The 63,777-nt window shown below is 58.0% G+C and overlaps 3 protein-coding genes across 4 annotated transcripts; 1 reads left to right on the top strand and 2 right to left on the bottom strand.

Annotated features, from left to right (window-relative positions):
- Positions 1-15,507: 15,507 nt before the first annotated feature.
- FURIN (furin, paired basic amino acid cleaving enzyme) lies at positions 15,508-34,810 on the bottom strand. 2 transcript variants are annotated; one of them, XM_054041219.1, is made up of 16 exons: positions 34,673-34,810; positions 34,183-34,557; positions 27,120-27,218; positions 25,237-25,332; positions 23,606-23,734; positions 23,166-23,242; positions 22,517-22,605; positions 22,085-22,257; positions 21,801-22,013; positions 21,304-21,404; positions 21,033-21,136; positions 20,682-20,799; positions 18,525-18,704; positions 18,299-18,423; positions 17,575-17,691; positions 15,508-17,430 (listed from the first exon to the last, which is right to left on the bottom strand). In XM_054041219.1, exons 1-16 carry the CDS (start codon positions 34,793-34,795, stop codon positions 16,868-16,870), a joined length of 2,682 nt encoding a protein of 893 aa, XP_053897194.1. In that variant the 5' UTR covers positions 34,796-34,810; the 3' UTR covers positions 15,508-16,867. The 2 variants fall into 2 exon arrangements, with proteins under 2 accessions (XP_053897194.1, XP_053897195.1); XM_054041220.1 differs by having other exon boundaries at positions 22,094-22,257.
- A 13,588-nt stretch (positions 34,811-48,398) lies between these two features.
- MFAP1 (microfibril associated protein 1) lies at positions 48,399-56,273 on the top strand. The gene is made up of 9 exons (XM_054041814.1): positions 48,399-48,572; positions 48,932-49,151; positions 50,653-50,782; positions 52,416-52,603; positions 53,238-53,346; positions 53,439-53,599; positions 53,933-54,092; positions 55,671-55,760; positions 55,951-56,273. The coding sequence occupies exons 1-9, from the start codon at positions 48,494-48,496 to the stop codon at positions 56,131-56,133; spliced, it is 1,320 nt and encodes a 439-aa protein (XP_053897789.1). The 5' UTR covers positions 48,399-48,493; the 3' UTR covers positions 56,134-56,273.
- A 1,788-nt stretch (positions 56,274-58,061) lies between these two features.
- HYPK (huntingtin interacting protein K) lies at positions 58,062-61,582 on the bottom strand. The gene is made up of 4 exons (XM_054041815.1): positions 61,382-61,582; positions 60,835-60,890; positions 59,403-59,454; positions 58,062-58,345 (listed from the first exon to the last, which is right to left on the bottom strand). Exons 1-4 carry the CDS (start codon positions 61,565-61,567, stop codon positions 58,250-58,252), a joined length of 390 nt encoding a protein of 129 aa, XP_053897790.1. The 5' UTR covers positions 61,568-61,582; the 3' UTR covers positions 58,062-58,249.
- Between the last annotated feature and the right edge of the window lie 2,195 nt (positions 61,583-63,777).

The following is a 63,777-nucleotide window of genomic DNA, read 5'->3' as shown; positions in this document are numbered from 1 at the left end:
CCCCCACCGGGAAGCACAGCCCCGCCAGCACCACTCTGCGCCTGCTTGAGGCTTGCAGTTTGGGGGGGGCAATGCGCCCTCCTGCCCCCTAAACGAACCCCATGTTAAAAAGTAGGTGGGGACCAAGGGCCCCCTGGGCCCCATGGTTCTGGAGTCTCTGCCAACAGCCTCCCTGTAACAAAGTGGGACTGGTCTTACTGTTTTCCTCAGTTTCCCCTATGCAGTTCTTAAGTATCTAGGGGGTGGGATAAGGGTGTATGGTTGCTGCAGAGCAAAGGGCCAGGGTACATAAATGCCCAACACTCTGTCTCCTAGCAACTGATGGCCTGGGCCCCTCCTCTGCAAAGGTGCCAACTGAAGGTGTTAGATTTCAGAGTAGCAGCCGTGTTAGTCTGTATCCGCAAAAAGAAGAACAGGAGTACTTATGGCACCTTAGAGACTAACAAATTTATTAGAGCATAAGCTTTCGTGGACTACAAGTTGTCTTGGCCTCTCAGAGTTGGTAAGACAACTCCCACCTGTTCATGCTCTCTGTATGTGTGTATATATATCTCCTCAATATATGTTCCATTCTATATGCATCCGAAGAAGTGGGCTGTAGTCCACGAAAGCTTATGCTCTAATAAATTTGTTAGTCTCTAAGGTGCCACAAGTACACCTGTTCTTCTTTTAACTGAAGGTGTTGGAGACAAAGGGGTCAGGTGACCTCCTGGCCCGGGAAAGAGACAAAGCCCAGAGAAGGAGGGGCTGGATGAGGGTGGGAGTTTGGAGCTAGCTGGGGACTGGAAGGGAGGGCAGACGGGGGTTTGCCTCGCTGGGCTGCAGAATGGACCCGGCGGAGGGGTCTCGTTCGCTGTACCTACAATCTCTGTTTTAGACCGTGTTCCTGTCATCTAATAAACCTCCGTTTTACTGGCTGGCTGAGAGTCACGTCTGACTGTGAAGTGGGGGTACAGAACCCTTTGGCTTCCCCAGGACCCAGCCTGGGCGGACTCGCTGTGGGAAGCGCACGGAGGGGCATATGCTGAATGCTCCCAGGAGACACCCAGGAGGTGAAGCCATGTGAGCCTCTTGCCCCAAAGACAGTCTGCTCCCAGGGAGAGGAGGCTCCCCAAAGTCCTGACTGGCTTTGTGGGGAGCAGTTCCAGAGCATCGCCCGGGGACTCCGTGACACTCCCCACCTCCCTGACAGCCTCTGGGCTCCAGCCCTCCTGTTTCACAGCGTGTGCTCTGCCTGGCAAGTCCAGCCCGGACAGAGCCTGGCTACAGGGACTAATGCACTTCGCCGTGTCCGCAGGACCGCTCCAAATTGTGTTCTCAACGCAGTCGGGTTTCTAGTCAGCCGGACACCGCCTGGGAAGTCCGTGGTCAGCGCAGAAGCCCGGAGGTTAAAGCAGAGACCATGCTGGTCAAGCCAGGATTCAGCCCAGCAGGCGAAGGGCTCAGCCAGCGACCGAAGACAGGCTGCCTCGCTGGGGGGGATGAGGTTTGGGTAGAGCAGGGGCAGGCGAAGCGCCCGCTTAATGGGATGTTCCCAGAGACCTTGGGGAAGAACCGAGGCTGGGGATCTAGTGTAACTTAGGGTCAGCTCTGGGCGCTGCCAGCTCCCCCATTCGTCTTGCTGCAGCGGTGGCAACCTGTTACCCACACACTTTCTAGGGCACCCACCCTTACCCTTGTGCTGGCTCAAGGCATAACCCTGTTAATTTAGGCCCCCCCACCCATTCCCAGTTCCTAGGGCTCTGGGCATAAGGCACCCAACTTTACCCCTCCGTGGGCTCCGGGCTACACCCCTCTGTGGGCTCATCACCCATTCCCTGTGGACTCAGGGCTCTACGGGTCTGTGGGGCCTTTTCCCAGTGGAAGAGCCTTACACAGGAATATCCCAGAACAGAAGGCACCCGCTAAGCAGACATGCTCACCACTCCCAATACGGCACAGGAACTTTCCCTGCCGGCTGGTCAGGATCAGGTCATTTGGGGACTCCAGCTTCTGCACGGCGAAATGATGCAGCAAGCAGCCTTTTAAAGCCTTTTTTTGTTTTTTTAGCAGATTGTGCAACCGGGAGCCAATCACGCTCTCAGGTAGGAAATTTAAAAAACAACAGCAACAAAAGCAGGTCTCTCCTCCCCAGGAAAGCCCCCAAACAAGCAACACGACTTAAAGAAATGAGTAGGCACTTACATACACAAAGAAGCCAAAGTACACTTGCTGGGAGCAGCCTGGAGTTGGCAGAGGTCATACAGATAAACACTGGAGAAGTGGGGACCATAAAGGCAAAACAAGAAAGAAGTGAGGATTTCACACCCACAGCCGTGATAAGTGATTCCTTGCCAGACCGAATGCATCAAACAACATCTTCTTTAATCATCTGGGGATGGTGGGGACTCTTTGGAGAGACGCCTCCTTACCAGCCCAATACTGCATTGTTTGGATAGAATTTGGAAGGAATGTGGGGATGGGACTTTCTGCTTCTTGGCTCATGGTTGCTGCTCTCCTAATGTGGCTCCAGAAAAAGGCCTCAGACCTGGAACACCATTTGGAGGGGGAGGAGCCGTTGGTTTGACGTGGGGTTTCCTTGGGGTGTTTAGAAGCAGGCTGAGGTCCCACTGCACAGGGCCAGGTGTTGGCCGGGAGGAAACAAGTTGCACAGACGCTGGAGAAATCTGTCAGCTGTAGGGTGGGCAAGGACTGAGAAGCCCTGGATGGGTGTGTGGGCGGCTGTGCTGCTGGCTTCTGCTAGAGCTCACGGAGAGACCCCGTACTCTGAACTCAGGATCGTGGACAGCAGGACTTTCCAGGTTTGGGAAGGTGGATGTGAGCACCAGGACTGAAACCGTTTCCACTTCTGGGGAGATGGGGGTGAGCAACTGCCCTTTAGGAGGCAAGTCGTGGGGGTTCTGGGCTTCCTGCGGGATCAAAGGAGTGATGGAGCCCCATCCGAACAGGTTCATTGCATGGCAGGGAGCCAGAGGGGAGCTATGCTGGCAGGCTCAGGGAGGAGGGGCCTTTGTAAGAGGAAGGCTGAGTGGCAAATGGAGGTTAAGTGCCATGCCTGCCTTGCCCAAGCACTGCTCCTCACTGCTCGAGGATTAGCAGTACAGGTGGGTAGCACTAATTCCCAGAGATTGGAATAGTGTTAAAGCTCTGGATATGGTACCTAGACCCTTTGGGTGACGGGTCTCTGAGAAGCTAGACGTCCACAAATGGGACCACCAGCATGCCCCACTGGGGAGGTGAACTGCTACCACGGAGAGACTCTGTGAACACTGTGAGGCCGTGGAGAGGCTGAAGGGGAGAACTCGGCCTGGAGAGTGATTCCGCCCCAGTACAAGGTGTAGGAAGCGTTGGTGGGAGGGGTGGATGGTCCTGTTGGCGGAGGGCAACAACCGTCTCAGGCTGGGATTAGGGTAGCTGGAGTCACCACTCTGAAGTGTTTGCTCAGGTCCCTGAGCCTGAGGCTTGGTCTCCACCCTCCGTCCTTCTTGGGAACAAGGAAGTAACTGGAGTAAAACCCTTTTCTGAGGAACTCTGCTGGGACCGGCTCTCTTGCTTTCAGGAGGAGGAGGGGATGAAACTCTTGCCTTAGGAGTGCCTGGCGAGGGAGGGGGAGGGATGGAATGGCCCACTTCAGTGCCCTGCAGGTAAGGAATCCCCAGGCGGCAGTGTGACGTTCTGAGCTCTGGTCAAGTGAAAAATTCTCCTTGAAAGGTGACAGGGCCAGAAAGAGTTAATTAACTCCCAGACTGACCTGACCCAGGGACGAACTTTAGAGAGTGGTTAGGAAGATCTGTAAATTAATAGAGCTTTGAAATGCAGCCGGCATTGTCAGAGGTAGAAGGGGAGGTGTTTGCTCAGGTCTTGTGATGTAAGCAAACAAGTCTTGTCTATTGCTACAGCTTTGATTCAAAGATCAAAAAAGGAATATTAACATTTAGGAAGACACTTGAGGGAAACAGTAGTATTGTCTCTGTCTCTTTGAAGATTGTGATAAACTGTATATGAACTGTTTAATGCAGTGGTCTCCAAACTTTTTTGATTACGCACCCAATCAGTAAAAAATTCCCAGCCGAACTGCCGAGGGAGAGGGAAAAAAAACAACAAGCGGCGCTCCTGCCGCGCACCCCGAAGGATCCTCTTGCGCACATCCCAGGGGTGCGTGCACCCCACTTTGGAGACCACTGGTTTAATGGATAAATTACCCTGTGCTAATTGCCAGGATGATTGGGAGACAGAAGATTAAGTTTATTCTCTCAGGCCAAGAGGCTGCTGGAAAACGTATAAAAACCCTGGGACACCATCCTATTTTATCTCAGATCTGCTTTGGGTTTCAAGAGGGGGAAACCCTGAGCCATAAGCATTGAGATCCCCAGTCACTGACTGGAGCAACCCTGAATATGGACATTGGACTCTAACCTCTGGACTATTTCTAAAAGGACTTTTGGCAACTACAAGCTCATCTCTGCTATGCATCTAAACCTCAAGAATTGAATTCAAGTCTGTCTGTCTATTGATCTTTCAACCAACTCTCTCTCTTTTCTTTTTTAATAAATTTTAGCTTAGTTAATAAGAATTGGCTATAGTGTGTATTTTGGGTAAGATCTAAGTTATAATTGAACCTGGGTGTGTGGCTGACCCTTTGGGGTTGGAAGAACCTTTTCTTTTATATGATGAGATAAGATTTTCAATAATCATCATCATATCTGACGTGTGTGTCTGGATGGAGGCCTGAAGCTGGGCACTTTAAGGGAACTGCGTGGTTTGGATTTCTGAGTAACCAGTGAGGTCCTACAGAGGTTGTTTTGGGCTGGTTGGTAAATCTAAGCATTGGAATAACACCAGCGTCTGGGGTTTGTCTGCCCCGTTCCGTTTGCAGCTCACTCTGATTGAGTGACCGCGGCCGGCTCCCTCGGGCAGCACCGTCACCGGCTGTGCAGAGTCAGACTCCGAAGCGGGGGAGTCACACAACCACTGATCCAGTGGAATAAATTGCTGGATGGCCTCAACTGAGGTATCAAAAGTGCCTCTTCAAGGGAGGGGCCGCCTGAGTGGAGGTAGGTGGGAACCCTGGGTTTCTCCAGACAGCCCCAGCAGTGGCGGAAGGTGCACGGTTGGCTCTGGAATGGGCTCACGTGAGCCGTGTAGGCACACGGCTCCCCAGAGACAGCCGCATTGCTGGCGTCCTGGAGCCTGTGGGGAGAGGGCTTTGGGTCGCTGAGGAGCTTAGGCCCAATCAGGAGCTCTGACCTGGTATTTTGTATGTCAGCTGGAGGAGCTGAGGATGGGAGCCAGATGCTCTTCTCATGAGCACCGCTGTGGCCAGGACCTGGGTCAGCGGCCTCGAGAGCAGCTTTCAGGGAGGCTTTTCCAACCAGCTGCCTTCTGTGATGATAGACTGCCCTTGAGCAAGTGCTCGCTAAGGGGCGTCCCTTGGCGATGGGGTAAAGCAGCATTCTGCCATCCAGGCTGGTCGATGGCAATACGCAATCTGAGAGCAGGTTTCAGACGCCCCATCATCTCAGGCATTGGCACCCTAACATCAGGCTTGTCTGGTTATGTAGACTCTGTCCTAAGACCCTACGCTACCAGCACTCCCAGCTATCTTCGAGACACCACTGACTTCCTGAGGAAACTACAATCCATCGGTGATCTTCCAGAAAACACCATCCTGGCCACTATGGACGTAGAAGCCCTCTACACCAATATTCCACACAAAGATGGACTACAAGCTATCAGGAACAGTATCCCTGATAATGTCACAGCTAACCTGGTGGCTAAACTTTGTGATTTTGTCCTCACCCACAACTATTTCACATTTGGGGACAATATATACCTTCAAGTCAGCGGCACTGCTATGGGTACCCGCATGGCCCCACAATATGCCAACATTTTTATGGCTGACTTAGAACAACGCTTCCTTAGCTCTCGTCCCCTAACGCCCCTACTCTACTTGCGCTACATTGATTACATCTTCATCATCTGGACCCATGGAAAAGAAGCCCTTGAGGAATTTCACCATGATTTCAATAATTTCCATCCCACCATCAACCTCAGCCTAGATCAATCCACACAAGCAGTCCATTTCCTGGACACTACTGTGCTAATAAGCGATGGTCACATCAATACCACCCTATACCGGAAACCTACTGACCGCTACACTTACCTACATGCCTCCAGCTTCCATCCAGGACACACCACACGATCCATTGTCTACAGCCAAGCTCTAAGATATAACCGCATTTGCTCCAATCCCTCGGATAGAGACAAGCACCTACAAGATCTCTATCAAGCATTCTTAAAACTACAATACCCACCTGCTGAAGTGAAAAAACAGATTGACAGAGCCAGACGAGTACCCAGAAGTCACCTCCTACAAGACAGGCCCAACAAAGAAAATAACAGAACACCACTAGCTGTCACCTTCAGCCCCCAACTAAAACCTCTCCAGCGCATCATCAGAGATCTACAACCTATCCTGAAAGATGATCCTTTACTCTCACAGATCTTGGGAGACAGACCTGTCCTCGCTTACAGACAACCCCCCAACCTAAAGCAAATACTCACCAGCAACCACACATCACTGAACAAAACCACTAACCCAGGAACCTATCCTTGTAACAAACCCCGATGCCAACTCTGTCTACATATCTATTCAAGTGACATCATCATAGGACCTAATCACATCAGCCATACCATCAGGGGCTCGTTCACCTGCACATCTACCAATGTGATATATGCCATCATGTGCCAGCAATGCCCCTCTGCCATGTACATTGGCCAAACCGGACAGTCTCTACGCAAAAGAATTAATGGACACAAATCTGACATCAGGAATCAAAATACTCAAAAACCAGTGGGAGAACACTTTAACCTGTCTGGTCATTCAGTGACAGACCTGCGGGTGGCTATATTACAACAGAAAAACTTCAAAAACAGACTCCAAAGAGAGACTGCAGAGCTAGAATTGATATGCAAACTAGACACAATCAACTCCGGTTTGAATAAGGACTGGGAATGGCTGAGCCATTACAAACATTGACTCTATCTCCCCTTGTAAGTACTCTCACACTTCTTATCAAACTGTCTGTACTCGGCTAGCTTGATTATCACTTCAAAAGTTTTTTTTTTTTTTCTCTTAATTAATTGGCCTCTCAGAGTTGGTAAGACAACTCCCACCTGTTTATGCTCTCTGTATGTGTGTATATATATCTCCTCAATATATGTTCCATTCTATATGCATCCGAAGAAGTGGGCTGTAGTCCACAAAAGCTTATGCTCTAATAAATTTGTTAGTCTCTAAGGTGCCACAAGTACTCCTGTTCTTCTTTAATCTGAGAGCAGGTGCTGCTGCGTAGCTCTTCCTCCCCAGCCAATAGCCGCTTGGCTTCCTTGTCAGATGGAGAAGGCCGAGAACAAGGCTGAGGGCTCCTTCCACTGGCTGCCTCCACGACCAGGGAATTGGGGTGGGGGAAGAAGTGCTCCACTCTGTTTGGTGGCACATGGCAGGTCTTTGCCATTCTGCCAGGTGTTGGCACAGGGTGTAGGGCACCTTTCGCTGGGGATTAGGAGTCAGGATGTCCCCCAAGAATGTCGTGACTCTTGGCCTGCCTCTCAAAGAGAGTCCGCTAGCCTCTTCATGATGTCCTGGAAGGTCTTGAAGCCCTCAGCATGGGAGGCTGGTGGAGGCCTCCTGGCAAGATCTCCTCAGGCTCTTCCTGTAGGTCAGCTGGTCCTGGCGCAGTGTGCGGTACCGAGGCCCGTGACACCACGGTGTGCAGTACCAGTAGCCTGCAGGTGTCGGGGCTGGTATGGTACCAGGGGATGCTGGAGCTTTTTCTTAAGTACCCAATGGAAGTGGTTGCCGTAGTGACCCCATGGACCCCAGTGATAATCAGTCTCCAGGCCTACGATGTCTGGTGGGTTCCCTAGGGACTCCTGGAGGTCTGGTACGGGAACGTCTCTCTGGACCGAGAGCTCCTCAGCTCGGGGGGCCTCCAATGCCCGGACCGGTCCCAACAACTGGAGGCTGAAGCGAGTCTCAGCCTGCGGCAGCCAGGACAGTGCCGGGGGAGACTCGGGTTCAGTGGCGCCTGGGCGATCCTCTGGAGAAAGGCAGCTGGAGAAGGAGGGCGAGGTTTGGGGTGGTGCTGCCAGTGCTGTTGTGGCATGGAGGTGGTCGGAGGGTCAAAGGCATGGTGAGATGCCAGGGCATTGCCCTTTGTGTACCATGGTGCTGCCTGGTGTCAGATGGTGCCAGGTGTGTGGTCAGAACAGGGCCTCTTCCGCGGTCCCACCGCCTCAGAACTGGCCTCGGCCGGAGCCTCGCCGGTGCTCTTAAAGGGACAAGCGGGCTCCGAGAGTGGGTTCATGGAGTGAGCTACCGGCTGCCTCCTGTCCCTGCTGGGAGAACGGATTCCCCTTTCATCGGCCGGGGCCAGAGACGACGCAGCAGCAGGATTGAGGCGGCTGATGTCTGGGGGGGAGCGGGCCCCTCCGGAGCTAGAGCACGTTCCACTAACAGGAGCGGACGTCTAGTCTCCCTGTCCTTGGCTCTGCCTTTGAACCCAGACAGTCCTGAGAGGCCCCCAACACCGCGGGTCCCTGGCGTGGCCGGCACCGCGGGGCATGGGCACAAGTGCTCCAGCCCAATCGGTTCCCAAGGTGAAAGGTGGGAGTGGAGGCCAGTGGGCAGCAGAATGCGTCCCTGGCGGCCGGGGGGCGAGGAGGGAGTGAGCAGCAGCAGACTGACGTGCCCATGAGGCTGGTCTGCGCAGGCCCAGGCCACAGGCACGACTCTGCCCCCTCCAGTAGCAGGCGCTCGGGTGCACATGCACCCACAGGGCCAGAGACCCAAAACCGAAGCAGTGGGTCTGGTAAACTGCTGGAGCAGAAGAAAACTACGTGGAGAAGGGGGTGGTGAGCTCCCCGAGGCTCTGCTGCAGGGGGGCTCAACCTTTCTCTTTCTGACACCCGCACAACATGCCATAAAAACTCCCCGGCCGGCCTGGGCCACAACCACTTTTTCTCCATAACCAGTAGGTTAAAAGCCAGGCCCGGCCTCAGGGAGCAGCAAACAGGGCAATTGCCCGGGGTCCCACACCACAGGGGCCCACAACGCTCAGTAGCTTGAGCTCCAGCCCCAGGCCCCAGTGAGTCTAACACTGGCCCTGATCTCTGGTTTATTTTGGCAGAGCCCCTGAAACCTGCGGGCGGCCCCGGGCCCCTGGTTGAGAACCGCGGTTCTCTAGGACTTGTTCCGGCAGAGCGCCGCACACCTGCCTGCGATCCCAAGGCAGCACAGCTGTCACGAGCCGTGCACCAGCCCAGACCAGACACGGGCGGGATCCAACCACCACATCACCAGTTACGGAAAGAGGCCTGATAGGCCAATAAGGGAATAGCTCAGGAAGGTGTAACTGAACCTTCAGCCAGCCCTTGGGCCTCACCCCTCAGGCTGCTTAAGAAAAAAGATGGCACCATTCTGTGGGGCCTACAGAAAACTGAACTCAGACACTTGTAAAGGATTCTTGGCCATTACCACAAGTAGATGGGACCCCGGAGGCCATAGCAGATTCCATCTGGTTTTTCACACTGGACGGTAAAAGTGGTTATTGGAAAGTGGCCGTGCCCTGAAGGGCAGGGGTGATGAAGTGGGAATTTTCTGTAGTATTTTTACGAGCCCTGTGTGTGCCTCAGGATTAGGGTTAGGATCAGGTTTGCTCTCCAGGCAGGCTCAGAGACATAGGTGTGTGTCACATCCCCAGTCTGGGTGGAATGAAGAATAGTTGAGGAACTGGTTGAACCCAGCCCAGCTCAACAAAGGAGCCAGAGAGAGAGAGAGAGAGAGAGAGAGACAAAGCCCGCTCCCATGAGTCATGGATTTCCCCATAGTTTAGCAAGGAAGCTGAGCAGAAACCACAGCTTGAGAACGCAGGATAGAAAGTGTGTGAATAGAGCTGGTTTCTGGACGGCGTCTGGGTTCTCATGGGAACTGACTAAGGAAGCAAGTCAGAGAGAGGCAGAGCCTGACACTGGGCTTCACGGCAGCGGGGCTGGGCTCTGGGCTGAACAGAACAGTCTCTGCTTTAGCCTTCATGCCTCTGTGCTGCCCTAAGGCCTCCCTAGGCTGTGTCCAGATGACTAAGAAACCCACTTGTTTTCACAGTGTGTGTCACTGAAATGCTGGGCGAGGTGCTTAGTCCCTGACACGTCTCCATCGGGGTTGGTCTGAGCTGGGCTCAGAGCTCAGGAGGGCTGGAGCCCCGGAGGTTCAGTCTCAGGAGGTGGGGAGGCTGCACGGCCAACCGTGAAGGACGAGACCCCCTCGGGCTCATGGAGGTGGTTCCTTCAAGAGACTGGTCCAAGCAGGACCGTAGCATGGCTCCTCTGGCTCCGTGACCTAGGGAGGAGACTGTTTTCGCAGCAGGCTCAGGCTTGTGGCAATGAAGGAGATGGCTATTGTCTTGTGCAAAGTCCCAGCTGTGTCTGAGAGGCTAGTGGGGAGGGGATTGCTGGCATGCCCTTGTTAGACCCAGCTGAGATCGCGGTGCGTGCTGGAACTGCTACGTTTATAGTCTGTGATAAGCTGAAGGTGGAGAATTTGAAATCACACTCCAAGAACGCTGAGTTGTTCCTGGGAGGGAAAAGACCCAATGAGGAGGGAAGAACCTTGCGGCCGTGCAGAGCTGGCCAGCTCCCCAGCCCCTGACAGCCGCAGCGTTTTATCGGGCGCTCTGCTCCTCAGTTGGGGATTTGCCATTATTGCAAAACCATTGCGCAGGCCTGGGCAAAAGCGCAAACATTTCCGTGGCTGGCAGAGTGTGATTTCGCATTTTCAGTGCTGACAAAGGCTCTGGTCCTGTCTTGGCTTATCCATGTTTCAAATCCCTTGCCTATCAGACCTAGCTGGCAGGGCAGGAGCTCAGGCCAGCCCATGCTTCTCCGCAATGACTCTTACCAAGAATCTTGAGGGGCAACTCAGCAGGTGGCTGGAACAGCTGCAGTGCTGTGATTTCACAATCATACCCAGGCCCGGGAACAAGTGAGGTAACGCTGAGGCCTTGTTGGGCGGATCATTGCAAACACTGCCCTATGCAAGCAAGCTAGGAATTGGCTGCTCAAGGCAGTAAGAGGGCTCAGGAACACATGCCTGGCTTCTCACTCTCCCTCTAGTCTGTGGAAGTGCCCGGTTTCCTGGTTCATCCACTGGACCGTGGCTGTGGGGGTAGGTAATGCTGGTAGGTAAAATGCAGGCACGTGTAGAAAGTTGGTGCAGGAAACATGAGGGTGTGTTGCAAAGACGGGCCCCTCTAAACTTGGGAGAGCCCCTGTGCAGCAGTATCTTGTGGGGGCCCCAGTAGAGCGCATGGCCAGGCCCGTTCTCACATGTAGAAACAAGAGCAGCAGAACCATCCAGGCATGCAGCAACTACTACAACAATTCCCTGACCACCCTTTTCTTCTCTAACAATTCAAACATGGCTATTGCAACTTAAAAACTCCTCTGTAGCTCTGAAAGATCCCGTTAAACCAGCTGTCAAGTCACCATGAGCACACACCAGCTGGCACTCCGTATTTGCTGGGAGTGTGGGCTGTCCAGAATGGTTAGCAATCAAGAGGCCGGGGAAGCGGCGAGCTCCTAGAGCCGAATTCTTCCCCAGATATGGGGTCCCACATGAGCTGCACACGGATCAGGGGAGAAACCGAATCCAAAGTGTTTCACCAGGTTCGTGAGCTCCAAGGGCTCCCCGGCACACGCCCAGTCTGGGGAGGAGGGGGGGAAGCTGTTCAGCAGGACGCTGGCAGCTCCACAGGCTGCCTTTGGAGAAGAGTGGCAAAGGGACTGTGACCAGCCTGTCCTGTTCCTTGTGATGGTTCACAGAACAGCAGTCAATGGGAGGCTGCTTGGGCAGGAGCGCCAGCCCCAGCAAACCTCCTATCTGGAGTTCCTGCAGTGGAACAAAGGGATTCAAGCCACTTGGCCACCGCAGAGCCCCACAGTCCAAACCTGGACGAGGTTCCGGCTTTGGTAGGGAAATGAGTGGCGTGGCTCTGACAATGCAGCCAGGCTGTGGGATAGGAGGTCACCTGGGGACCAGGCTGGCTCCACAACACTAGGCGCAGGAAGGGTAGAAACCCCGGGAGGCCCCTCTCCAAGGGCAACCGCAATCACTGCCACAGTGGATCCCTGGAAACCCGAAAGTTCCCCTAAGGCCTGGCTGAGAAGGTAGCGGGGGAGGGGGGCTGTGTAGATAAATCTCTGATAATTTTCATATGACTTTACATTGTGCCTCTTCATATAACCTTGTGGTGGGTCTACCCACGTGTGACCTCTGTTTTCATGGGACTTTGTATCAAAGCCTCATTTAGAAACTTTGCATTGCCCTTGGTATAATATTATAGCCCCTAAGGATAGAATAAGATAGAAGAAAAATTTCTTTTTGCTAGCAAGTTTCAGAGTAACAGCCGTGTTAGTCTGTATCCGAAGAAGTGGGCTGTAGTCCACGAAAGCTTATGCTCTAATAAATTTGTTAGTCTCTAAGGTGCCACAAGTACTCCTGTTCTTCTTTTTGCTAGCAGTAGAACAAGAGCTCTCCCCCCCCCACTGTTAATCAATTGCCCTGTTGAATGAATGAGGCGTGGATGAGCAAGGCATGGAAGGCAGCACCTCCAGACAGCCTCAACTGTTGGAGAGGGGCTGGGAGCCAGACCCAAGGACAATAAAACGTGTCAAGTGGGCTCATTAAAGACAAGCAGACATACCGACGGCCTCGGGGGTTAGAAGCAAGCACCTTCTTTTGGAAACACCCTCTTTGCAGCATTGGGACAACACTCAAAAGAAAGCAGCACAAAGGACCAATGGACACAGACACAGAGTTTGAATCTGGTCTAGATTTGCATAAGAGGGAAGCTTCTATAAAAGTGAGGTGTCTTGCAGAGGACCCCGGGTCTCGTCTTGTCAACATGGGAGCATCGATCCGGATCGGCAGAAGCCCGGCTCCACCCCCTTCCCCACTCACCTGGCCAGTGAAGTTAAGGGGAGCAACTAATTGGTAACAACAAGACGGAGTGTGTTTGTGTGTGTGTGTGTGTGTGTGTGTGAGTGTAAGTGTAATATATTATATGCATATAATACAGTGTTAGTGAATACATGTATTACTAATAAATGTGGCATTTTGTCTTATTCCCCCTGAAAAGATCCTGGGCAGTACTTTAAGTACAACAGCCGTCAGCATGGCGGGCCCCAGAACCGGAGAACGGAGCTGTGAAAGCCGAGCCTGGACGAGCCGGGACAGGATTAATTTGTTCCAGGCAGCAGACACCCCAGGGCAGCGCGTCTGGCCCAGGCTAGAGAAGGGCTACTGGGAGCTGCTGTTCTCCTGGTCTCAGAGCACAACAAGGGCCATGCAATGACACAGAGAGGTAACGAATTCAAAACTAATCAAAGGAAACACCTTTTCACGCAACCGGCAATTAACCTGTGGAACTATCAGCCACAGGAAGTCATTGAGGCTGGGACCAGAGCAAGATTCAGAGAGTGGGAGTGGCCATTTCTATAAATAACAAGACTAGCCAGCACAGATAAACCCCTGCTCCAGGGCTTAGGCCAAGCGACCTATTAGGGTCAGGATGTGACTAGCTGGGGGGGGGGTCTAATTACCCCACATCTGCTACTGCCCAGATCGCACACCTTCCCCCGAGGTGTCCGGTGCTGCTGCTGCCAGTGATGGAGTAGCAGGTAAACAAGCCTGGGATCTGCTCCGCTCTGAGGTTCCTGTAAGCCCTGCACACCCCCAGCCTGGCCCCTTTCACCCTGCACACCCCGTCTGGGCTCCTGGCCCTTGAGTCCTAGTCCCACCCCCTTCACCCTCCTATTCATGGCAATTTCCCATTCCCCTCCCCCACACTGCTTCTGCACTTGGACCCCCCCCAGGCACCACCCCCCACCCCCAGTGACGCCTGTTGGCAGCACCCAGGGCACCTCTGTCCCTTTGAGCTGAACTGTGACCTCCTGCAGAAGTGGCTCTGCTGAGCCAGGATGGGGGGACAGGGTCCCCCAGCATTTGGGGGCCAAGCTGTGTCCATGCTGGGGGCAGGTGGCTCCCCATCACTCCTGCTCAGACCCAGCCCGGCCCTGGCCCTGCTCGCTGCGGCATCTCTCGTGGCCCTGGTACGTTAGGGTTGGCTCCCTCGTGCTGGGAACACTGCACAGAAAGTGGCTCCATCTCCCCTCTGGCTGGCTGCAGTCACCCCTGGGGTCGGACTGGGCTCTGGGCTCCCCCTCCTCCCCCCAGCCTGGGGGCAACGGGTCTGGCCTGTGGCTGAGCATGGCCCAGGCAGCCGAGGGCTCTGGCAGGGGCTGCAGCCACTTTGGCTCAGCTCTGGGTGTTTCAGGGCCTGGCCCCAGAACCCCTCACTGGGGTGGGCCTGGGTAGAGGGCCCTGGGGGCCAGGCCTGAGGCCGTGGGTGCAGCTGGCCCCAGCGGGCGGGGAGTCAGCGCCTCTTGGCTGGGGGCTATGGGAAGACGGGGATTTGTCTGCATCTCGGGGGTTAGGTCTGGGCTGGGGGCCAGCCCAGCCCCCAAGGGCCCACACCCCTCACACCCAAAGGCACAGGGGCTTCAGCCCAGGTGACTGAGACAGGGCAGGCAGGGGCTGGCTCGCCAAGTGCCTCACATGGCCCCAGCTTTCCCCACAACACCAGGAGTTTCCCGAATTAGTTCCTGATTTGGGTGGTTTCCTGAGAAGTAGCAGAAGTTTCCAGACACATGACAAGGCAGCTCCAGCCCTGGTGCTGGGGGGCCCCACACCTGGGCCTTGACTCTTGGAGGGGGTTCCTCCTCCCAGCCCCCCACCCCTGGCCCTTGGCAGCACTGCAGCCAGGTGACCCGGGCCCACAGTGGGGAGCCAGGGGCTGGACCATCTGCGCCTGGTGACCTGAGCTCCCAGGGATGGTGCTGGGATTCTCCCCCAGCCTGGCGCTCTGCTCAGAGGGAAGCCGGAGGAGCCGCATGGGACAGCACAGGTAGAAGTGAAGGGGCCTGGGCACTGGCACGCTGGCAGCGGGCACTCGTCTCATGGGCAGGATGGGGCTGAGAGGGGTTGCTGCCCTGCCCCAGAAACCAGCTGTGAGCTGGTGTGTGTGTGTGTGGGGGGTCGGCGAAGGCACCTAGCCTGGGGGCCCCATACCCCAGCTCTCAAGCAGTTAACACATGACCCAGGCCCACACTTGCAGGGGGCTGCTGCTCACAGCAAGGGGCAGGGCCCAGCACCCTGTGTTCAGCCTGAGCAACAGGGCAGAGTGGGGGGGGGTACCCCGGGGGCAGTAATTTCAAGCCCTGAGGGCAGCGCCAAGAGGAGGCCAGGGCACAGAGCTGGCTGGCCCTTGTGGCTGCTGCAGGCCAAGGGGAGGTGGCGGTGAGTGCGGGGACAGAGGCGCACAGCCTGCGGGGGAGGGGGAGTGGTCCGCTCAGCCAGGTGGGGGCATAGAACATGCTCCGGAGGGCGGCTGGTTTGCATAGTTCTGAACATTTAATAACTCAGTCTCTAGCGTTATATCCACAACCATTAAATTAAAAACCGGGTGCAGGAGGCAACGCCTGCCTGATTAAATTACAAGAAAAAAAAATTACTGTGCACCAAAAAGTGATGATAGAAAACCAGGTGTGGGGGGCCCTGCCCCCTGGCACTGCCTGAGCCGGGGCTAGAGCACAGGGGCTGCACACGCAGACGAGGCCTGTGGCCGGGGCGCGCAGCTCTGGACTTGGTGCTCAGGCCCCTTGCAGGGGGCACGTTACGCTGAAGCCCCCGCACTTACCCTGGGCCAGGCCTCGCCCGCCATCATGAGCAAGTGACAGAACAGGGAGGGGACTGGGGGGCTCCAGCTGGGCAGCAAGACAGATTGTCACCACCAGGGGAGGGGCAAGGCACATCAGGAGGGGTAGGGGGAGGGGGGCAGACACGCCGTAACTCGGTGCCTCTGCAGGGGGCTGGAGACTGGCCCAGGCTGCACGGCCCGAGCCCAGAAAGCGCTGCAGGGCTGAGGGAAGGGCAGCCGGCCCACAGACAGGGGGCTGGGCACATGGGGCAATGCCCTGGGAACTTCTCCAGCAGGACAGGAGCCGTGGGGATGCTGGTGCCTGTCGCCGCAGGGATGGGGTCCCTGGGACCGGCCCCGGGCAAGACACTGCTCCTGGCCCTTCAGCACTGCAGAGCCTCCTGCTCCGGCCTGGCCTCCGGCGGAGCCCTGCCAGCGGCCCAGCCGTTATTGCTGTAGAAAGAAGGAAACAGCTGCCACTCGGGCGGGGCCTCGGAGCTGGGGGAGCCTTGCTGCTCCCCAGGAGGGAAGAAGGTCACCGAGAGCAGGGCTTGCCCAGCGCTCTGGGCCTGAGGTGGGGACAAGCCCAGGGAGCCCAAGGCTGGAGAGGGAGGCAGCACATAACCCCCTCACCAGAGCCACCCCCATGGAGACGCAGTGCCCAGCCTAGGACTGCCAGCAGCCTGGAGAGCCAGCCCTGAGAGACACGCACATGGGTGTGACGGGCACAGGCGGGGCTGGCAGACAAACCCTCACCAGGCCCATGGGGCTGGCGGGGGGGGGAGGGGGGCTATGCTAAAAACACTTTGGCGAGTTAAAAGAAACAGAAGTGGAGGCTGGGCCTGGTGCTGTGGGGGCGAGAGCCCAGGACGGTGCCAGGGGGCCCTCCCTAGAGCAGGCCGGGCAGCCGCTGCCCTTGCCCAGGAGCCCACAGGACGGTGCCAGCAGCTGGTGAAGCCCTCGCCCGAGCAGGACGGGGCAGTGTCCAGGGCCCCTCGGCCTTCCCTGCCCCAGGGGCTGTGCCAGGGCAGGACAGGGAGGGGCCGGGGGGCTCAAAGGGCACTTTGGTCTCTGATGAAGGCAGTCCTCTCACTGTGGGCCTCGCAGTCCTCACCCTCCGACTCGGAAGGCAGCTCCTCCTGCCACAGGTCCGCGGGGAGCCCCTTGTAGGAGATGAGTCCGCTGTCCAGGGAGTACACCTTGACGCCCCGCAGGCTGAAGCCTGAGCGCAGCTGCAGCACCAGGAAGACGGTGATGAAAATGAGGACGATGAAGAGGCAGCTGAGGCTAGCCACCAGGACGGCCAGTCTGGAGGCAGGCGGTGCCTCGGGCTGGCCCTTGGCCAGGGCGGGCGATGCGCGGCTGCTCTGCGTCTGGTGCGAGCACGTCAGGTCCAGGCTGTTGAAGTGCGAGTGAGCCGGGCAGCTGAGGCAGGCATTGGCCGCGGGCCCCGTGCAGGTGGCGCAGGAGGCGTGGCAGGGCACACACAGGTGAGGGGGGCTGGGCTCCACGCTGTTCTCCGGAGCGTAGTGGGCACTCTGCAGGCTGGGCACGAAGCCGGGGGGGCAGTGCTTCAGGCAGCTCTTCTGGTGCAGGTAGAAGCCCTCCTCACACACTGCGGGGACAGGGGGGGGGTTAGCGCTTGCCCAGAGCTCTGCCAGCCCCAGACCGGCACGCCTGCCCCACGGGCCGTGGCATGTCTGTGCTCTGCCCACCCTCCCCAGATCCCTGCGCCTGGCTGTCCAGCCCCCTCACTCACCCACACAGGTCTGGCTGGAGGTGAGGGTTTTGCAGCCGCTGCTCTCGAGCCGGTTGGAGAGGCTGGTGGGCTCTGTCGCTGTCCCGTACAGAACCAGCGTGAACTTGGTCAGGGTGCCTGCAGGCCAAGGCAGAGCGTGAGGAGCACCCAGGGACCCACCTGGCTTTAACCCTGCTGTTTGGTGCCCTCTGCTGGCCACGGGGCCGATCACACCCCCTTCCATTCCCACAGAAGCCCAGGGGAGCAGGGACAGGCTGTGCCCACAGGCTGCTGTCCCACATGATGGGAGGGAGACCCCGGGTGGGGCCCCCAGCAGCAGCAGCTGGCATGGGGGCCCTGGGCTGACCCCACCCAAGGAGAGGACACTGCACCATGGGGCCTCTGCATCAAAAGGTTCCCCCCCGACCCCTCTCCCAGATGCTTGGCTTCAGGTGCCCCTACCCCCACCCTGCCAAGCCGTGGTGCTGCAGCCACCAGCACCCAGGAGCTACCGCTGGAGTGCAGGCATTGTGGCCACGGGGCGGCCGTCTCTCTGCTCAGCACATGGCACCTAGTATACATGCCAGCCTGCTGCGACAGTGCACCAGGCCAGGCGGGCTCCGGTGGGCGGGGGGGGGGGGGCAGTGGGCGCCAGGGGCAGTGGCGGGCAGGCACCAGGGAGCTGGCTGGGTGGGCAGCTGGGGCCGTGGCAGGCGCCAAGGAGCCTGCAGCCCCTTGCACGCACCGTAGTTGTTGGCTTCGCTAGTGTTTTCAATCTCCAGCACCCAGTCGCCGGAGGGGTCCTCGTCCCACGAGTGCGTGGTCATGAAGGCCCAGTCGTTGAAGCCGTCGCCCGAGTAGTCGTGGGGCCTGGGGACGAGGGAGAGGTGAGGCCTGCCGCCTGAGACAGCCCGAGCAGCGCACAGGAGGCGGCCTGGGCAGCCCCCAGGCTGTGGCAGTCGAGGCCCTACCTGGGAGCCAGGAGGGTGGAGCGGGTGCCCATGGGGCTGGTGAGGTGGATGGCCAGGTCGCCACGCCGGTTGTAGGAGAGCGTTAGCCTGGCCTGGACGTGCTCCAGCCTGCCGATGGAACTGGCCTTCCCCAAGCAAGCATCCACCTTCCTCCGGACCTCCAGGCGCTTCCCAATGTCTCTGCAGAGCACAGGAAGTGGAGTCAGCGCGCAGCCAGCGGGAGGTGCAGCCCCCACACAGCAGGGAGAGGGGCCCCCAGCCCACCGGGCCATCCCACAGCACCCGAACCGAGGTCCTGGGGACATACCAACCCTGCTGCCTTCTCAACTCACCAGCAACAACCCTCCAGAGGCCCCGAGGGAGAGCAGGCAAGCGGTGCGGGACGGGGCCCTGAGTGCCCCCCGCTGCCAGGAATGCAGCGGCTAGGGAGGTCCCCCCAGGGCCTTCTGGCAGGGAAGCAGCAGCTTCAGGTGCCAGCCACCCTGCTGCCTCCCTTCTCCACTGATCTGCTCCTGCTCCCCCCGGGCAGAGCTCCCCAGCTGCAGTGCCAGCAACACTCTGGGGCACGGCTGTGCGGATAATGGAACCCAGCCTGGGGCCCAGGAGCCGGGCAGACGGGCAGGGCTGAGCAGCAGACAACGATGAACGTGTGTAACAGTCAGACCTGACCTGATCCTGGACGCTCAGTGAGGGGGCCAGGCTGGGAACGGGAGTTGCTGATGGTCCAACAGGTCCCCAGGTCAGAACACAGCCCCGCGGGATAGGACAAGACTTGGCATGAGCTTGGGAGATGAAGCTGGCTCTGGGGAGGAGCTAAGGTATGTCTGCACTGCAATGCACAGCTGCTGCTGGCCTGGGTCAGCTAACTCGGGCTCTGGGACCCACCCCCTTGCAGGGTCCCAGAGCCCAGGCTGCAGCCCCAGCCAGAATGCCTACATTGCAGCTTCGCTGCCCGGCACAGAACTGACACAGCCATGAGGTTTTCTTTGTGGCACAGATGTTCTCGAGAGGCCTGGCTCTGAGATGGACAAGACGGGACCTCCTGGCCTTTCCTGTGCAGGCAGACAGCTCCCCCCCCCCCCCCCCCAACATGGGCACCACATTCAAACCAGCCCAGTTCCTGGAAGGCAGGGGGCTGTTCAGTGAGTGCGTCCTCCCCATCCTGAATAGCTGCACTGTGCCAGCCATGAATGGCTCCTTTCTTCACCTGCAGTGAAGACGGCAGCGTCCCCAGAGCTCGGCTCCTGCTCCCCGGCCTGGGCACTGCATCTCCTCCCTCCCCCGAAAGCTGCCAGGCCAGGCTGAAGGTCAGCATGGCCCAGCCGGTGCTGCAGAGAGAAGCCCAGAGCTATGAGACAGCTGCGGGGGGCGATGGGGGCTATTGACAGAGTTCCACACCCCGCGTGCCAGGCGGCTGCGCTCGGCCTGGGCACTGGACGCGTGGCACATCTGGGCTCTGCAATGGAGGGGTGCTGGTGCCAGCATGGGCCATGAGCACTCGCGGATCCCAGGGTACGAGTCCTGGGCAGCAAGCAGGGAGGGACAAGTGGAGCTAGAGACAGGCGCCCCCCAAGCCCTATGGGAAGCACTTAGCGCCCAAATCCCAGCCACACGGGGCACAGCGCAAGCGCCAAGGAGACGGGCAAGCAAACTGAAAGGAGCGTCTGTGTGAGCCCTGAAAAGGCCCTTGTCCAGCACCGGCTCACGCTGGCTGCTCCCAAACCACAGTGCCCGAGGGAGCGGCACTGGCAAGCCACGTGCAGGCAGCAGAGCCCGGGACCACTCCACACGCAGGATGGGACCACGGCTCCCCCTGCACAGAGCAGTGGCACTCCCCAGCAGCGCTGCCCAGCCGCTCCCCAGGGAAGCCTGCAGCAGGCATGAGCTCCAGACCCAGGCCAGTCTCTGGCACCCCAGCACTCTGGCCGAGGCCTCTTCCCAGCTCTTCGCCTCAGCCCAGAGCGCCCAGAGTGCCGACTGCAGCCTGGCAAGGGGGAACACAGCCCCCTCTCCAGCTCTGCCCCACGTCAGCCATGCAGGGAGCAGAGCATAGCTCCGGGCCCACCCCAGCTCTCCCCAGGAGCTGTTGGACTGTCCGGCCACGCCAAGGGCTTGGGCACAGTGCTGGAGACCCCCCCGGGACACACCAGCCCTCACTTTGGCTCAGTGAGGATGTCGATGATGCACTTCCTCTGGGGTCCCACCGTGGTCCAGTTCCTGGCCAGGGTCACCATGGCCCCCGCATCCAGCAGGCCGTAGCCATAGGAGTGGCTGACTGCAAAGAGAGAGAGGGTGAGGCACAGGGCCCCGGGCGGACAAGGAAAGGTCCCTGGGGCACCCCCCTCCGGGCACTGGGGGGGGGGTGCCTGTCATGTCCCGCAGCCAGCCCCGCCCAAGGCAAGCCGCATGCCCCACTGGCTGGGCCCCGCCTGCCCCACTCCCCAAGGGCTCCAGAGGCAGATTTGGGCACTTTGCTCGCATACGGGAGGGGCCTGGGCAGCACAGTACCTTTGCGGCCCACGCCATTGGTGGCCCAGTCGTTGGTGTTGAGATGCGCCGGCTTCGAGGTCCGCACCACCAGGTGCTGCATGTCCCGCCAGGTCAGGTTCTTACTGCAGAGACAGAGGTGGGCTTGGAGCACCCATGGCCAAGGTCCTGCCAGGGCCAACTCCCCACCCCCCAGTGGTGCCCAAACCAAACGTCCTGGGAGCCTCAGATCGAGGTGTCCCTGTTCATGGGGAACCCAGCCCCCCCCTGCGCGGCCCTCGCCTGGTCTTACTTCGCTTCCAGGGTAAGCGCGATGATGCCAGCGGCCAGGGGGGCCGAAGCAGAGGTCCCCGTGTGCGACTCTGTGCACTTCTGCCTCAGGTCAGTCGTCACCTGCAGGGAGAGGCAAGCTGTGAGACCCCAGTGTGCCCCAGTCCCTGCGACCCAGGGCACTGCCACCACAGCCACAGCGCCGGGGGCCCCCAGCTCATTTCAAACACTGCCGGGGGGACGGGCCCCTCCCCCACTCAGCGTGGATCCCCCAGGCTTAGCAAGAGTGAACCTGGGAGCAGCTCCTGGGGCCACAGTGTCCAGAAGCCCGGTCCCTCAGGATCCCCCAAGACCATTTCCAGAGACAGGGCTCAGCCCCACCACGGGGCTGCCCTCAGCTCCCACTGGAGGTGCAGCCAACAGACTGCTGCTGCCAGGATGCCCTGATCCCGCTGAGGCGCCCAGCCAGCCCACAGAGAGAACGTGCCGCTCCCAGCCTGGTGCCCGCCTAGGACTCACAATCTGCTTCTCGTTCTGGTTGCCGCTGCTGTAGGTGGTGGCGAGCGTGGAGGAGCAGGCCTCGCTGTACCAGGGCACGTTGCCATATTGTGTGGTGCTGCTGATGGACAGCGTGTAGATGCTGTTGGTGTAGCCATCGCAGTTGCAGCTGTCATGTTCGCGGCCCCCGTTCCCAGAGGCCCAGACAAAGATGGAGCCCAGTCCCCCCCGGCCCTGCAGAAAGAGACAGAGTGAGGTAGGCCCCAGCCATCGCAGCCCGCAGCCAGCCCGGCCCTTCTGCTCACCTGACTGACCCCTCGGAAGAACGCCTCCTCTGCCAGCCGGGCCGGCCCGTCCACTGTCTTGCCATCGTCCTCGGGGCCCCAGCTGGCACTGTAGATGTGGATGTGGTTGGGGTTTAAGCCCAGGGAGCGGGCCTCCACGGCGTCTGTCACTTCCCCATCCAGCATGCGCACACCTAGGGCCACAGGAGATGTCACCAGCTTCTCCAGCAAAGGCTCCGGGGCTCCCCAGTGTGGAAGCTCTGGGATGGGCCTGGGCTCCCTGTGGCCTGCAAGCTCCTGTTTGCAGGCACAAGCCCCATGCAGGGTCTCCATCCCGGCCCAAGGTAGCAGGCTGAGAGGCAGGCAGGCCAGGGCCCCCGACCCTCACCCATCAGGCCATGGAAAGCAGCAGGCAGAGGCTCTCCACCAGCCTTGGGCCAGGCACACACCCACCTCCGATCTTGGCGTTGTAAGCCACTCCCACGCCACAGATCCCGTTGTTTGCCACAGCAGCCACTTCGCCGGCACAGCGGGTGCCATGTCTGCACCAGGGAACAGCAACACAGCACAGTCACAAGCAAAGCACTGGCTGGGTCCCCGCAGCCCCAGCGGCCGAGCTGCAGCCTCCGTTGCTGCCGCACACCCCCCCTGGAGCCAGGGCTGCTGTCCCACCGCCCAGCCAGGCTGCCCTGTCCAGCGCTCTGGGTTCAGGAACCGGAGGGGGATGGGAACGGCCAGACTCGGCTCCAGCTGACAACGAATGAGCCTGTGTCTGGACAGGGGAGGCAGGAGGTGGCTACCGCTCTGCCAGGGCACAGGGTATGGGGGTTCCCCAGGCCCACCCCCACTCCCCACCCTGCCCCACCTGCTGCAGATGCTCAGGGCCTGGAGCCCAGTTTCCTGTCCTTGAGCCACCCCGATAGCCTCTGAGTAGAATCAGGCTCCCACTACAGCTGGGGCCCCTGCCTCCTCCTCAGCTCATCCCCCACCTCCAACACCCAGCCTGTCGGGCATGTCCCCCACCCCGGACAGGCTCCCCAGAGCAGCCAGGCCCCGCCCAGCCCACCACGCCCCCAGGCGAACGACTCCTGGCTCCCCTCACCTGTTGTCGTTCATCTGTGTGTAGCGAGGCTGTGGGTCTGGATCCTGGTCGTTCACATCGAAGCTGGCCCCAGGGTCCTAGAAGACAGAACCTCTGTCAGCTCAGCAGAGCCCCACGCTCCCTTCTAGGCCAGGCAGCTGCCCACAGCTGGGCTGTGGTTCACAGCAAGCTCAGGGAGCCACAGGCCAGCCCTTGCCCATGGCATGGGAGGGGGAGACGTCATTCCTCTAGCAGCCAGGGCTGCCTCGCCACTTCTGGACTCTAGGCCAGGCCCGAATCCTGCTCAGCCTGGGGCCGTGTGCCAGCAGTCTTGTGCTGCAGCAGAGTGGCAGGTGTGGGCTTCAAAGACGACAGGTCCCAGCATGCTGTGTGCCCAGCGGTGGACACAGCGCAGCACGCTGGGGCTGTCCCTGCACATGAGCGCGGTGGCCCCTACTCACGTAGTTGTCCTCTAGGTCTGGGTGGTTCTTCTCAATGCCATCGTCCAGGATGGAGACGACAATCCCCCTGCCGGTGTAGCCCTGCTCCCAGGCCCCCCGCACGTTCAGGTCCCGCTGGTTCACGTTGTACTAGAGGAACGAGCCCAGAAACCCACTGATCACACCCTGAAGGGGGGGGGGGCGACCCCCAACGAGGGTCATGGAGCAGCAGCTCCCACAACCCACGGCTGTCCGCAAGCTACACAAACATACAGGTAACAGAACGAGTGCACCCCCAAGCTACAGGAGCTGTGCAATCAGCTCACCTGGTTTGGCCCTTCAGGGGAGTCGGGGCAAGTGGAAGGACCCCAAAGGATACTGCCCCACTGTGACCAAGTGAGAACGTTCTTACTGTTTTGTCTGAACACTGTGTGTGCCTCAGTTTCCCCTATGTGTTACTCAAGTGTCTAGGAGGTGATGGGACAAGGGTGTGTGATACTTGCAACTAGTTGGCAGTCACACCTGGCCTCTAGGGGTCTCTGGCCCTGGCTTGGCCAGGCTGGATAATGGCTGAACCCTGGTGGCTCTGTGCTGCCCGAAGGCCTTCCCAGGCCGTGCGCAGGGACTAACACACCTGCTCTGGCTGGACAAGGCTGCCTGCCGGCGGGGTGCTGCCGGGCATCGCTCGCCCACAGAGCACAGCCTGGCCCAGCAGGGCAGATCTCCTGGGGAGACGCTGCAGGGCTGCGGCCCAGAGGCTCTGGCTCGGAGGTGGGGGGGCGCATGCCCTGCCCTGAAGGATGGGCGGGACCCCTCAGGGCTCCTCCGGGGGAGGTTTAAGAGCTGGGGCATAGCAGAGCCTGGAGATCCCTGATGGGGAGGGATCTGGTGAGGGGCTGACACGCTGCTGGGGGAGGGGTATCTGAGCAGGAGCTGGCCCTGGTTCTGCTAATCCCAGCCATGTGCCATTAGCTGGAATTAAGGGATTAGGCAGGGGCTGCAGGGCTGGGGAGCCCCCCTCCCCAGCAGGGGATCAGGGACCCTCCTGGACCCGGATGCGACTCTACCCTGGATTTAGCTACACAGTCCCAGGACCCAAGCCCCCGTCTCAGGGGCGGTCAATCCTCACGCACACACTGCAGGAGAAGCACGTTCCCAGGCAGCCTGCCGCTGGCCGCAGCAGACGTTTCCCAGCAGGTGCTGCCCCCGGTCCCGACCTGTTGCGCCCCCCCCCCCCCATTCCTACAATAATGGGACCATAATAGCGAGACCTGAATGAAAGCAGGAGCTTTGGAAGGAATGTAACCGCTCCCGCTTCTAGGCATTGACTGGCCTAATGGATGGGGAGGAGGAAACGGTGCCTGGCCCCCCAGCGGCCTGCTGCAGGGTTCCATCCTCTGAAGCAGCTGCTCCCAGCCAAAGGCAGCGACAGGACACAGAGCTGGATGGCCCACAGGTCTGCTCTCGTCTGGCCATTCCCATGTTCCCGTTAGGGAAACTGAGGCACGGAGCAGGGCGAGGCCTAGGGCGAGGCCTGGCACGAGCAAAGCAGCTGACTAGAACCTAGCTACTGCACCCCCTTCCCCACCCTCCAGTGCAGCACATCTGTGCACAGCCCCCCCGCGCGCACAGCCCCCGCTGCCAGCACCCACCAGGTACCACTGCTGAGGGAACTTGGGGTCCGTGGGCTCCGTGAAGGCATCTCTCTTCGTCCTGCGCTTCGCCACCTGCTGCTCCAGCCAATGCACCTAGAGACGGACAGAGGAGGGTGAAGAGCGCCCCCTGCTGAGCAGGCGGAGAAGCCAGCTCAGGCTTGGGCATCTGCTCCTCCCAGCAGCTACAGGCACCCGAGACTGACCCCAGCTAGCCTGGCACGCAGCTGCCACTGCCCTGGCCCAGCCTCAGGCTATACCAGCCCCTCTTGCTACAGGAGGCGTCTGCCTGGCAGGGGCATGGTGGGGCCTGTGCAGTACCTAAGGGGAGGGGGCACACTAATGGAGCTCAGCGGGCCGGGAAGATAGGAGAAGGACATCCCAGTGGGGTGTGCTCTCACCCAGTGGAAGGAGTGGCTGCAAGGGGTTGGCTCCATGTCAGCCCTGCTCCCAGGCCTGGCCGGGGGCCCGCACCATCCGGCTATGGACGGGCACAGGCTCTCGGCTGGCACTGCTCCAACACACGCTACCAGCGCTGGGCCCCGGTCTGCTGGGCCAACCTGCCACAGCCCCTGGGCGAAGGAGCTCTCAGGGCAAAGGCTCCAGCCCAGAACGCAGCGTCCTGCCCAGGAACGGCCAGCATCCCAGGCAGCGTCACAGCAAGGCCTCCGGCACCGGATACTGGCTCCCCCCTCGGTCTGCCCAGGAACCCAAGGCCCTGCCTGTTCCCCGGGGAGCACAGCAGTGGCAAAGAGCTCCGAATCCCTCCAGCCAGCCCCTTCCACCACTACATGGGCACCTCTGAAGCCACCACCAAAGTTTGTGGCCCATAGAGATCCTGGGGGGAGGGACAGAGGACCCAGTCTCCAGCCCTCTGCAGTCTTGAGGCTGGAGTGCCAGATGAAGCCATGCCCCTCCCACATCTCCCTCCCCCCCGGCTGGGGACATCAGGACCCCTGTGGCGAGCCAGGGCCCCTGCATTCAGCACCAGCCTTGGTGGGAGCCTCGTGCCAGCCCAGGAGCCCAGTCAGAAAAGGGTTCAGCCACCGCGACTGGCCTGGGCACTGGGCGTGGCCCAGCTGCTCCCCAGGACAAATGAGCAGAGCTGGCGACTAAGGGGCCTGGTGTGATCCCGGCAGAGCAGACTGACAATTGGGGGTGCAAAGCAGCGCCTGGCACTCAGTCCCGCTGCCTGCGAATGGCTCAGGGGAGCTCTCAGCCCACGCGAGACGTAGCCAGGCGGGCACAGTACCTGACAACCTGGACCCACAGCATCCTGCTATTCCAGCCCTGGACCCCCCAGCTCTGCTGGTGACCCCCAACCCTGACCCACAGCCCCCTGTTATTCCAGTCCTGGACCCCGCAGCTCTGCTGGTGCCCCCGAACCCTGACCCACAGCCCCCTGCTATTCCAGCCCTGGACCTCACAGCTCTGCTGGTGACCCCCAACCCTGACCCACAGCATCCTGCTATTCCAGTCCTGGACCCCGCAGCTCTGCTGGTGCCCCCCAACTCTGACCCACAGCCCCCTGCTATTCCAGCCCTGGACCTCACAGCTCTGCTGGTGCCCCAAAACTCTAACCCAGAGCCTGCTGCTACTCTAGGCCTTGGTCCCTGCCCCCCAGTTCTGATAAGGCCCAGCCCACAGGCCGTCTCCCTACTGTGATCACAGTCCTGGTCCCCTCCTCAACTCTGCTGATGTCCCCAGCCCTGCCCTGCCCCTGCCCATCCCAGCTCTGGGCACCGCACAGGCTAGCGATTGGGACCAAACTGCCATTGCTAAGTGGCTCAGCCCTTCAACCAGGAGCTTCCCAGAGCGGGTGGGGGGCCCACAGGCAGCCCCACCAGTGGCACGGTGAGGACAGCAAGGCAGACACCACCTACCTGGGGCTCCCTGGCCAAGTGGCTGTGCCGGGACCGGTGGGGCGAGAGGGAACGTTTCACCACCGCACGGTGCCGGAAGTGGTAATAGTCACCGACAATCTGCAACACAGAGAACATGGGTGAGGCCAGCAAATAAAATAAATTAATTAATTAATGGAGATATCCCATCTCCTAGAACTGGAAGGGACCTTGAAAGGTCATCGAGTCCAGCCCCCTGCCTTCACTAGCAGGACCAAGTACTGATTTTTGCCCCAGATCCCTAAGTGGCCCCCCTCAAGGATTGAGCTCACAACCCTGGGTTTAGCAGGCCAATGCTCAAACCACTGAACTATCCCTCCCCCCCAGCACAGAGCCCTCCAGCCCCCTCCCCAGGGCCCGACCTGCCACGCCACCTCCGGGCACACAGCAAGTCTGGGCAGAGCCGGGATTGGGAGCCCGGACTAGACTTGCCCCTATCCCCGGCCCTCTTATTACACGTCCTACGGTGCTGAGCGCTGCAAAGACAGACAGCCCCTGCCCACAGAGCAGGGGACAGCGGGCAGGGCTGGGAGGGTCACAGAGGTGCTCAGGAAAGCCATGGGCTAGCACCTGGGGGTTTGCACACTAGACCTTGGCTGGATTTTGGTTTCTTTCACAGTAACTGAGTGCGGCGGCTGGGGCTGGGCGAAGGGAGAGGGCGCAGTGAAGGGGGGGCAGATGGGGCAAGGAGGGGAGGACTGGAGCAGCCAATCAGAGCCCTGAGCCAACCCTTCCCTCCCTCCAGGGATGTATCCTGTCCCCACAACACAGGGATCCCCCCCAAGGCTGTGGCCCTGGAGCCTGCTGAGGGGAGGGGCACAGGACACCCCCGCTGCTAGCAGCCCCTGGCTCGCGGGCATCCCCGGGCCCTGCTCTGTGCTCGGCTGGGGTTGAACATGAAGCCCAAGTCCCAGCACAGCCAGCGCAGCCCAGCGAGCCCGGCCAGTGCTCCAGGGGCAGGTATTGGACAGGGCTTCCTCCTGCTCCCCGGGGGAAAAGCTGGCCTGCCCCCCTTCCCCGCACAGGGGATGGGCCTGACTCCAGCACAGCCTTGGCCCCCCAAAGAGCCTCCCCGTGGGTTATTTTTAATCCCTTCTCTCTCCGGCCCCGTCATTCCCCTACACTGCCCCACACCCTGGAAACTGGCCATGAGTCAGCCCCCTGTCCTCCACCCTGGCCCCCCGCCCCCAGGGGGGCATGGTGGGAGTGTGCTGGACAATACAGCCCCATGGCAGGGCCTGTCTGCTCCCAGGCCCCAGGCAGGCCCAGGCAGGCCCCCGGCACTCCACACAGCAAGCCGCCCCCACCCCCCCCAAGCCAGTGCTTCGGGGGACACGAGCCCAGGAACACACATTGGTGAGAGACAGACCATCCCTCCCACGCCCACCCACTACAGAGAGCCCGGGGGCCTGCGCCCATGCCCCCCACTGTGCCAATGACCACTTGCCCCATGCAGAGCTGCAGCCCAGCCTGCCAGGACACAGCCTCCAGTAGCCCCTGCCCTGAACCCCCCCCCATCTCTGCCTGACCGGGACAGGAGGCCACGGCCCAGGGCCATGCCTGGCCTGCTCTTCTCCCCTCTGAGCTGGGTCCTCCTCAGCTCAGCTGCTGCTTGGGAGCAGCCAGGTCTCCCTGCTCCCCACCCCCAGCAAGGGAACAGGACACCCCCCACAGTGCCCCAGTGAGGCGAGCCGCTGAGCGCTGCCCACAGGCTATGCTGGCTGGGGTGGGAGCGAGGGCTTGTTCCTCCACCCAAAACCGCTCCCACTCCGCGGCGAGCGTGCAGGCCCCTGCCTCCCTGAGGCTGCTCTCAGGGAGCGCCAGCAGCCAGGCAGGCCTCTGAGCAGGGCACACACTGTACTGGTGAGTGAGTCCGGCAGCCCCCGGGCCAGCCCGCAGCAGGGCACAGTCACCTCCCGGGACCGCAGCCTCTAGCTCTGCGAGACGCCACGGCCAAGTTCCGCTAGCAGGGAGCTGGGTGTCCCAGGGCTGGCGGAGGAACCCGCTGCACACCCAGGGACCCTGGTACTTACAGCTCCCCATCCCGGCCCAGTGAGGCCGGCCGCTTCCTCCCCCACAGCCAGGCCTTGCTCTGGCCGCACCTGGCTGCATCCCCCTCCCCGGGAGGGCACCTAGGGCCATCCCCCTGCAGGCCCAGTGCGCAGGCATGTCCTCTGCTGGGCACCATTGCTCCCTGCTGGGCGAGGCCTGTGCCCGGAGCGGGGAGACACCGCTGCCCTGGCTGCAGGGAGCGCAGACAGCAGGCTCCTCAGGAGGGGGTGGGCAGGGGGCACAGAGCCTGGCATGCAGGCAGTCCTCAGGCTGGCTCAAGGACCTGCTCTGGGCCCTGCAGGAGGCCAGCCCCGCTCTCTCCGCCCCAGGGCAGGGCTGAGCAGTGGTGGGCTGCTCCCCACCGCACTTGGCTTGCTCCCAGGAGAGGGAGCAAGTGGCCACTGGCTGGGTCCATCCCTACGAGGCAGGTCTCTGGTGGAAGTCTCACGTCCTGGCCCAGCCTGTGTGTCGCTCCCCACTGCCATCCCCAGGCACCACAGCACCCTCCCCACATGCCTCGCCTGGGACAGGAGTGGGGCAGTCGCTGAGCCATAGGGGAGCTGGGGCCCCTCGGATTCAAAGGGAAAAGGCTGCAGGAAGTGCCCTGCCCAGCCGGGCGCCTGCAAATCCTCCCGGAGCAGGTGTTGGGGCCAGACAGAGGCTGCAGCTGGGCTCTGCTCCCCTGCACGGCCTCCCGCCCAGCACAGGTGCTGCACAGCCTGGCTCCCTGCCCAGAGCAGCCACAGCACACGCCAGCGGCTCCCGCACAAGCACATGGGTGGAGACCAGGCATCTCTGCAGCCCCAGTCCCCCACTTCCACCCTGGGCTCCACAGCCCCCCACTTCCGCCAGAGCCAGGGCCCCAGCCAGAGAGCTGAGCTCTGCCCTGCCCCATGCAGCCCAGAGTGGGAGGGTGGCCATGGGGTCCGGCACCTCTGGGTTCGAGGGGCTGCTCTGCCGCAGACGCCCTGTGTGACCTGGGCGAGTCCTTTCTGTGCCCACATGGCAGTGCTCTGGGGGCAGGGCTATGGTGCCAAAGGCCAGAGACAGGCCCCCGTGCGTCCTGTCAGCGGGGCCGTGGTCCTGGCCAGGGGCAGGCCAAAGGATGCAACCAGTGCCACGTGATACGGGAGCTGGGGGAAGAGAAAAGCTACTTGGTTTCATAAGCCGCCCTTGGCCCAGCGACCGCCACGTCGCACCTCGCCTGCCTGGGCCAGGAACAGGGCCCCATTGTTCCCCAGAGCAGCTCCCAGCTCAGCCTAGTCACCAGACAGGATTAGGGCCTGCCCGGACCGAGCGGCGATGCTAGCAGGCAGCCCAGCCAGCCACCTGTCCTGCAGGAGCCCTGTTCCAGAACAAGCCCCTAGCACCGAGGGCCATGTTCAGGGCAGGCCCAAACCCTTCATCCCCAAAGCCCACCCCTCCCCCCACATCCCAACCTTCTGCCCCAGTCCTGAGCCCCCTCCCACACGCCGAACCCCTCAGCCCCACCCCCACCACATGAATTTGGTTATGTGACACATCACCTTCATACCGGTGGACAGAACAAACTAGAGGGACACTGCCAGCCCCATGTCCTGCCCCCTTTGAGCCTTACCCCCAATCCCGCGGGCCTCCTGCCAGCTGGGGCCTTGCAGGCGGGTGCTGCTGGGAGGCCCAGGCCAGACTGGTGCCAGCCCTGCCCTGTGTCACACTGCTCTGCGATGCCTCATCAGGGAATTAAGTGAACTGGATAAGCCAGAAAAACGCCACCCTTCAGCTGCCTTGCCAAGTGCAATCACTGCAGCAGGCGGGGAGGGGGCCCCCTCCCCAAACCCACGCAGCTCTGCTCTTCCCGCCAGGATCTCGGCACCAGCCCCAACGGCTCCCTGGCACCAGCTGCTGCTACCCAAGCAGGGGTTTGACCTACTGCCCTGGCCAGGGGACCCCGAGTTCACAGCTTGCATTTGGCAGAGGGGTCTGTGCAGCCCCAATGCACTCTGGGACCTGCCCCAGTGGGATGGAGATGCGTGGGGCACGCTGGGAGACGCAGTCTGAGTAGCAGAGCACCCCACAGAGCAAGCTGGGGCACTGCCCTGCAGGGATCTCCTAGCGACAGGCCCAGCAGTAGCCAGCACTGTAGGGCCACAGACCAGGCAGCTTCTCCCCAAGGCCCTGGCGCTCGAGAAGCCAACCCAGCGGGCTCTGCAGCAATGCAAGCTCCAGTCCAGCTCTCCTCCACTCGCCTGCGCAGTGGCGGACTGAGCCTCCAGCCTCAATGCCCCCCAGCAAGCATGGCCCCTCCCCCGGCAGCAAAATCAGCCCCACTGCCAGCGAGGAGGCACCTGCAGGAATAGCAGCTCCGGGTGCAGAGGAGGAACCCTGGCACCAAGGGGCACTGGCCTCGGTGCGGAGTTTGAATTCCAAGATCTGTACACGGGTCAGGCCCCTCCGTGCCACCCCCTCCCCTTCCCAGCCCACACCGTCAGAGCAAACGCCAGGCCTCTCCGTGCTCCCCCCCAGCCCACACCGTCAGAGCAAACGCCAGGCCTCTCCGTGCTCCCCCCCCGCCCCAGCCCACACCGTCAGAGCAAACGCCAGGCCTCTCCGTGCTCCCCCCCCGCCCCAGCCCACACCGTCAGAGCAAATGCCAGGCCCTGACTGCTCTGGGAAGTGCTAGCCCCTGCCCCCACCCACGGCAAGTGCACACGGTCCTTGAGCCCTGCGTGGGGGTCCCTTTCCGAGCCAGCAGAAAGAGGCACCCGGGCTATTCCGGAGGCAGCTGCTTTCCCTGCCCCCCAGCCGGCTGCTGCCGGATGGCTCAGAGCAAGGTCCCAGCCCTGCCGCTACCAATTGTGAAACTTCCTGAGGGATTTCAACCCCCATCCACTTCCTTCCTGGCAGAGCGAGAACCCTGCACCCTGCTGGCTGAGGAAGGCCTCCTTGGGGAGCATAGAAACCCGCTCCTCAGACCCCTACATGCACTCCCCACCACTCCCAGCTCTGCCCCCAACTCACCCCCAGGGCAGGTGGGGCTGGGCCAGTCGCTCTCCTTGTACGTGCCCTGTGAAGCCCTGGAACGTGCACCGTGGCAGCAGTAAGAAGAACAGGAGTACTTGTGGCACCTTAGAGACTAACAAATTTATTAGAGCATAAGCTTTCGTGGACTACAGCCCACTTCTTCGGATGCATCCGAAGCTTATGCTCTAATAAATTTGTTAGTCTCTAAGGTGCCACAAGTACTCCTGTTCTTCTTTTTGCGGATACAGACTAACACGGCTGTTACTCTGAAACGTGGCAGCAGTGGCGATTTTCACTCCACAGGCTGCGGGGGCAGGGCAGGGCAGAGCCCCGACTGGACCCGGGCAGCACAGCCCCCCACCTGACACCAACCCGGGCGCCCCCCTCCACTCCTGGGGGGGGCTGTAGGAGAACAGCCAAGAATGCAGGAGGGTTGGGTTCCTCTTCCCCCGAACTCCCCACAGCCTGAGGCCCCAAGGCCCAGCAGAGCCCGGCCCCATGTCACTAGGGCAGAGCCCAACAGCAGCCAGTCCTGCCAGGGCAGGGTGCAAGGGCAGAGCCGGCCCCCCAGATCACGGACATCCCAAGCCCCTGCTCCCTCCTGAGCACTCACTCCTCAGCCGGAGGAAGCCTGGCAAAGTAGCAGCACCCCCCGGCAGGCCGGCCGGCAGCCCTAGCCCTGTGGCCCCCGGCAGGCAGTGCTTCACCAGGGCTCCCGGGGGGGGGGGGCAGGGAGACATTCCACAGCCTTGCCCCCTTCAGTCAGGGACAAAGCAGGCTGGCTCAGGGGCCCAGGCAACCGCTGTCTCCACCCAGCCTGAGGTGGTAGGTCCCGGCCACCCACTGCTAGGCCCCAGCTGGGTCACCCAGAGGCGCAGGCCTGGTGGCACTTCATGCTCTGCTGGTCACAGCGCTGCGGGCTGCATCCAGTGCTCCTGAGGACACGTCACATTTTCCCACAACACTTGAGCCAGAGAAAGCGATGACGCCGGTGCCCTGGGGCAGCTCTCCCACTGCCGCTCGTCAGCCAGGGGCTCAGGGACTGGCCCGGAAGAAAGAGCTGCCACCAGGACAAGAAAACAAAGGACCAGCCAAGTCCCCGCCCCGCCTGTCGCACGCTCCGCGAAGCATCGGCCCTGCCAAGGCCAGGGCCTCACCTCCAGGCACCTCTCCGGAGAGGTGCCTTCGCTATCGTTGGTGTGAACGGCAGCCATGCCCCCGCCACGGGGAGCGGGCACTGAGCATGGACAAGAGCCCTAGGCCTCAGCCAGTGCTGCAGAGATTGCAGGGGCTGCCAGGCTCCCAGCACAGAGATAAGAGAAGGGACGGCAGAACCAATGGGGAACTGACAAGTCCCACACAGCCCCCATGCCCACACGCTGATGGAAGGGAAACAGGGCCGGGCTGACACATGCGTTTGCAGAGGGCATTCCTGGAGAAGGACACAGGAGTCATTGTCAACAACCCGCCTGACCAGATCTCCCGCAGCAGGTCGCAGCACCTGCCATCCCGCATGGGAACGCTGGACCTTTGTGCCCAGCTCACTTGAAGGGGAACAGCTGGCAGGGGTCCTGGAGACTCACCCAAACACTGCTCCTTCCGACGCAGCCACCCCACAGCCCTGCCTCACCCACTCAGTCTGCTGGGGGTGGGATTGGAGTGCATCCCCTGACTCCCCAGTCCGTGGGAAAGTCAGCTCCAGGCTGGGCTGAGGGGCAGCCCTGCCAGCTGGGGGGAAGGGGGGAAGCCCTGCCCCCAGCCCACAACAACCCAGGAGTGCCAACAGAGGCCCTGCAAGAAGAACTGCACTGACAGGGCCCCAGGGACCTGCCTGGCATTGTGCAAACAGACTGCCCCTGCCCCCCAGGGAGAACTGCCCCACGTGGCCCCCAGGCAGGCTCCGATGCCAGGAGCCAGAGGGCCTGCGAGGGGCAGGCGGAGCACCAGGCACACAGGACTGGTGGGCGCTCCAAGCAGGGAGAAGCTCACTCACCGGCCCAAGGTTGAGGAATCCATGCTTCCTGGCCAGCCTGTCAGCCTCCTGTGGCCCCGTTGGGACAAGCACGGCCCAGGTGTTGGTGTAGACGCGCTGGCCTAGCCCCTCCTGGGCCAGCAACGCCACCGCCACCACTGGAGTCCACAGCAAGAGCAGCAAACGGGGCCCCCGATCCATCAGAAGGTTGGAGCCTCTCGCCGTGGGCCCAGGAACACCAGTGCCCAGCAGGCGCTCCTCGCTCAGCGCAGCCGGGCGCTCCGCTGCTTGCTCTGCCCGGCTGGCCCTCCAGCCGGCCTGGGGATCATGGGGACGGCATCGGAGCAGCACGCTGAGCCGAGGGGCTGGACAGCACCACAATGGATCCGAGGTCCCCTGGAGGAAGAGCAGCACAAGTCAGGGCTGAGCCGCTCCACAGCGATCAGCCCCACAGAGCCCCCAGGAAACAGCCCTGCCAGGAGAGCCCGCCCAGGCCCCAGCGCACACGCACAGAGCGCAGTCCTTGACCGGAGGGGGGCGAACTGTGAATCCCGCACAGAGGGGCCCTGCCCCCCGCCCAGCCCGGGAGCTCTGACCAGCTCCCAGCTGCAGAGTTCCAGGAGGCCTTGCTCATCTCACACTGTTTACCCTGCTATTGGCCAATGTGTGTTTATGCTCGAGGCTTACAAACAGGCAGACACAGCCAGCAGGGAGCAGGGCAGGCTGTGTTTGCTGAAGGAGGGGAGAGGACAGCAAATGGCTCCCTCTGCCCAGGCAGAAGCAAACAGGAAACCCACCCCAAGCGCCCAGCTCGAGGCAGACCCCAGCTGGGCAAGGGGCAAGCAGCCAAACCACCGGGGGGGGGGGGGGGGGGGGAGGGAGGGAGGGAGGAGAACCTCTTCATATCCAGCAAAAGAAACAAGCAGCCCCAGCACCCCTCTCCCACCCACACAGGCCTTTAATCAGCTCCCTCACTCACAAGGGTGCTGAGAAACCCAGAGCCAGGGGATCTGGGAGAGCTGCTTGGAGACCCCAGCTCCAGCGAGCCAGCTGGGCCACCAGGACCAAGTGACATGGGCCCAACCCCACAGTGCAGGCATGGCCATGCTTGGTCACGTGGCCCCTGGCTTGGGACGGGGGTGAGCACACTCAGTCTGACTGCCACACAACACGGGCACAGCCGCTCAAATCCTGAGCATCAAGGCTAGGCACCGGGGGCAAACCCCATGGATCCAGGTGAAAACCCAGAAGGGGGAAATGGGGATCCCATGGCTAGCAGAGGCAGCAGCAGCAGCCTGTAATTAATTGCCTAGAGATCAAAGAACCCACTGATGGCAGAAATTACCCCCATCCCCAGCTCAGCACCGCCCAGCCTCCCAAAACAGTTTACACGTTTCAGAGGGGTAGCCGTGTTAGTCTGAATCTGTAAAAAGCAACAGAGGGTCCTGTGGCACCTTTGAGACTAACAGAAGTACTGGGAGCATAAGCTTTCGTGGGTAAGAACCTCACTTCTTCAGATGCAAGTCTTGCATCTGAAGAAGTGAGGTTCTTACCCACGAAAGCTTATGCTCCCAGTACTTCTGTTAGTCTCAAAGGTGCCACAGGACCCTCTGTTGCAGTTTACACGTTGGTACCCTAAGGAGATGCAATAACAGTGTGCGAAGAAGGCCTGGGGGGAGAATGGGGGCACAGCCTCTGGCATGAGGCAAGGGGCTACAGGAAGTCCTTGAAATAGAGGGGGATGGGGTAGCCCATAGAACCTGCGGGGTGGAGAAATGCAAAGAGCCCTGATGTGAGCTAGGAAGGCTGTGACCCGCAGCTACAATTCAGCGGAAGATTATTGCAGGGGACAGGAGTGGCCTTAGGAGGGTGAGAGGGGCCCATGCCTCGGCCACCTAGCAAGGGACGAGGGGCTGCACCGAGTGGCATGAAGTGCCCACTTGGGACTCTCTAAGACCCAGGCACTACTGGAGCCAGGGGATGGGAGTGATTCCGGCAAAGAGCCTAAGCCCCCGGCCTGGGAAGAGGAGCAAACAGTGAAGTTGTGACGGCTCAGGGAGGGGGGTCCCCATGTTCCTCAATGGAGGGTTAACACCACACCCCACCCCACTGCTCTGGGGGCCCTGCCACCATCCCCCAGCCAAGGGCAGAGGGCAGTGAGCCCGGCCCACCCACTGACTCAGACACATCCTGGCTGCTGTCACCCTGCTTCTCCCCAGGTGTGGGGATGGCAGGAGCTCCTGCTGGGAAAGGAGGGGGCCCCATACCCCTGCTCCTACCTCTCGGAAAGGGGAAGGCCTCCCTTGTGACTGCCCTTCTAAGTGGGGGCAGGGCTGATGGGTGGAGCTGTAGTGTGCCATGGAACGCCAGGGCCTGGCCCCAGCTGCCCTTGCCATACAGATGGCCAGAGCGGGGCTCGCCCTAGCCCCATCTCCCACCTAGACAGGCTCTCCCGAGCCCCTAGCCTGTTTCCATGGAGCAGGAGGGATTAAATTCCTTACGCTAGGGCCCAGAGCCCTGTTGAGAGTCACTGCACAGCCTGCCCCTAGCAACTTGCAGCCCTATCAACCACATGGGGGATGCCCCGGGGCATGGGGCAGAGGGCAGCAACCCCTGGGCTTCCAGAGACCAGCTGTGCACAAGCACAGAGGAAAGGCTGGGGTGGGGGTGGGGGGGCACAAAAGGTTATCATGGACTCAGAAGTAGCTCAGCCAGCGATTCCAGGGTGGCTCCTACCTAGCTGTTCTGCACCGGCAACACCACAGCCGGGGCTACGCCACAGACCGACATTCAACAGCACCCACATATAACTGGGTGTGTCTCCGCCTCGCTTGAGCCCTGCCTGCTAAGCTCTGGACTTAATGATAGCCTGTGGGATTCACCAACACTAGGTAATTACGCAGTCCAGTGCAGAGACGTGGCCAGCCAGGCTACATAGCCAGCCAAAACAAACCACTTCCTCAGGAGAGTAGCCGCTGGGGCGGCCAGTCCCTCCCCACCCCGTGGATTACCCAGCTGCCCACCTTCTGCGGGTACAGCACTGCCCACCTGCAGGCAGGGCTGCTCCAGTGCCCACTGATGGCAGCAGGCGCTTTACCCAAGCGGGAGATGGCAAGGCTGCTCTCCCCCACCAGAGCGCCTTACAGTCGTTGGTTTCCTCCCCAGCCCCCCCAAAGACCCATGTTTCTGAAGAATGGGGGGGTCTGGACCACAGAACTGCCCATCCCCACAGGAGCAGTGAGGAGCCACCTGGCATAAGTGGGAGTAAGAACTGCCACTTCTAACACAGTCGTTTTAGAGCGATTGGCAGTGCAGCGTGCCAGGTGCTTTCAGCCCCTAAGACCACCCAGCCTGCCCCAACTGCCCAGCTGGGGCCCTCCCTCAGCTCTGGCGAGTTTGGGGCACTAGGTTTGAAGGTGCTTTGGGGTCCCCAAGCAAAGCTCCCCTCAGCTCCACCCTCAAGCCCAGCTTCAGTCCAAGCCCAGCATGTCCAGGGGACCAGCCACACCGTTCAGACGCCAAGACCCTGACGGGGGGCGGCTTTGGGAAGCACCTGAGCGCACGGCCTGGGTCGGCTCCCCCCTGCTCAGAGCGTACAGAACACAGCCCCCAGCCGAGAGCCAGGTGGAGGGGGCTCTGCCCTGTCAGTGGGGCAAGGCTGGGGGGTCACCAAAGCAGGAAGGTCCCACTACGCAATGGGGCCACCCCACAAATGTCACCTGGGACCGAAACGATTCACAGCTGGCCTGAGCCCAGACCAAGGGGACCAAGCCCCAGAGCACAGGCACTGCCTGGCCTCCCCCCCCACGGCCCCTTCTTCTGCGCCAGCCAATTCCCAGCTGCCCCCGGCCCGCGGACTCGGCGCCAGGCTCAGGCCCGCAGCGGCTCCCGCAGCGGGCACCGACTCCCCGCCCGGAGCTGCTCGCGGGCCGCCTCGCCCGCACCCCGCCGGCTGAGCCAGGCTGTGAGCTGGGTCCCAGCGCCCGGCAGCGGAACCAGCCAGGCTCGGGCGCAGGCCGGAGCTGTCAAGCCCCGAGCCAGGCCCGGCTCTGCCCGAGCCCGAGCGCTACGGCCCGGCCCGGCTCGCGGGAGCTGCCCGCGGGCTCGCCCAGCAAACGGGGCGCCCCGGCCCGGCCCGGCCGACACGGCCCCGCTCCCGGCCCCCGGCTCCCAGCGCCGCTCCCGGCCCCCGGCCCGGCCTTACCCCGCGCGGCGTCGGCTCCGCTCGGCTGGCGGCCGCGGCCCTTTATGGGCGGCGGCGGAGCAGCGTCACCTCGCGGGGAAGCCCGGAGCCCCCGCCCCGGAGCCGAGCCCGGCCCAGCAGGAGCAGGGGGGCCAGGCCCGGCCGCGCCTGGTGACTCGCCGCAGCTGTCAGCCCAGCCCGGCCCGGCCCGGCCCAGCGGGCGCCGCCGGATGCCGTCACTGCGGCAGCGGGTCCCTCCGGCCCGGCGCCCGGCCCCTCCTCGGGAGGCGGCGCCCTCGGCCCCGCGCCGGACCGGGGGCACCCGGGCACCCAAGGCCGGGCCCAGCCCCTGCAGTTCCGGTGCGCGGACAGGGACCCCGGCCCTGCCCCCCCAGCATGGGGGTCACCTCCGGTCCCCTTCTCCCCCCTGACATAGGGGGTCACCCCACCCGGTCCCCTTCTCCTCCCCACGACATGGGGGTCACCCCCACCCGGTCCCCTTCTCCCCCCTGACATAGGGGGTCACCCCCCATCTCCTCCCCCCCACGACATGGGGGTCACCCCCACCCGGTCTCCTTCTCCCCCCTGACATAGGGGGTCACCCCACCCGGTCCCCTTCTCCCCCCCGACATAGGGGGTCACCCCCCTTCTTCTGTCCTGACATGGGGGTCACCCCCTGACCCAGTTCCCTTCTCCCCCCCTCCTCAGCATGGAGGTCACGCCCGATCCCCTTCTCCCCCCCAGCACCCACTCCCAGGGGGTGCATTGCTCCTCCGAGGAAGCTGGGGCCGAGCTTGCTGTGAGGGTTCCCCTGGAAGGATTTGGCTGGGAAGTGTAATAACCTCCCCCGCAGGTCCCTGGGGATGTTGGACCCAGGGCCTGTAGTAGACACCTCTGCCCTGAACTAGACATTAGCTTCACCTTGAATGATCCCTGAGAATATGGATTAACTGCTTATGCTGAACAATCTGTTCCTCCTTCTATTTAGCTGTGGTGCTGAGTGCCTTTCCCAGACCCAAGGAAGAGCTTGGTGTAGCTTGAAAGCTTGTCCCTCACCAGCAGGAGCTGGTCCATAACATTACCTGACCCACCTCTGCAGCCACCCTTTGTAGACCAGGTGGTGAAATGACACACACCTCTGTGACAAACACAGGCCCAATTTAGGCTACATCAATTTAGGGGGGAGTTGATTTAAGATACGCAAATTCAGCTACGTGAATAGCGTAGCTGAATTCGACGTATCGCAGCCGACTTACCCCGCTGTGAGGACGGCGGCAAAATCGACCTCTGCGGCTTCCCGTCGATGGCGCTTACTCCCACCTCCGCTGGTGGAGTAAGAGCGTCGATTCGGGGATCGATCCCCGAGAGGTTGATTTCTACCCGCCGATTCAGGGGGGTAGTGTAGACCCAGCCTGAATGAAGAACATGAAGTGGAAGGGCCTGGAGAACAGTAACCAAAGAAATCATGGGGCATAAACACCAAGGTCCCTAATGCTGGCCATGGGTATTATTCGCTCCTTTGGCCAGGGGCACTATCAGAACAATTCGGGCCCAACAGCCATGTCTGGCGATAAAGAACAGTTTCTTCCAAACCAGCCACTAGTAGACATGTCCCCAGAACATTAGCAAGTACTGATGGGAACAGTGTGTTTCAAACATGACCCTTCCCTGCAGTTTGCAACCCCAGTGCTGCAGCCTTGAGCTTGTTAATGCTGGAATGAGAGCCGGATGAGAAATTGACTAGAAAGTATCAGGGGGTAGCTGTGTTAGTCTGTATCCACAAAAGCAATGAGGAGTCCGGTGGCACCTTAAAGACTAACAGATTTGTTTGGGCATAAGCTTATGGGGGTAAAACAACAACAACACTTCTTCAGATGCATTGAATGAAAATTACAAATGCTGGCATAAATATACTGACACATGAAGAGAAGGGAGCTACCTCACAAGTGGAGAACCAGTGTTGACAGGGCCAATTTGATCAATTGGATAAGGAATGGTGTCCCTAGTCTCTGTCTGTCAGAGGGTGGAGATGGATGGCAGGAGAGAGATCACTTGATCATTACCTGTTAGGTTCACTCCCTCTGGGGCACCTGGCATTGGCCACTGTCGGTAGACAGGATACTGGGCTAGATAGACCTTTGTCTGACCCAGTCTGGCCGTTCTTATGTTCAGGGTGGATGGCTCTTGTTCTCCTCTTGCAAGGTAAAAGGAGGGTTTATTTCAAGGAAATTAGCATTTTCAATATGACTGTGCACTGAGTCTATGTATAAAGAGCACAGGCAGAAGCCAAACCTGTTTCTGAGTCACTGATAACTTGAAAGAAAATGATCTTGAATGCTTACAGATCAATGTCCTAACAGATAAAGCACAAGATGGGGTATTACTTGGTGTCTGCTACAGACCACCCAATCACATTAGGGAACAGGATGACTGGCTCCTTATGCACCTATCTATAATGTGTAGCGGGGGAAGCTGAGTGATCATGGGGTACTTCAATTTTGAGTGAAATACGCTGGAGATCTCATGCTGCCAGTACTAAAACATCCTTGGAATTCCTGAATATTAGAGATGACAATTTCCTAATTCAAAAAATGTTTCACCCAGAGAGGGGGATTCTATATAAGACCTTGTCCTGACAAATAAAGAGGAACTGATCATAGAACTAAACATGAATGGTAATTTAGGTACACGTGATCATGACTTGATCATCACATTTATAATGTGGAAGCAGAATAAAATCCAGACCAGTGATGCATATACTTGTTGCTTTAAAAGGGCCAATTTCACAAAGCTGAAAAAAATTATGAGCCAAATCATCTGGAAGGAGGAATTTAATCAGAAAAAAATTAGTAATTGGGAATCGTTTAAGAACACTTAACTAGATGCCCAAAATGCACAATCGAGGAAGAAGGCTGTGCTGGTTAAAAACGGACCTCCTTTTGAGGGAAAGTGAAGGCAGCTATAAAAAAATTAAATATATAACAAATGGAAGAAAGGGGAAGTTGATAGTAGCAAATATAAATCAGAAGCTAGGAATTTGAGAAAGTTGATAAAGGAAGCAAAAAGACTCAAGATGAAATCTATGGCCAGCATTGTTAAGGACAGTAAGAAGGAATTTTTAAAGTATATTAGGAACAAAAAGAATCCTAATAATGGTATTGGTCCACTATTAGATGGAAATGGTAGAATTATCAATAATAATGCAGAAAAGGCAGAAGTTATATATTTGTTCTGTATTTGGGAAGAAACAGATGATATAGTCATATATGATAACACACTTTCCATTCCACTAGAATCTCAGGATCATGTTAGCACCTACTAAAATTAAACATTTTTAAAATCAGAAGGTCTGGATAACTTGCGTCCAAGAGTTTTAAAAGAGCTAGCTGAGAAGCTTGCTGGACCATTAATGTTTACTTTCAACAAGTGTTGGAATACCAGAGGAGGTTGCAGCAGACTGGAAGAAAGCGAATGTGCCAATATTTAAAAGCATAAATGGAATATCAGTCTGACATTGATCCTGGGCAAGATAACGGAGCGGCTGATACAGACTCGATTAATAAAGAATTAAAGGAGGGTAATATAATCAATGCTAATCAACATGAATGCATGGATAATAGATCCTGTCAAACTAACTCAATATCTTTTTGATGAGATTATAAATGTGGTTGATAAAGTGATAGTGTTGATGTAACATACTAAATCAAATGCCTTACAGAAGTATCACAACATTTTGATTACAAACTAGAATACAAGAATTAACCTGGCACACATTAAATGGATTAAAAGATGGCTAAGTGATCGGTCTCAGAATGGCATGTGTGTGACAGTTGCTGGAATACTGTGCAGTTCTGGCATTCACAATTCAAGAAATGATTGGTGAGTGTTCAGAGAAGAGCCACAAGAATGATTAGAGGATTAGAAAACCTGCCTTACAATGACAGACCCAAGGAGCTCAATCTCTTTAGTTTAACAAAGAGAAGGTTAAGGGGTGACTTGACTACATCTAGAAGTACCAACAAATATTGGATAATGAGCTTTTTAGTCTAGCAGAGAACAGTCTAAAATGATCCAGAGGCTGGAAATCAAAGCTAGACAGATTCCCACTGGAAATAAGGTGTACACTCTTAGCAGTGAGGGTAACTAACCATTGGAGCAACTTACCAAGGGTTGTGGTGGACTCTCCATCACTGACAATTTTTAAATCAAGACTCAGAGGGGTAGCCGTGTTAGTCTGGATCTGTAAAAAGCAACAGAGAGTCCTGTGGCACCTTTAAGACTAACAGATGTATTGGAGCATAAGCTTTTGTGGGTGAATGCCCACTTTGTCAGATGCATGTGGGCAGTCACCCACGAAAGCTTATGCTCCAATACATCTGTTAATCTTAAAGGTGACACAGGACCCACTGTTGCTTTTTATAAATCAAGACTGGATGTTTTTCTAAAAAGCTTTGATCTAAGCTAGGGATGACTTGGGGGCAGGTCTCTGGCCTGTGATATACAGGTCAGACATGAAAGCCTCCTCTTTATGCCAAACCCCAGGACGGGGACTTCCGTGTAACCGAATAGATTCTGATCACGCATCTCCTTACAAAGAAGAGGAAATCACTTAGGTGTCAGAGGAGTAATTAAAACAAACTAGCAATTGCACAGGAAACAGTCACTTTGATAATTTGATACTGCTGAGAATAACTAAGTGAATCAGCTTTGTGACTGGAAATTGGGTTCAAGGGGTAAGTTTAGGGAGTTTTGTTTGTTGAGCCCATTGTTAACTGAAGTAAGGTTTGCGGGAGTGGAGGGCTAATTACAGGACTCTCCTCACTGAGAACCGCTCCCGATTTCCAGGATTCATTGTAACAAAGCTGGTGCCTGGGTCATCACCACACAGGGCCCATCTGGAAAAAGTGAACTGCTACTTTCTGATAAAAGTTAAAACTCCCTGTCAGGAATCTGGCCTCTCCACTGGTAATGTGCCCATCACCACAGGAACCCCATCCACATGAGAGCATCACACGTGGGACAGGAATAGAGCCTACGGCCAAAAGGTCAGAGGCTTACACCAGAGGCCGTAGAGAAGCCCAGGGACAGGAAGGGATGGGACAAGATTGTCCTGGCCTCTCACATGCTGTATGTGCCACGAGTTCTCGTCCTGCCCGAGGCTGCCAGCCCTGTGCCATTCACCTGGCTCAGCAGGGATGGCCCTGGAGCCATGGAAATATTGCTGGTACCTCAACCTGCACAGGGCACCGTGCTCTGGAGCCAGGCCGGCTGGAAGCTGTGTCTTGTAACTGCATCCCCCACCTTGCCACAGCCCATCAACAAAGCTTGGGCTTAGTCCTTCCTAGCTGCTCTTGGAGCAGGAGTGGAGGGACGGACGGCACAAGCCCAGAGAGAAGGCAGGAGAGGGTGCATTTCTCCGCAAGCTCAGGCTACCCGTGAGCTACCTGCCACTTAGAGGGAAGGGCCAGGAGACATGGAATCCAAAACCTTGGCTAAGAACAGCCCCCACAATCGAGGGATCTTCACAGGTGCTCCTATTGTTCCCCCTGACAGAATCCAGCCCATGAAACCTAGGCCCGTTTATGGCCAACAGCCAACTGTACTGATTCTAGGACACATTCATCTGCAGCACTTGTTGCTCTGAGGAAGGAGACCCAGGTGATTTGACTTCTGCACAGTTGGGGCTTGCAATTTCCAAATGCACCTGGATCAAAGCAGGCTGGTTCAGTGCTGATGCCCACTTCTTATGTTGCATAATTGTTAACTTCCAAGGTCATCTGGAATGACAGCCAATGAGAAAGAGCATTTCCTGGCTTGCTGAGATGCTGACTGGTGTTGTCAGTAGCTACCCGTGTGGTGCTCTGCTCTTGTTCGATGATAACAGTCGGCTGCGTGTGTGTTCCCTCTGTGTGCTGCCCCGGCTCTGCGCAGATAGCGGACACAGCAAACCCCAAGAGAACCCCCAAAAACCACAGACTCTAGTAAGGTACGAAGGAACCCGAGCCAGGTTTATTGTCAAACGAAGCACTGTAATAGTTTCCTATATAGACTCTACAGGACATACCACGACTATGTGCCCCCTGGCAATCGACACAGCTCACTCAGTGGCGGGACACTCCACTGCCCCCTAGGCTGGACAAAGATGCGCACTCCGGGACCTACTTTTATACAGTTACAGGACAGATTACTCATCCCTACTGACGTATTGAGGTAGAGCCCCTTGGCTCATTGGGGGCTGTCTCCCCTTTGATCATGTTGTTTCAAACAGATCCATCATGCTGTCCTTTTGACCCTGTCTTTAAGATGCACCTGCCTGTTCCTTGCTACGTCTGTGGAGTGTCCTGATGTCATCTTGGCACAAGTTCCTCTTATTAGCACTTCTATGTGGACGCACCTGCTTCTCGCCAACTTCTGTGAGTGGGGCCTGCCTCTGGCTCACAGCCCAGCTTTTGCTTAGCAATGCCTGGAAGTACTTTGGTTCAGGCTTCAGAGACAAAAGATTGTTTCAGGGCCTCATCTTACTACAACTGGAACTCCAGCTATGTGGGACATCATGTGTTTGCGTGTCATTGTCAAGCTTTTTGCTGTTCTAAGTTTTTCAGCAGCGGAGTTATGTGCTGAAGCTCTATCTGAGCAGTGGTGACATCTCATTAATTTTGGGGGGGGGGTGCACTGTGATACTCTGCCAGGGCAGGCAGCACAAACTGTGCCCTGCCCGGCCCACAGCTGCGCTGCGTCAGTAGCGTTAGGGCTTCCCTTGAAGCAGCGTACCCCTGGGGGTGCCAGGGCTCTGGTCTGCCCTCACTGCAGGGTGGGGGAGGGGAGGGATGTCTGATGGCCAAGGAGAAGCTACCAGAGATCTCCCCTCCCTGCAGTCTAGGACAGGGCAGAAATGACAGCACAAACCCATGTGCAGCCAGCAGCTGCCTGTGAAACAAGTCTCACTAGAGACCTAAAGCCCTGGAGCCTGGGCCATGTTTCCGGCTCCCAGGACATGTGCCAAGCAGGCAGCATAACCCCATCCGAGTCAGGGTCTCTGGTGCTGGCACCATCTGCAGCTGCTCCACCTGCCCCAGACATGTCGGGTCTAGACCTTAGGGCAGCACCTCAGGGTCACAGAGTACAAGGCCAAAAGGGACCATTGTGCTCATTGTCTGACCTCCTGTCTAGCAGAGAGCAGTGACGGTCACCCAGCTACCCCTGCACTGAGCCCGTAACTTGTGGAGAGGGACACTCCACCACTGCCCTTGGCAGTTGGCCCAATGGTTAGTCATTCTCAGTTAAACATGGGCCTAACTTCTAATCTGAATCTGGCTTCAGTTTCCAGCCACTGGATGACGGTCTGATTTTCAGAGCCATATGAATGTCCTGCCAGGTGCAGACTGGACCCATAAGTGGGTCTTTCCATTGGGGAAAAAGGGCAGCTAGCAACAGGCAGGAGCAGCACAGAGCTCACCACCTTTCCAGCTCCTGAGGCCCCTCAGCTGTGGCTTCCGCAGGAAGGCTCACCTGCTTGCACCTCAGGCACTGCCACCCCGGTGGTTGGGTTTCCTGGAAGCAGAAACCTCATCCTTTCTTCCAAGAAGACAGCAGAGAGCTGCAGAAATGGGGTCAGTGCCTGTGACGCAGCCTGAAATCGATTTCTAGGGCAACCCAGGGCTGGGTGGGGCCAGATAGGACCCAGGTGGCCCTGCTGCAGCCTTACAAGGGCTCCTGGAATTGCCCCACCTCCTCAACGGCTGTCCCGTATGAATCCTGGCAGCCGTTTTCTCCAGAGTGCCGGCCAAGCTGAGCAGGTGCTCCGGGGATAAGGTGTAGCTGCACTCAGTGGTTAACAAACAAGTGCTCCCGTGACGTGGCACCGCACCTCCATGGTTAACACCTCAGCTTCGCTCAGTGAAATCCCGGGTAGCTGCTGTGACAGTGCATCATGGCTACTGCCCCGGGGCAGAACTGCGATGGCACACACAAACCACAATCACTCCTGCTGCCTGGCACTTCGGGGAAGCACCAGCCACGACCAGCTCCATCAGTCCCAGGCACCTGAGAAAGGTTTCCTGTGCCCACTCCCCCGGCCCAGGAAAGAAGCTGCCCTTTTATTAAACCTTTGGGGCACCTGCCCTGGAAGTTCTCATTCAGGCACTGAGCTACAGCTGTTATGCCCCTCTGAAGGGCAGCTGGGGGGCCACGAAGGATGAATAGCGTGGCTGCACATCGGAAGTGTAGAGGCCTGGGAAGGGGCATCAGGCTTCTCGCTTTCTGGGCAGGGAAATGGCTGGAGTGATTGGCCATTCCATTGGGTTCACCTTTAATTAGTAGCCAGAATGGGAGTGTCGGGGCCGAGGGTCCCATTGATTGACACAAGGCCCATCCCATCATGGCTCTGTCTCTGGAAGCAGCTTAGTATATATTATTGACACCTGGCTGTGTAGCAGCAGGGTACTACGTGCAGCATGAATGGGCAAGGAGGATGGCATGTCCACGCCGTTAGCACCACCTGAAAGGCAGGTCTCGATGCCCAGCAGGCTGTAATACAGTATATGGCTCACCTCACTGCACTGGGGCATCCTATGGGAGCTCCTCGCCATGGAGGTATTGGAGACTTCAAGGCTCTGAGTGCTCAGCAATTTAACATCCAGGCTGATGAGTCTTATGGAACAGCCGCAAAGTTCATGGCCACCCCAGCCTGGCGCTGCTGGCTCAGCTCTGGTATTGGACACTGGGCATCTGAGGGGCAATCACTTCCTCCCCTGCTTTGAGGGCATGGCTAGCCCCCATCCTGGCATGAGGACAGATTTGGTGAGTCGCCCTCAGTTCTCAGGTGCACAAATGGTCCCTGTCCAGTGGAGCTCACAACATCCCAAATAGAGATGAGATGCACCACTCTCCTGCCTCCCACTTCCTGTGGGCAATCAGGTTCTTCCACTGCCCAAGTAGGGACCAAGACCTGGCGCTCACCGCAGGGATGTGACTCATGCTCCTGGAGATCAAAACTGAACTCCTGCTCTTTGCTCCCACCAAAGTCTTTGCTCTCCTTTATTCTCCATCATCACCCCCCACCACGCCTGAATCCCATTGCTGTCCTCCACAGCACGCTGCCCTTTCCTCCCTTGTTCAAGTTCTCCCTGCCTGAGCACTACAGCCTCCCTCACTCCCACGCCCCTACACCTCGTCTAGAATAGAGTTTATCACAGAATAGAATGCCAGAGTTGGAAGGGACCTCAGGAGGTATCTAGTCCAACCCCCTGCTCAAAGCAAGACCAATCCTCAAATCCTTAAGTGGCCCCCTCAAGGACTGAACTCACAACCCTGGGTTTAGCAGGCCAATGCTCAAATCACTGAGCTATCCCTCCCCTGTCCCGTTACAACTTCTTACTCAGCCTAGGCCTGGCTCAGATCTCACCCACCCTGCCCCCTTCGCCCCTCCACCCCCCAATTCCCCATGGCTGCCTTCTGCCCCACGTCCCCTCCCTGGGCAGCCTCCCAACCCGAGAGCACCGGGCCAGGCCCCCTCCGGGAGCAAACGCCGCTGCTCCCTCCCGGGCCCGCCCCGGCTCCGTGGGGCAGGGAACCCCCGAGTGCGCCCCTCTCAGCACGGGGCTCCCAGGGGCCCCACGAGCCTCGGCGCTGCCGCGGCTGCCCCAGCTCCCAGCGCGGACTGGCCGCTGCTCCCTCCCGGGCCCGCCCCGCTCCCGCTCCCGCTGCCCCAGCCCCGCGCTCCGGCCCCCGGCGGGGGCTGCACCGGCCGCACGCGGGGCCAGGGCCGGGCTCCCGGCCGAGGCGCGGGGCGGCCCCGGTCCGTGTCCGGCGGGGAGGGGGCGTTGCCGAGCTCCACGGGACGCCCCGGGGTGGGGAGAGCGAAGGCGGCGGCAGCGGCGACCCGACGGGCACTGTGTCCAACGCCACCTTCCCACAATTCCCCGCTGCGCGGGCTGGACAGTCTATCATCTGCTTCCGGAAACTCTATCCCTCCTCCCGGACCCGCTCTGACGCAGTTCCGGTCAGTGCGAGTCTGAGAGCTAAACTAGTTTCCGGTTCCGGGTCTTGGCGGCGACCCAGTGAGAGGGTGGTTCCGTTTCCGGGGCTCACGGTCGGGAGAGTCTGTTCCCGGTGTCGGCGAGTCCCGTGTTCCGGCCAGAAGCTGCCGCCATGTCGGTCCCCAGCGCCCTGATGAAGCAGCCGCCGATCCAGTCCACGGCGGGGGCCGTGCCCGTCCGCAACGAGAAGGGTGAGAGCGGGCGGGGCGCGGAGACTCCGCTCCCTCTGCCTGGCGCGGCCGGCCCGGGCCTGGGGGGGGCGAGTCTCGCCGGGGGACTGGGCCCGGGCCTGGGGGGGGCGAGTCTCGCCGGGGGACTGGGCCCGGGCCTGGGGGGGGGCGAGTCTCGCCGGGGGACTGGGCCCGGGGCTGGGTGGGGGGGGGCGAGTCTCGCCGGGGGACTGGGGGTGGCCTGGGCTGGGCTGGGCAGGGCAGGTTTTCCCCGGGGCTGGTTGCTCTGGTTTTTTGGGAGCTGTGCCCGGTTTGTCCTGGGGTACTGGGGCGGTGAGAAGTTCAGGTCTGTAGTAACCCATCCCCTTCTCTCCTTGCAGGTGAGATCTCCATGGAGAAGGTGAAGGTGAAGCGCTATGTGTCGGGGAAGCGGCCAGACTATGCGCCCATGGAGTCCTCGGACGAGGAGGATGAGGAGTTCCAGTTCATTAAGAAGGCGAAGGAGCAGGAGTTGGAGCTAGAGGAGCAGGAGGAAGATTCAGCTAGTGACCCCCGTCTGCGGCGCTTGCAGAACCGCATTAACGAGGATGTGGAGGAGAGGTGAGCTCCTGCCCATGACAGCCCTGCCTTAGGCTACATCTACACTACGGGGGGGGGGGGGGGGGGGTCGATTTAAGATACACAAATTCAGCTATGTGAATAGCGTAGCTGAATTCGACATATCGCAGCCGACTTACCCCGCTGTAGGGACGGCGGCAAAATCGACCCCTGCGGCTTCCCGTCAACGGCACTTACTCCCACCTCCACTGGTGGAGTAAGAGCGTCGATTCGGGGATCGATCGTCGGGACGCGATAAATCAATCCCCGAGAGGTCGATTTCTACCCACCGATTCAGGCGGGTAGTGTAGACCCAGCCTCAGTCAAAGAGAGAGACACAGCAAGTAGTGTCAGGCCAACCTGCCCCTGAGATACCCTGACAGTTGTGGCTTTACAGTCACCTTTGTTATGTTTTCAGTAGTTTCTCTTTGTGAAAGACCTAGCCTTTGGAGCTGACTCTCCCGGAGTGCTGTCCAAGACATTGTGTAAACAAACTGAAAATATGAAGAAATATATGGAAATTAAAGATTTTCGCTCAACTTTTTGTTATGGTAACTAGACTTTGCTTGAGTCAGTTGTAGGGATGCATTTTTCAGGTGTGTAACTTTTTGGCGTGTCCCTTTTATATATTCCCCACATTTTAACTAGAGGGATATAGGAAGGAAAAGCAGCTCTATGCATTGTCACACCTCTAAAGAATTATTTAGGCTAGTGCAGTTAGTCCACAAGTTCTGAAAGTGACCATAAATAGTACAGCTAGCTCCTTAAGGTCTTTACATGGGGAGGAAAGCAAAATCTATAAAACAGGAGAACATTCTTGTATGGAGATAGGGGGATGCCATGTTATCTGTCTATCTCAGTTAGGTGCAGTGAGTAACGTTTATTTAATTCACCTCAAGTCAGTAATTCATATCTATGAGGAGTAGCTGGGTCAGTTCTAGCGTTGCCTCAATCTTTATAATTGCTAAAGAAGCAGGATCCCAGTGGAAGCTGCATTTTCTACAGTGGGATGAACAGAAGTGTCTGTCCCTGAGCAATCCAGCTACTGGATCTTCAATGGCACCATGTAAACCAACCTTCCGAGAAGAAATGTTACTTTTTCCAAACTTTGCTGCTATAGCTCTGCCTGCAGCCCAGGTGCTCAGACTGTCAAGGAGACTAATCCATGGTTTGTACTGTAGCAGCCTGTACATAAGAGCTATGATTGCTACAGTCTGATTATATTTAGGACACTGGTGGGTCTAGCCACATTTTTTAGTTACTTGAGTATTTGAGATTAACACACGTGTTCAGCTTGGCATGCTGAGATACCTCTTTGCTGTGATTCTTGGGGCTATAACAGTGGGGTTAGGACAGGGTCATTGGGGCTGGAATGGGTTGAGAATGTGTGTGTGGAGACTTCAGCTGGAAGAGCCCCAGAGCATTTCGATGGGCTGCGGCCTATGGTCACTGCTTTAGGGCAGTTGAATTGCTGTGAAAGATTAACTCTGGTGTCTGTGCATAGACTCGCAAGGCACCGCAAAATTGTCGAGCCAGAAGTAGTTGGAGAAAGTGACTCGGAGGTGGAGGGAGATGCCTGGCGCATGGAACGGGAGGATACCAGCGAGGAGGAGGAAGAAGAGATTGACGATGAGGTATGTGCCAAGCCACGGAAACATGCTGCAAGCACCAGTTCCCCAGGCTCTCTCAGCTGAGTTCCCACAGGGCGGGGTCCAGCCTCCTGCAGCTCAGGGCAGTACCAGATCCATGGGCAGGTGGGACTGGTTAATACCTGGATGAATCTGAAAGAGGTTAAGAGTCGGTCTGCAGATGGTTTCGACTTGCCCTTTGGGTTACATGGGATGAGAGGGAAGGTCCTCTCCTGGATCAGTAACTGATTAAAAGATAGGAAACAAAGGTAGGAATAAATGGTCAGTTTTCACAGTGGAGAGAGGTAAATAATGGGGACCCCAATACTGGGTTGTGTGCAGTTTGATATATTCATTAATAATCTGAAAAAGGAATGAACAGTGAAGTGGAAAAGTTTTCAGATGATACAGAATTATTCAAAATAAATAAGTTCAAAGTTGACTGCAAAGAGTTACAAAGGGACCTCAAAAAACTGGGTGAGTGGGCAACCAACTGGCAGAAGAAATTCAACAGTTAAGTACACAGTGTAATGCACATTGGAAAAAATAATTCTAACTACACATGTATAATGATGAGCTTTAAATTAGCTGTTACCACTCAAGAACTTTGAGTCGTCGAGGCCAGTTCTCTGAAAACTTCATCTCAGTACACAGCCGTGGTCAGTAACACAGGGACTATTAGGAAAAGGATGGATAATAAGACAGAAAATATCCTAATGCCACTATATAAATCCATGGTACGCTCACACCATGCATACTGTGGACAGTTCCGGTTGCCCATCTCAGGATATAGTTCAACTGGAAAAGGTTCTTAGATGGGCAACAAAGATGATCAAGGGGCGACTAAAGAGATTAGGGCTGCTCAGCTTAGAAAAGAGATGACTAAGGAGGGAGATGATAGAAATCATGACTGGTGTGGAGGACGTGATTAGAGAAGCATTATTTACCCTTTCACATAACACAAATGCCTTATTACATTAATAGGCAGAACATTTAATACAACAGGAAATACTTTTTCACACAATGCACAGGCAATCTGTGGAACTTGTTGCCATGGGATGTTGTGAAGGTCAAAAGTAAAATTGGGTTAAAAAAAAAAAACCCTAGATAAGTTCCTGGAGGACAGGTCTATCAATGGCTATTAGCCAAGATGGTCGGGGCTGCAACCCCTTGCTCAGGGTGACCTGAAATCTCTGACTGCTAGAAACTATTGGGGAAGATGGGGTGTATCTCTCCAAAGCTGCCCTGTTCTGCACACTCTCCCTGGAGCTCTGGGACGGGCCACTGTCAGTGACCGGATACTGGTCTGGTCCAGTATGACAACTCCTATGGATTGGTGTCTCACTGCTGTGGGGAGGGAACATTGGCTGAAGCCCCCTTTGGTTTGCATGGTGAGGTATGCAGAGCGGTGGATCAGTGTGTGGCCTCTGTGCAACAAGGGATCGGTGCTGTTAACGCCAGTAAATTCCATCCATTTCACCCACTGCATGAAGGAGTTAGAATGGACTTGGGGCCTCTGCCCCTCTTGGCCCTGCCTGGGGCAAACATCCTCCCCCACCCCTTTGCAAGAGACCTGGGGGTGAATGGAAGGTCAGCAGTTCCGTTGACTCCCTTTGGGTTTGGTGTGTACCTCAATTAGGAGATTGAGCGTCGTCGTGGGATGATGCGCCAGCGAGCCCAGGAGAGGAAGAATGAGGAGATGGAGGTGATGGAAGTGGAGGACGAAGGCAGGTCTGGCGAGGAGTCTGAATCCGAGTCTGAGTATGAGGAGTACACAGACAGTGAGGATGAAACGGAGCCACGGCTCAAACCTGTCTTCATCCGCAAGTAGGTGGCGTACCTTGCTGTTGTGGGGGTGGGGATTGCTCCCACCTGAAGGAGGGCAGAGTGCCAGCCTAGATGGAAAATGCGAAGGGTCAGCTGGTGCACAGAGAAGCGTCCTCATGTTCATTATCCTGTAGCTCAGAAAGCAACTGGTGCGCATGCTAATAGCACCTCAGGTTCTATCTGCAGGTCAGGTGCTGGCTTGGCACAGATAGGCAGCATGTGTCTGTGGAATTGAGTGACTGGGAGTGATCGATTCCAGGCAGCTGTTGTTTTTAGCTCTGTCAGTTGCATCTGACCCTGCAGTGTACACAAGCTGGATGGGCTCAGTCTCTTCATGGTACTAGCTGTTACTTTTGGGTAGGTGCCACTCAGTGGTGATAGGGGGATTGCCAGTGAGGTGCAGAGTACCACAGGAAATGGTTCTCTCCCCACAACAGAGCTGGGGGTGCGAGAGGCCACTCAGGAAGCTGCTAAGGCAACGGGGCCTGAAGCAGCACCAGACAGGTGCGGATCCCGGGGGCAGACACTGACTCCAGAGAGAGTGAAATAGCCAGTGCTGGGGTGGGACTTGGAGAGGGCTGGGTAAGGTGCGGTGAGAGGGGGAAAGAAGCCTGTGATGGCCCCTCTGTTCCAGGAAGGATCGAGTTACAGTCCAGGAACGAGAGGCAGAGGCAGTGAAACAGAAGGAGTTGGAGCAGGAGGCAAAGCGGCTGGCGGAGGAGAGGCGGAAGTACACACTCAAGGTAATGGGGGCCTGTCCAGTGGGGCAGCATATCTGGGGGAGAGGGTTGGTCTGCTGCAGTAGGCTCAGTTGGCAGCTTGGTCCCCTCTGCAGATTGTGGAGGAGGAGACTAAGAAGGAGCTGGAGGAGAACAAGCGATCGCTGGCTGCGCTGGAAGCGCTCGATACTGACGACGAGAATGATGAGGAGGAGTACGAGTCCTGGAAAGTGCGTGAACTGAAGCGCATCAAACGGGACCGCGAGGAGCGAGAGGCGTAAGTGCTGCCGCAGCCTGGGTTTGGGCTTGAATGTCTCTAGTCCCTGACCCAGAAGACAGCAGCCACCAGGAGGCATCTTCCCCTCCCCATTTCCTGCTCTGTCTAGCCACTGCAGCCTAAGGCAGAGCAGAGGGCACCCCATCTTAGCTCCTGGAGGGACAGGGCATTTGGTGCGTGCCCCTCCCCTGGAATTTAGTGGGTTGAATTGCTTCCTAGAGCTGCAGTCTCTGGCCAGGGATGTGAGTGGGACAAGCTTTCTGTCCTCTGGGCAGAGCAGAGGGCATGGTGAGAGTAGGGCTGTCTCTAACGGGCTTTGTGCCTCCTGCACAGACTGGAAAAGGAGAAGGCTGAGATTGAGCGCATGCGGAACCTGACGGAGGAGGAGCGCCGTGCTGAGCTCCGTGCCAATGGCAAGGTCATCACCAACAAGGCAGTGAAGGGCAAATACAAATTCCTGCAGAAGTACTACCACCGGGGGGCCTTCTTCATGGTGAGTGAAGCCCTGCTCTGTGGCTCCCACACCTGGAACAGTGTGTTCTGTTCTGGATGCCTCAGGGGAAGGATTAAAGGAAAGATTACAAGGGCTACAGCTGTATAGTGGCAACACAGCCACTGAAAGGGGGTGTGGTGTCAGGAGAGCAAGATGAGTCTGCTGTGTTTGAGGGTTGTGAATCCCTAAGAGGATGTGGTGTGATTTGGGCTTGACTGAAGGTGAGGTTACATTAAACAAAGGGAGATGTAGGAAGCTTCCTGACAGTGAAACTGATTGTCACTTGACCTCCTTGGGGTTGTTCTCATGCATCCACTAATACCTCTCTGGTAATGACTGACAGATCTACCTGGATGTCTCATCGCTATTTGATCTCATATGGCCCAAATCCTCTCCATTCCCCCTTTCCCTGTCATGGTCAACCCAGCCCTTTTCTTTGGCATTCAGGCCCATAACCTGGGCTGATTTGTTTCTCCTCCATGTCCCACACATCCAGATCTTGTTGCTGTTTCCTCCACAACATCTCTAGAGTCTGCCCTTTTTAGTTTCTACCTTTACAACTCAAGCTCTCCTTGAGGCCCTCATCACTTCCCATCTTGCTGCAGTGACAGTCTTCCCACGCTGCCTCACGAAGTGTTGGTGCCAGAATCCTTTGCCTTGTCTGTTCTACGTCTGCTGTCCCCTCCGAATCCCTCCACTGGTGCCCTTCTTTTACTGGATCCTAGGCAAGCTTGTCACAGCTGTCAGAGGCAGAATCAAGTGGCCTGTTGTTTTGTGACTTCTGCCTCATCTGCCCTTGTCATAAACAATCCCCTGCTTCTGCTGGCTGCACACACTGCCCTTCCTGAGCTCATCCACAAAGCCCCTGCCTCAAGGGAGCTGTGGATAAATTGAGGAGGGGTCAGAGAAGAGCCGTGAGAGTGATTACAGGATTAGAAAACCTGCCTTATAGTGATAGATTGAGCTTCTTGAGTCTATCTGGTTTAACAAAGAGACGGTTAAGGGTGACTTGATTATAGTACCTACCTGGGGAACAAATGTTTACCATTGGGCGCCTCAGGCTAGCAGCAAAAGATATAACATGGTCCAATGGCTGGAGGTTGAAGCTAGACAAATTCAGAGGGAAATAAGGACCTTGGAATCTGAAAGGTGAGCCCCTTGCACACCCCCTTACATTTTGTTGTCTTGTGTAGCCCAGGACTCTCCCCTTATGCTGTCACCCTTCCCTCTAACCTAGTGTCAGCTCCCCGGGGCAGGAGGGTTGTAGTATGTTTGGAAAGTGCCTAAAAGCTACAAGAAACAAATGAGGTGGGAGGTGTATTTCCTTGGTGTATTTGCCACTGGTCTGAATAAAGCCGTGAAATATGGACTGTTAAGACTGATCATGTTCTAGACCCTGGAGATGGACTAGATGGGACACAAGCCTTGTCTCCAATGTCTGGGATTCTGACATGAGCAGGGAATCTTGAGTGCTGTTACCAGGACTCTACGAACTATGCTGTTTGTGCAGAGTGTCCCTACCTGGTTTCCCTGGGGGCTTACTCTAAATGACTCTGCTGCATGTCCATCCCTCCCTAGGATGAAGATGAGGAAGTGTACAAGAGAGACTTCAGTGCCCCCACGCTGGAGGATCACTTCAACAAGACCATCCTGCCCAAAGTCATGCAGGTATGTGTGCTGGAGATGGGCTCATGGGGGTGGGGTGGGTTCTCAGCTAGCAGGGTCTTAGAGGGTACCTGTACTGTGGGGTGACATGGAGGCCTGGTCCACAGTGGAGCACTGGTGCCTTGTACTCTGAGGGTGCTGTAGGTCCTGCTTGCAGGGGGGGTTGCAGCTCACAGAATTTTTTTCTCCCTAGGTCAAAAATTTTGGGCGCTCTGGGCGGACCAAGTACACACACCTGGTGGATCAGGACACAACCTCCTTCGACTCTGCCTGGGGTCAGGAAAGTGCACAGAACACCAAGTTCTTCAAGCAGAAGGCAGCCGGCGTGCGGGATGTCTTTGAGAGACCATCGGCTAAGAAGCGGAAAACTACCTAAGGGAGTGCCCAGGACAGTGTCATGCTGCCGACAGCAGGGTGGAAAGGCACTTGTCTGCCATGGGTCCTAACCCTGCCAGAAATCTTGCGAGTGTGTTGGGGCATAAAGTGTGCCTGTTTTGGCCAATTCCTTCTACTCTCCATTTGTTTGAGCTGAGTTGCATTCTGTGCTCCAGCACTGAGCTCTCACCACCCTGCCTGGTGACCTGGGCGGGGCTGCACAGACTTTCCACCAGGCTCAATTGGAATTAGAGGAAAAGTCCATCCTTGCTAGGCCAGCCAGACCCAGCGCCGAATGTCTTTCGCCCCCACCAGCCCCACGGGACTAGACAGCTTCCCAGATTCCCACTGCCAGGGGTCAGCAAACCCCCAGTTCCCTTGGAATTAGCAGCAGGCTCCTACAGTCTGTTCCAAAGCATCTCCCCATCTCCAGTTGGGAAGGCAGTTCCCTTTTGTTCTCTGGAACAGCTGTAACAGTCTCCTCTGCCCTATCTCAGAGGGGCTTTGAAGCCTCTTTCGCCAAGCCCTCTGCTTGGCTCTAGGCTCCCCTACCTGTACCATAGGGTCTGGGGCTCTTCCAGGCCCCCAAGGCACAAGATTTGAGTTTTGATTAAAAGCTGTTTTCTCACAAGACTGGCATTGCTATCACTCTTTGGGGATGGGAGGGGCATGCTGGTGGCTGAACCAGGGCACTCTCCTTTCTCTCTGTGCTATGGGTTTGCATAACTCAACTCAGGCCTCGGCTCACAGGAGGTGCAGGGCACAGTTGTGCTGTGAGGTGGATGGAATTCTGGCTTTGAGGCAGGAGGTGACTTAGCAGCAGTTCCCTTGGGCCCTGCCTCCTGCAGCTGTGTATCCCAGCACTGTTTCTGCTCACCCTTGGGGGGTGTTCTGTGCCGGTGCCCCAGCCTTGCACTATTAGGCTGTTAGAGCCCCAGTCCACACCAAGCTATCAGTGCAGGCAATAAACACGCATTCCCCACAATCCATTCTTGGCCACAGATGGAGACTGAAGGGATGCCCTGCCCCTCCAGCAGCTATTCAGCACTCAGGGGAACACACAGCCCCTAACAGGGCACAAGTTGAAGCTAGTGTTCTCTCCAGCCCTTCAACTCTACACTGCCTTTGAGAGACAAGGCTCTGCTGCCAGGACTGCTTACCTCACGCTTTGTAACAACCAGGCTTGCCCCTGGGCTTCAGTAGGGAGCTGTGGCCCTATAAAGCAGCCCGTGTTCTGACCCTATGAGGCCTTGAAACCATGGGCAGGCTGATTCAGCCAGAACCAGCCCTTCACTTAACCCAGACATGTTACATGCAAAGCACTGCAGGGCTTCTAGCACTGTGAATATAGAAGCTTTAGAAGGTCTTTGCCCTCAGACCATGTGATTTTAGGAGCTGACAAAACAGGAAGATAATATAAAGTAAGACTGCTGGGCTTAACGGAGGGAAGACTGAAGCCAGTGGAGCTCTGATTAAGAAATAGAAAGGCCATAGCAGCTAGATCTCAAGCCTGTGAACAGCAGGGAGAGAAACAGACTTGGGGGTGATGGAGCAATATAATGGCAGAAGGGAATAAAGTTAATATCAAAGAACCATTCAGCAGGGGTGGGAACGTTACCCCATCTCTCCCTTTTGAGAGCTCAGCCCTTGTTCTCTGACGAAGGTTTAAGTGAACGCTTCATGCAGAAAATGCTTTTTTAGCTCTGTACTCACCACCATGGTGAGCTTTACAGGCCAAATCCAATGTGTCTCACATCTGACACCATATCCATTACTAGCACAGCAGAGCCCCTTGTGACTCCGTTGTGTGAGTAGCCTGCCATCTACACAAAGAGCACTGTGGTCAAAGCTTTCCACAACAGGTGGGTGGTAGCACTCTTTCAGGGTTCTCAGGGCCCATTCATAGCTGCTTTATAAACTGTGTCCCCAGAAGGTTACGGATGTCTTTATTTCAATAAGTTAATACATGTAGCATCTGACCAGTATCACTCTCTCAAAGAGTTATTGGGAAGGCAGTGCACACGGCAGGGGTGACCGCACAAAGACATGAAGTTCCAACAAGAGTCTTCCTCCCTCGTTCCCTTCTCAAAGCACAAAGTGGTCCAGTTGGAATGTGGTTAGTTGGTGAGGGTGATTAGAGCCTCCACCACGTTCCCCATATGCTCTCGCAGACTACGCTCTGCAGCTGCCCGAGAGATCTCCATCTCATTCATCTGCAGGGAAGGGAGCAGAGATAAAAGACGCTGCACAACAGCAGACATCACACAAGAAAAGGGCTGGACTCAATTAAGGCTCGGTACTCCCGCATTACTGAGGCCTCAACCGAGTACAAGTTACACAGCTGCTGCAGAGTCCAGCTACTGTTCCTGGCTTACTACAGTGCAATACAGCAAAGCAGGGTGGATAAAAATCAATGATTTAAAAAAAAAGATTTTTTTGATAAAATGCTTTTTGAGGAAAAAACGTATTTAAGGATAGTTTTAATTAAGATACATTATAGCTCAAAGATATCTCAGCATAGAATAGGGATTATAAATTCTAATTCTATAGTATGAGACAATATATTCATGTAATCTTTAAGAAAAGTTTTGTAAATGAGTTCCAATAGTTCATGGATTAGGGACCACATCTTATGGAGTTCCAGGGGCTTCTGTATAGATTATGCTCAGTCTAGAAGATACCATCAGAGATGCTTAGTTTTGCAGTTCTCAAACTGTGGATTTGTATACCCAGAGTTAACATGCTTGTTAACAGCAACAATGTTTTTAAATAAATAATATATAGAGGTGAGAAATAACAGACCTCAACCCTATTGTCCCTCTGCAAATTCGTGTACACAGAGTCAATCCCTTATCTCTCTAAAAGTGCAAAGTTTCAAAAAGTTCAATGAATAGATTATTGTTGGGGGCGGAATAGATCTGGACAAGGAGAAGAAGTCTGGAGATAAATGTGAGAAGGGAGGGACAGGCAGTAGAAACAAAAGTGAAACTGTTTGAGCAGCATATTCCAGAAGTCTTGAGGTCTTTCTGAGTATAGCCTTCATTGATTTGAGATCTACCATCCCATTCTGTCAACTAGAAGGGAAAACCTATAATGGCAGCAGGCCATAAAAGAGACCCAGTTTGGGTCTCATCTATCTCTGAGCTGTGAAGAATACGTATTAAGGTTATAACAACCAACAAGAATGCACTTGTATGTAGAAATCCGTGATTAAATCGAGTCTTCCTGACTAGTGATTTAAAACAAATCCACCCTGCCCTCCATACTCACAATCAGTTCCAAATCTTCTTTCTTGATTGTAACTTTTGCCAGTTCTTTTTCCCTGTAACAAAAGGAATCAGAACATAAAGCACCAACAGGCTCCAGACCCCTTTTCCAGACCAACTCAGTCACAACTGTAAAGTACAGGTCTGTCTCATCTTACGCGGGGGTTCCTTTCCACGGTTAGCGCGTAAAGCAAAAACCGCATATAGCCAAAACCCCATTGAGTTCAATGGCGGGCGAAATCGCCCACACTACAGGTATAGTATTAAAACTGTTGTTTTTCTCTTTTTTTGTTTTTGCCGACCGCGTAAAGTTGAAATTGCGCATGTTAAATGCATGTAAGATGCGACAGACCTGTACAATCAGAAAGCTTGCAGCAACTCCTTGCCAAAGCATAAAGCCACAAGTCCTGAGACTGGACTTGGACAGGCAGGAAGTTTAACCAGAAAAACTACCCTGGTCCCCTAAGCCAGTGGTTTTCAAACTTTTTTTCTGGGGATCCAGTTGAAGAAAATTGTTGATGCCCATGACCCAGCGAAGCTGGGGATGAGGGGTTTGGGGTGTGGGAGGGGCTCAGGGCTGAGCCAGAGGGTTGGGGTGCAGGGGTGAGGGCTACAGGGTGGGGCCAAGAATGAGGGGTTCAGGGTGTGGGAGGGGGTTCTGGGCTGGGGCAGGGGTGCAGGGCTCTGGGCTGGGGCCAGGGATGAGGGGCTTGGGGTGCAGGATGGGGTCAGGGCTCTGGGCTGGGGCACGGACTTACCTCTGACGGCTCCCGGTCAGTGGCGCAGCCAGGGTGCAGAGACAGGCTTCCCGCCTGTCCTGGCATCGCAGACTGCACTGCGCCTGAAGCGGCGAGCAGCAGGTCCAGCTCCTAGGTGGTGGTGCACAAGCGGCTCCACGTGGCTCTCGCCCGCAGGCACCGCCCACTCCCCAGCTCCCATTGGCCGTGCGGAGCCGTTGCTCGAGGCTGGGGCAGCACGCGGAGCCCCAGGACCCCCCTGCCTGGAAGCCGGACCTACTGTTGGCTGCTTGCAGGGCGCAGTGCGGTGTCAGAACAAGTAGCTGGGCAGCACCACTGACTGGACTTTTAATGCCCCAGTCAGCGGTGCTAACCAGAGCGACCCAGTGCCTTACATGCCACGACCCAGTACCGGGTCACGACCCGCACTTCGAAGAACGCTGCCCTAGGCCTCCAGAAGATTCTGCATGGGCAAAGCCATGTCATCTATTACTGGACTGAATAGCTCAGGAACTGAAAGCCCTGGCTTGGCATGGGCCAGAACTGTCTGAGCTTCAACTCCAAAGAAGCTATTCTAACCTACAACAACAAATAAGGCTGATGTTTAATCTGTGGCTGCACTGGCCCCAGACTAGAGCATGGAGATTGCATCTCAAAGCTCTATGTTAGAAAGGGACAAGAGGTGCAGGGAGCACTTACCTCTCTTGTTTTGCTTTCTGCTCTCTGGATCTTCGGTCTCCAATCACCGACATGGCCTGGGCAGAAGAAGCAGGGAAGGTTACCTCCAGCATACAGAGGAAGGCATCTGCCCACAGCCCAGGAAGGCAGCACAGTCACGTCACCATACACTATCAGGCCAAGCTGGTCGTCTTCCCAACACACCCCCAGAGTCCCACGAGCCACACGCTGCGGCCTCTAGTGCTGGACTCTCAGGCCACTGCTGGTTGGGGGGGAAGAGCCCCAGACTGCCCGGGGGCCCATGGCCCCAACCCCCCTCAGCATCTGCCCTCCAGCGTCTTACGCCAGCGCCGGCTTCAGCTTCTGAATCTATTCTGAGCGAGCCCATCACGTGGGCGCCCCCTGCCACACGCCCCGCCCCCTCTCACCCACACGCCCCGCCCCCGCCCGTCCCACGCCCCGCCCCTCCCGCCACACGCCACGCCCCCTCTCACCCGCCCGCCCCCCGCCCCTCCCGCCACACGCCCCGCCCCTCTCACCCACACGCCCCGCCCCCGCCCGCCCGCACCGTCTCCAGGTTCGAGCTCTGAATCTCCTTCTCCTCCGCATAGTCCGTGACCCGCTCCAGGTCCGCGGCGCCGCTGTCGTGTTTCCGGGGCTTCTCCGCCGGCCGCCCCCCGGCCCCGTCCGCCCCGCCCCCGGCCCCGTTCGGCTCCGTCTCCAGCTCCAGCTCCACGTCCCCCTCCGCCGCCATCGCGCCGCCGGCTCCGGACTTCCGCTTCCGGTCACGAGACTTGGGCCCGTGGCGGCGGCGGAACCAGCGAGACGCGCCGGGCGGGACAGAGCGGCCGGGCGCCCCCCTCGGGCGGGCGGGGAATAGCGCCGCGGTGCCGAGGGGGTCCCGAGCTGGGCACAGACCGGGCTGCGGGACTCGGGAATTGCGGGAGCGGGTCCGCCCCGGCCGCCGTAGCTATGAGACCCCTCCCCGGGCACACGCGGCACCAGCCGGCCTGTCCCGCCCCCTCCCCGCCCGTGCCGGGCCCGCGGCTTGTGCCGGGGCGGCGGCGGCCAAAGACCCCCGGGAGCGGGAGCTCAGCCCCGGGGGCAGCGAGCTGTGGGCAATGGGGGACCCCGCCGCTCCCCGCGCGGGGCAGGGGGACACTGGAGCTCTGAGCCCCATGGATGGGGGGGACCCCGCCGCGGGGCAGGGGGACAGTGGCGCTCTGAGCCCCATGGATGGGGGGGGACCCCGCCGCGGGGCAGGGGGACACTGGAGCTCTGAGCCCCATGGATGGGGGGGGACCCCGCCGCGGGGCAGGGGGACACTGGAGCTCTGAGCCCCATGGATGGGGGGGGACCCCGCCGCGGGGCAGGGGGACACTGGAGCTCTGAGCCCCATGGATGGGGGGGGACCCCGCCGCGGGGCAGGGGGACAGTGGAGCTCTGAGCCCCATGGATGGGGGGGACCCCGCCGCGGGGCAGGGGGACACTGGAGCTCTGAGCCCCATGGATGGGGGGGACCCCGCCGCGGGGCAGGGGGACAGTGGCGCTCTGAGCCCCATGGATGGGGGGGGACCCCGCCGCGGGGCAGGGGGACACTGGAGCTCTGAGCCCCATGGATGGGGGGGACCCCGCCGCGGGGCAGGGGGACAGTGGCGCTCTGAGCCCCATGGATGGGGGGGGACCCCGCCGCGGGGCAGGGGGACACTGGAGCTCTGAGCCCCATGGATGGGGGGGACCCCGCCGCGGGGCAGGGGGACAGTGGCGCTCTGAGCCCCATGGATGGGGGGGGACCCCGCCGCGGGGCAGGGGGACAGTGGCGCTCTGAGCCCCATGGATGGGGGGCCCCGCAGATCTCGGGCGTTTCAGTTCGAGCTGTCTGGGGGGGCCAATGCCAACCTCAGGGCAGACCTGGCGGTGTGTGAACTCCTGCATCACTGTAACCGTCTTACCGGAGTCCCAGACAGTCCCCGCGGGCACGCCGGCCTGTCTTGCCACCCAGGGGAGCCCCTGGGTTATAAATGTTATAAATGGTCATTGACACCAAAAACCACAAAATGTTCAGGTGGTTCCCACTCCGAAGAGACCAGTCACTTATTCCGGGTCAATTTGTACCTTAGATCTCAAACCAAAGGCAACGCTGGTAGCCTATCCTATAACGAACTAATTAAGGATTTATTAACTATGAAAAAGAAATAAAGGTTTATTTACAGGTTAAAGCAGGCAACATCTTTACCCAAATGAGTTCAGTCTATAGTTTCTAGAGGTAACAGAGATGGAGCAGTCTGTCAGCACTGAATGTCTTTTTGGGCTGGGAATCTCTGCTTTTTGTTTCTTAGCTCCAGCCCTTGTAAGCGTTCAAACAGCAAAGAGATAAAAAATATTCATGTCCACTATATTTATTTCCCTCTTCAGATTCAAGCTGGTGGGACGTGATCTCTCGCGCATGGCATCAATAGCGTCATCTTCTGGCGCTGGCCCCGCCCCTACTCCATCCTGCCCCACACCCATTCCAACCCCTTCCCCAAAGTCCTGGGCCCAACTCCACCCCCTCCCTGCCCCATTGGACCCCTTCCCCAAATCCTCGCCCCAGCCCTGCCTCTTGCCCACCTCCTCCCCTGAGCGTGCCGCGTTCCCACTCCTCCCCCCTCCCTCCCACAGCTTGTTAGGCCGCGAAACAGCTGTTTCACGGCCGCAAGCGCCGGGAGGAGAAGCGGGAATGCGGTGTGCTCAGGGGAGGAGGCGAAGGTGAGGTGAGCTGGGCCGGGGCGCTTGGCTGCCAGTGGGTGCAGAGCACCCACCAATTTTTCCCTGTGGGTGCTCCAGCCCCGGAGCACCCCCGGAGTTGGCACCTATGCATGGCACCTTGGCGGCTGTAAGAGGGTCATTAAGCCAGCCTTTGTGTTGTGATGTTCCAGAATGGCCCGTTTAGTCTTGATAGTTCTGGGTGGGCAGAGGAACCAC

This window comes from Malaclemys terrapin, chromosome 10, assembly GCF_027887155.1.
Source record: "Malaclemys terrapin pileata isolate rMalTer1 chromosome 10, rMalTer1.hap1, whole genome shotgun sequence".
Taxonomy (NCBI): domain Eukaryota; kingdom Metazoa; phylum Chordata; order Testudines; family Emydidae; genus Malaclemys; species Malaclemys terrapin.
This window is presented reverse-complemented; position numbering and strand designations above follow the sequence as displayed.

Coding starts and splice junctions, on each gene's coding strand:
- MFAP1 (XM_054041814.1), top strand. CDS start 48,494: ATGTCGGTCCCCAGCGCCCTGATGAAGCAGCCGCCGATCCAGTCCACG. Junction 49,152..50,652: donor AACGAGGATGTGGAGGAGAG/GTGAGCTCCTGC, acceptor GTCTGTGCATAG/ACTCGCAAGGCACCGCAAAA. Junction 53,347..53,438: donor GGCGGAAGTACACACTCAAG/GTAATGGGGGCC, acceptor TCCCCTCTGCAG/ATTGTGGAGGAGGAGACTAA.
- FURIN (XM_054041219.1), bottom strand. CDS start 34,795: ATGAGCAAGGCCTCCTGGAACTCTGCAGCTGGGAGCTGGTCAGAGCTC. Junction 23,243..23,605: donor CAGACCTAGAGGACAACTAC/GTGAGTAGGGGC, acceptor TCTGTCTTCTAG/GACCCTGGGGCCAGCTTCGA. Junction 18,424..18,524: donor TCCACCCTCCTGGCTCCCAG/GTAGGGCCTCGA, acceptor CCTCGTCCCCAG/GCCCCACGACTACTCGGGCG.
- HYPK (XM_054041815.1), bottom strand. CDS start 61,567: ATGGCGGCGGAGGGGGACGTGGAGCTGGAGCTGGAGACGGAGCCGAAC. Junction 59,455..60,834: donor CAGAAAGCAAAACAAGAGAG/GTAAGTGCTCCC, acceptor CTTTTGTTACAG/GGAAAAAGAACTGGCAAAAG. Junction 58,346..59,402: donor AAGAAGATTTGGAACTGATT/GTGAGTATGGAG, acceptor CCTTCCCTGCAG/ATGAATGAGATGGAGATCTC.